Genomic DNA, 72,089 nt, shown 5'->3' on the forward strand with positions numbered 1-72,089 from the left:
AAGTCAAGGTATTGGAGTGGCCATCACAAAGCCCTGACCTTAATCCTATAGAAAATGTGGGCAGAACTTAAAAAGTGTGGGTATAAATTAAAAAGCGTGCAGCACAAGCTCTCTACACAATTTCAAAACAGCTGGGTTAGCCATATTTATGGATCTGAAGTATTAGCACTGGACAAGTTTACCACAGTGGGCTTCCCCAGAGCTAACAGTGGATTTCAACTTTATGGTCACAAGATTAGGCTGGGAACATGGTTATCTGTAGAAATATGATGATAACGCTATGAAATAATTACCTGAACACTTAAGCACCTTCCTAATATTGAGTTGCACCCCCTTTTGCCCCGGAACAGCCTCAATTCGTCATGGTATGGACTCTACAAGATGTCAAAAGTGTTCCATAGGTATAGCTAGCAGCCCATGTTGACGCCAATGCTTCCACAGTTGTGTCAAGTTGGCTGGATGTCCTTTGGGTGGTGGACCATTCTTGACAAACACAGGGAACTGTTGAGTGTGAAAAACCCAGCAGCGTGCAGTTCTTGACACAAACCAGCGTGTCTGGCACTTACTACCATACCCCGTTCAAAGGATCTTTTGTCTTGCCCATTCACCCTCTGAATGGCACACATACACAATCCATTTCTCAATTGTCTCGAGGCTTAAAAATAATTATTTAACCCTTCTCCTCCCCTTCATCTAAACTGTTTGAAGTGGATTTAACAAGTGACATCAATAAGGGATCATAGCTTTCACCTGGTCAGTCACATGGAAAGAGCAGGTGTTCCTAATGGTTTGTGCACGCATTGTATGTACCTTGCTACCTATACATGTAGCACAATCCTTAACACCAAGCAATTAGTGAGTATACACATATGGGATTTAAAGAGTCTTAAAAAAAAAAAAAAGGACACTCACTATATTGACATTTGGGACAAAATGCATTCTTCGCAATAATAGTGAATGTCCATATAACAACAAAAAAAGAAAAAGTAAATAAATCTGATTTTATTTTCCACAAGTATAAACACAAAATAAACAATTATTTTGACTGACTGCTCACCATACAATCCGCCCGTGGTCATGGTGCTGCTTTTATGCAAATGTATATATCTGCCCAGATTATCAGTAATATGAAGGCTGTTATTGCTTGTCCCTAATTTGTACTCAACATTGACACTGGTTAACCACTACTAGAACCATGAATTTACATTTCTAATTGCTTTATTAGCGAATGCTTAAAATTAGTTTGAAGCAATGCTATACTCCTTGAATTAGTTACAATTGAGGAATTTAAATGAACACAACTTCAGTATTTTAATGGTTTATACGCACACAATTGTTAACATACATTTTCAGTTTTTGGAAACAATTCTAAAAATAAATGTTTTAATACACTTAATACAATAATTATATCTATTGCCAAAATCAATACAAAAAAACAACAATGAAAAACATGCAAGGTATGTAGTGCATCACAAACCCATAGTTCCAAAAGTCATTTTACCAAAGGCATACGTACAGAACAGTGTTCTAAAGGAGAGAATATCAGAATATCAAAAAGAATCAAATGTGTCATTTATTTCTTTTCAATACTGAGTCTTATTATAATAGTATAAAGGTATGTGCAAAGAAGCGTATTTATTTCTACATTATACATCTGTTTCCACTACTCAATTCTAAGTACTAGCTTATATCACAACACACATACCCACCACTACCTGTTATGACTGTACGGATGGTCATCTTGCTCATGGAACCAGTCAACTGCTCAAGGTGACAGACAAACACATTTGATTAATCTGATTGATTATTAAACCATACTTAAATGGAGGGAGAGGGGAGAACAACCTAAGATACCCAATGCTCTAGCAGATTTAGGTACAGGAATATTGATGGCGTAGCAATTTTGCATGTCTTGTTGTGTAGTTAATGCACTTGCACTTTTGGCAGACGTGTGCCAGAAAGGTAAGCTGTGTGAATATTGGGGAAACTCTCGACAAGATTAATAACCATTGGTTTAGGCAATAGCACCTATGACCACGTAAGTAAAAAGGTGTTACAAAACCTAAAAAAACAAAACACTAATAGTGTTCTACTCTGAGAAACCAGGTTCCAGTTGGAGATAAAATAATGAACTATAAGGGCCAAAAACACTAGCCTTAGACTAAAGGAAAAAAAGACAACCAATAGAAATGTACTTCCAACGGGGATGATAGTTTTAATAAGGGGGGGGGGGGGGGGATGTTGCACATAGCGTTCCTGTTTACCTACTAGTGTCATGAGAAGACATGGTGGTGTCTGTTTAATTATCCTTAAGGGAACTCAATCATCCCGGGGGGGGGGGCAAAATAGAAACATACACAGCTGGGTTTGACCTAACTCTACCTAACCTCACCTCTCGCTGTACCCCTGTGTCTCCTATCTCACCCATCTCTTTGACCAGACTTCCCTCTCTCTCCCTAGTATCCAAAAGTCTCCTGAGAGGCGTAAACCATGTAGAGGAACCCGTCCTCGTCGTGCTCCTGCTCGTAGATCTCGGAGATGGGCGTGGACACGCTCACCATGCTGTGCTGGTTGACCAGGAGGAAGAAGGCCTGCGTGGGGTTGAGCTGCAGTCGGCGCCTGGAAGGGAATGGGTATACAGGGGGTCAGGGCTGGTCACTACACAATGGACACAATCATTAGGGCACACTGTAGGAAAATGAAAACAAGCAGTTATTTGGCAAGTCCAGGTTGTCCTTCCCTGCTTCAGTCCATTTGGTGCCTAATGAATATGACCCATCTTTTAGCTTGAACCACCTGGAGGTGTTGCATGGTTTGTGTATTCGGAGTACAGGCAAGCATTTCATGCAAGCAAGTTTAAAATCCACACACAGCATTACTATAATTGGCATCAGATTGAATGTCGACCGTCAAGGGGCAGGTCATAGAACGGGCATCGCTTTATTGAGGATTCAACAATTAGCAATGGATGCACAGAATTAAATAAATGGTACTTGCTAGGTGACACTGTTAGCCGTGATTGTTAGTTTGTGTAACAGACTGAACAAAGGAGGTGGGACCAAGTCTCTATTATTCGAGTCGCAAGAAAGTCACAAGGTTCGAGTCTCAAGTAGAACGGGTTGAGTCTTGAGTCAAGTCCAAGCCATGAAAAAAAAAAAATCTATACATGCAATGACTTGTTCAACTACAAATCTGTCTATTGAGGCTCCCAGACAGACCTTTTCATTATTTTGTCTACAACACATTTTGATTATGTCATTGTAAAATAAGGAAATTGTAGCAATTGTAACGGGCATAAAATCAGCCCAAAGCAAGGCAAGTTGATGTGCTCAGAGTGTAGATTTAGTTACAGGTCTTGGTGACCCAATGGTGAAAGTGCCATATCATACAAAATATACAGTCGTGGCCAAAAGTTTTGAGAATGACAAATATTAATTTCCACAAAGTTTGCTGCTTCAGTGTCTTTAGATATTTGTCAGAAGTTACTATGGAAAACTGAATTATAATTACAAACATTTCATAAGTGTCAAAGGCTTTTATTGACAATTACATGAAGTTGATGCAAAGAGTCAATATTTGCAGTGTTCACCCTTCTTTTTCAAGACCTCTGCAATCCGCCCTGGCATGCTGTCAATTAACTTCTGGGCCACATCCTGACTGATGGCAGCCCATTCTTGCATAATCGATGCTTGGAGTTTGTCAGAATTTGTGGGATTTTGTTTGTCCACCCACCTCTTGAGGATTGACCACAAGTTCTCAATGGGATTAAGGTCTGGGGAGTTTCCTGGCCATGGACTCAAAATATCAATGTTTTGTTCCCCGAGCCACTTAGTTATCACTTTTGCCTTATGGCAAGGTGCTCCATCATGCTGGACAAGGCATTGTTCGTCACCAAACTGTTCCTGGATGGTTGGGAGAAGTTGCTCTCAGAGGTTGTGTTGGTACCATTCTTTATTCATGGCTGTGTTCTTAGGCAAAATTTTGCCTAAGCCCACTCCCTTGGCTGAGAAGCAACCCCATTACTTGACTGGGATTTGTGCCACAAATGCTAAAACATTAGCATGCGGAAACAATGCCATGGAAATTAAACCAAAGCATGAATTGCTGTCATACATTGTCCATAGACTGGAAACCAATGTGTAATTTTTAATCTGGATGAACTATCCCTGTAACCTGTCCTATCTGAACGGACACAGGTAGGAGGGCAAGACTGCACAGCCTCCCCTTGAAAAACCAAATCTGTCTAATAGGAGTTCAAATATGTACATGTAAGCACTTGGCCCCTCCCAGGACCATACAATTACCCAATTGGTAATTACAACCAATAAACTGTCTCTACAATATAAAAAGTAAATTTTCACATCCATTGTTACATTCGTCTGAAATCAGGCTTAAGAAGAATCCCCGACCTAGTATTCGTGAGAGGGAGACTGGGTGTTGTAGCAGACGTAACAGTAAGATACGAGAGAAACGAGGACACCCTCGAGAAGGGCAGAGCAGAAAAGGTGGAAAATGATTCTTATTCAATGTACTGGCACCAAAGCGTGGCGTCTATGTGAACCGTTCTATGTGAACTGAGGCACGCGCACTCCTATTATGCAACCAGAATGACAGAGACGTAGGACAGACACGGAACTCCGACATAACCCGGGAAACCATACATTGAATTAAATAAAAACGGAAACAGAAAAAAAAGTGTTGCAATAAACGATTTACGAATGAAATGATGAAACGCTAGCAATTATTGTAGGATTAGATGGAATATAGATTTACCACATATGCATTTACACGTGTGAAATCAACAGCAAACATTTCAACAAGAGAACAAAGCACTCTCCACTGGCGGGAGTTTGGAGAGCGCAAGTGGAGAGAGACATGCCTTTATGGTGCGTCTTTGCCACAGTAATAATTACTTTCCAAATACAAGCTTCATAAGTAAATCAATTATTAATGATTATTTCAAGTAATTTTGACATACCAAAAGACCAGTAGGCATATGCTGGTAATTGTTGCTTGGTGTCCCATTGCTGGTGAGTTGGCAAAGTAAATAGTTAATATTCTTGATCACCAAACCATTTTTGGAGCTGCATATTTATTTATTAATTATGGCAATCCTCTCTCCCTACATTGTCGTTTGTGATGCACCTGATCCTATAGCTGTACAGAAAATCAGCAATCTGTTCACTAGCTCACCCGACCTGTGTTGAATGCCAGTTTGCTGGTCCAATCAGAGGGCCGAGTGTGCGTTTCACTAGCCAATCTGTTGGATGTTTTTTTCTTTGGAAGGGCGATGCTGTGGCTACGGTCTCTGGCTGCGTGGAGAGTAAATCCATTGAGGCTCTGTACCACAAAATGAGTGACGACATGACAAAACCTGGCCAGATAATTTCAAGTCATCAGTCTCATGTCAGTCAAGTCCCGAGTTTTGAGGCTCCAAGTCTCAAGTTATTTTATTTTCAAATGGAGTCTCAAGTCATCAAATTTGTGACTCGAGTCCACAACACTGCTAAAACAAAAGTTTGAATTATATTGAAACAAACTTGATTTTACTATATTGAACAAAAATATGAACGCAACATGTTGGTCCCATGTTTCATGAGCTGAAATTTTAAAAAAAGATTCCAGAAATGTTCCAAAAACTTCTCAAATTTGTTTACATCCCTGAGCATTTTTCTTTTGGAAAAATAATCCATCCACCTGACAGGTGTGGCATACCAAGAAGCTGATTAAAACAGCATGATCATTACACAGGTGAACCTTGTGCTGAGGACAATAAAATGCCACTAATATGAGCAACTGTGTCACACACAATCCACACAGATGTCTCAAGTTGAGGGAGCGTGCAATTGGCATGCTGACTGCAGGAATGTCCACCAGAGCTGTTGCGAGAGAATTGAATGTTAATTTCTCTACCAACGTCGTTATAGAGAATTTGGGAGTACGTCCAACCGGCCCATGTGTAACCTTGCCACCCCAGGACCTCCACATCAGGCTTCTACCCTTGCGGGATTGTCTGAGACCAGCTGTGTTCCAGTTTCCACCATCAGCTAATGGGGATCCATAATAAACACAAATACTGAATGAGATGTCATGCCGCATGAGGCAAAAGGTAACTGTGACCAACAGATGCATATCTGTATTCCCAGTTATGTGAAATCAATAGATTAGGGCTTTTTTCATTTATTTCAATTGCAATTTTGACTGGTATCTTTAAGAAAAAAAAGATTAAACGTAATCTTTCTCTGAGCAATTGTTATGCTTTGAACATACTTAACTAGTGTATGTATTTATTTTAGTATTTTTGCTGATCTGTATCAAAGGTGCCATAATTTCAGACCCCACTGTAGTGCCTTCAGAAAGTATTCACACCCCTTGACATATCCCACAATTTGTTGTTACAGACCGAATTAAAAATTTATTAAATTTAGATTGTCACTGGCCTAGATGCAGTACCCCATCATGTCAAAGTGGAGTTGTGTTTGACATTTTTACTAATTTAATTTTAAAAATGAAAAGCTGAGGGCCTCCTGAGTGGCGCAGCACAACAGCGCTAGAGGCGTTACTACAGACCCGGGTTCATTCCTGGGCTGTGCCACAACAGGCCGTGGCCGGCAGTCCCATAGGACAGCGCACAATTGGCCCAGTGTCGTCCGGGTTAGGGGAGGGTTTGGCCAGGGGGCTTTACTTGGCTCATCGCGCCCTAGAGAATACTTGTGGCGTGCTGGGTGCCTGCAGGCAGACCCTGGTCGCCAGCTGCACGGTGTTTCCTCCGACACATTGGTGTGGCAGGCTTCCGGGATAAGCTGGAGGGTGTTAAGGAGCGCGGTTAGGCGGTTCATGTTTCGGAGGACGCGTGACTCTCCCGAGCACGTTGTGGAGTTGCAGCGTGCAGCGATGAGACAAGATCGAAATGGGGGGGGGGATGCACTGAACACAAAATGAAACAATTTGAAATGATTTTAGTGAGTTACAGTTTATATAAGAAAATCAGTAAATTTTAAATGAATACATTAGGCCCTAATCTAATCAGATATGAATATGTTGGCCACAGACACCTTTAAAAAAAGATAGGGGTGTGGATCAGAAAACCAGTCAGTATCTGGGGTGACCACTTCATGCAGCGCAACACATCTCCCTCGCTTTGAATTGATCAGGCTGTTGATTGTGGCCTGTGGAATGTTGTCCCACTCCTCTTCAATGACTGTGCGAAGTTGCTGGATAATGGCGGGAACTGGAACACGCAGTCATACACTTCGATCAAGAGCATCCCAAACATGCTCCAATGGGTGACTGTCTGGTGAGTGTGCAGGCCATGGACGAACTGGGACATTTTCAGCTTCCAGGAATTGTGCACAGACCCTTGCGACATGGGGCCGTGCATTATCATGCTGAAACATGAGGCGATGGCGGCGGATGAATGTCACGCTCTCTGTATATTTAAATTACCATTGATAAAATGCAATTGTGTCCGTTGTCCATAGCTTATGCCTGTGCAAACCCAGATTTTCATCAGCTGTTCGGGCGGCTGGTCTCAGACGATCCCGTAGGTGAAGAAGCCGGACGTGGAGGGACTGGGCTGGCGCGGTTACTCGTGGTCTGCGGTTGTGATGCCTGTTGGACGTACTGCCAAATTTAAATAAAAATACATTGAGGCGGCTTATGGTAGAGAAATTAACAATACATTTTCTGGCAAAAGCTCTGCTGGACATTCTTGCAGTCAGCATGCCAAATGCACACTCCCTCAAAACTTGAGACATCTGTGGCATTGTGTTGCATGACCTTTTATTGTTCCCAGCACAAGGTGCACCTGTGTAATAATGCTGTTTAATCAGCTTCTTGATATGCCATACCTATCAGGTGGATGGATTATCTTGGAAAATGAGAAATGCTCACAAACAGGGATGTAAACAAATTTGTGCACAACATTTGCAATAAGCTTTTTGTGTGCATTTCAGCTCATGAAACATGGGACCAACACTTTACATGTTGCGTTTATATTTTTGTTCACTGTATGTAATGCCTTAAAACTGTCATCACATGTGCGCATCATACGGCTTTGTTTACAAACCGTAAGATAACTCAAGTAGAACGTGGCAAAACGATACTGGTAACTAACCGCTTTTCAGCGGTGTTGTGACTTTTAGCTGGCAAGCTACTTACCAGCATGCCGGTAAAAGCACACTGTTGTGCCATAGTGTTATTTTAACGTTACACTATTTTCCGAAGAACGAAGATAACCGACAGCAGTGGCTGCTTTTCATTTTGGGTGGACAGGCTGCATCGAAAATTACAATCATGTCATGAGTGTGCAGTAATTGTTAAGGACTGGGGGAGTTCAGGATTTTTAAATATTTTTTTAAAGAATTGAGCTAAGCAGAGGCAAAATCCTACAGGAAAACCTGGTTCAGTCTTTCCCACCAGACACTAGGAGATTAATTCACCTTTAAGCAGGACAATAACCTAAAACACAAGGCAAAATCTTTACTGGCGCTTGCTTACCAAGAAGACAGTGAATGTGGCAGAGTTTACCATTTTGACTTCTATTCATTTGAAATCTATTTGAAAATCTAAGGCAAGACCTGAGAATGGTTGTCTAGCAATTATCAACCCCCAATTTGACAGAGCTTGAAGAATTCTGACATTAAAAGAAAAAGGGCAAATATTGCACAATCCAGGTGTGAAAAGCACTTTTCCCAGAAAAACTTTACGCTGTAATGGCTACCAAAAGGTGTCTACATAAAGTGTTGACTCATTGGTATGAATACATTTGTAAATTATATACAGTGACTTGCAAAAGTATTCACCCCCTTGTCATTTTTCCTATTTTGTTGCCTTACAACCTGGAGTTAAACATTTATTTTTTGGGGGTGGGGTTTGTATCATTTGATTTACACCACATAACTACCACTTTGAAGATGCTAAATCATTTTTATTGTGAAACAAACAAGAAATAAGACAAAAAACTGAAAACTTGAGCGTGCATAACTATTCCCCCCCCCGAAGTCAATACTTTGTAGAGCCACCTTTTGCAGCAATTACAGCTGCAAGTCTCTTGGGGTATGTCTCTATAAGCTTGGTACATCTAGCCACTGGGATTTTTGCCCATTCTTCAAGGCAAAACTGCTCCAGGTCTTTCAAGTTGGATGGGTTTCGCTGGTGTACAGCAATCTTTAAACTCTTTTCAATGAGTTTTCATTGGGAATACAGATTTCTAATTGACCTTCTTGCAGTTCCTACCGCTTCCACTGGATGTCAACAGTCTTTAGAAATTGGTTGAGGGTTTTTCCTTTGTGTAATGAAGAAATACGTCCATTTTGAAATCAGGGTCACTTGTTGTGACTGTTTGTTAGAGGCGCATGACCAGAAAGCTAGCTACAGATTGTTTTAATCCTGTATTGAACACAGATCATCCCGTCTTCAATTTTATTGATTATCTACGTTAATAAATACCTAAAGTTGTATTACAAAAGTAGTTTGAAATGTTTTGGCAAAGTTTACAGGTAACTTGAGAGATATTTTGTAGTCATGTTTCACGAGTTGGAACCGGTGTTTTTCTGGATCAAACGCGCCAAATAAATTTACATTTTGGATATATATCGACGGAATTAATCGAACAAAAGGACCATTTGTGATGTTTATGGGACATATTGGAGTGCCAACAACAGAACCTCGTCAAAGGTAAGGCATGAATTATATTTTTATTTCTGCGTTTTGTGTCGCGCCTGCAGGGTTGAAATATGCTTCTCTCTCTTTGTTTACAATGGTGCTAACTCAGATAATAGCATCGTTTGCTTTCGCCGAAAAGCCTATTTGAATTCTGACATGTTGGCTGGATTCACAACCAGTGTAGCTTTAATTTGGTATCTTTCATGTGTGATTTAATGGAAGTTTGATTTTTATAGTAATTTATTTGAATATTTTCTCTGGCTTTTGGCCAAGTGAGACAGTAGCGTCCCGTCTAAACTCAGATTTTTGGATATAAATATGAGCTTTACCGAACAAAACATACATGTATTGTGTAACATTACATTTACATTACATTTAAGTCATTTAGCAGACGCTCTTATCCAGAGCGACTTACAAATTGGTGCATTCACCTTATGATATCCAGTGGAGCAACCACTTTACAATAGTGCATCTAACTCTTTTAAGGGGGGGGGGGGGTTAGAAGGATTACTTTATCCTATCCTAGGTATTCCTTAAAGAGGTGGGGTTTCAGGTGTCTCCGGAAGGTGGTGATTGACTCCGCTGACCTGGCGTCGTGAGGGAGTTTGTTCCACCATTGGGTGGAACATGAAGTCCTATGAGTGTCATCTGATGAAGATCAAATGTTAGTGATTAATTTTATCTATATTTCTGCTTTTTGTGACTCCTCTCTTTGGCTGGAAAAATGGCTGTGAATAGGCACTCACCTAACATAATCTTTTGGTTTGCTTAAATCGGACACTGTGGCTGGATTTACAACAAGTGTATCTTTAAAATGGTGTAAAATACATGTATGTTTGAGGAATTTTAATTATGGGATTTCTGTTGTTTTGAATTTGGCGCACTGCAGTTTCACTGGCTGTTGACAAGGTACCGTCCCACATAACCTCTCTAGTGTAAGGAAAAGTTTTGAATATTGACATTAACCTTTCTCGGCAAGACAGGTCTTCCAAAGGTGGTGGAGTGGCAATCTTTACCAAGGATCACCTTCAGTGCTCGGTTGTCTCCAAATTGTTTAGGGACAGACTTGGTGATTTGCTGGTTTTAAGCATTAACTTTTGAAATAGCACTTTGTTGACTGTTGCTGGCTGTTATCGTCCTCCATCAGCACCGGCCTATACCCTACCTGCCCTAAGCTCTCTCCCGGCCCCTTACAAAGTCTGAAATTGTCCTGCTAGGTGCCCTAAACTGGGACATGCTTAAACCACCTGACCAAGTCCTAAAGCAATGGGACTCCCTAAATCTTTCTCAGATTATTACCAATCCCACAAGGTATGACTCCAAACACCCAGAAAAGTCTACTCTTCTTGATGTTATCCTCACAAATAATCAAAGCCTTCCTTTATGAACTGGCAACTGTAAAAAGTGGTATTGTTAACAAACACGCCCCCGTAAAGAAAATTAGAATTAAAAACAGGTTCAGCCCCTGGTTCGACCGTGATCTTGTAGAGGTGCTCCACCTCAAGAATTCAATTTGGCGAAAGGCTTGGCGCACACATACTCAGGCTTAGTGGCTCTTGTTCAGGCAAATGAGAAATAAGTGCACTCAGGTTATCCGGAAGGCCAAAGTGAGTTACTTTAAGGAGCAGTTCTCTGTGTGTCTAACCCCAAGAAATTCTGGAAAACGGTTAAAGACCTGGAGAATAAACCCTCCTCACAGTTGCCCATGTCTCTTAATGTTGATTATATAGTTGTTACTGACAAGGAGCACATGGCTGAGCTCTTTAAATCACCATTTCATTAAGTCAGGATTCCTATTTGACTTGCCCATCCAACATTTCCTCATCTCCCACCCCTTCTAATTGCAACTAGCCCTGATGCTCCTCCCTCTTTTTCCCTTTCCCCGCTACGAAGTTTCCCCGTGCAGACGGTCACTTAGTCCCAGGTGCTAAAGGAGCTCCTTAAACTTGACCCCAAAAAAGCATCTGGGTCAGATGGTTTAGACCCTTCTTTAAGGTTGCTGCCCCCATCATCGCCAAACCTCTCCCCCCTCTCCCTGGGGAGGTTCCCATTGCCTGGAAGGCAGCCACTGTGCATCCTTTATTTATTTAAAGGGGAGATCAAGCTGATCCTAACTGTTATAAGCCAATTTCTATTTTGCCCTGTTCATCAGAAGAGTTGGGGGGAAAAATGTCAATAATTAATTGACTGGCTGTCTTGATGTGTATAGTATTCTCTCTGGTATGCAATCTGGTTTCCGCTCAGATTATGGATGTGTCACTGCAACCTTAAAAAATGTCCTCAATGATGTCACCATTGCCCTTGATTCTAAGCAATGTCTGCTATTTTTATTAACTTGACCAAAGCTTTTGATACGGAAGACCATTCCATTCTTGTGGGCCGGCTAAGTAGTATTGGTGTCTGAGGGGCCATTGGCCTGGTTTGCTAACTACCTCTCTAAAGAGTGCAGTGTATAAAGTCAGAACATCTGCTGTCTCAGCCACTGCCTGTTCACCAAGGGAGTACCCCAAGGCTCTATCCTAGGCCCCACGCTCTTCTCAATTTACATCAACAACATAGCTCAGGCAGTAGGAAGCTCTCTCATCCATTTATATGCAGATGATAGTCTTATACTCAGCTGGCACCTCCCTGGATTTTGTGTTAAACGCTCTACAAAAAAGGTTTCTTAGTGTCCAACAAGCTTTCTCTGTCCTTATCCTTGTTCGGAATACCTTCGAAACAAAGGTAATGTGGTTTGGTAAGAAGAATGCCCCTCTCCCCTCAGGTGTGAGTACTACCGCTGAGGGTTTAGAGCTTGAGGTAGTCACCTCATACAAGTACTTGGGAGTATGGATGATGGTACACTGTCCTTCTCTCAGCACATATCAAAGCTGCAGGCTAAAGTTAAATCTAGACTTGGTTTCCTCTATCATAATCGCTCCTCTTTCACCCCAGCTGCCAAACTAACCCTGATTCAGATGACCATCCTACCCATGCTAGATTACGGAGATGTAATTTATAGATCGACAGGTAAGGGTGCTCTCGAGCGGCTAGATGTTCTTTACCATTCAGCCATCAGGTTTGCCACCAATGCTCCTTATAGGACACATCACTACACTCTATACTCCTCTAAACTGGTCATCTCTGTATACCCGTCTCAAGACCCACTGGTTGATGCTTATTTATAAAATCTTCTTAGGCCTCACTCCCCCCTATCTGAGATCTACTGCAGCCCTCATCCTCCACATACAACACCCGTTCTGCCAGTCACATTCTGTTAAAGGTCCCTAAAGCACACATCCCTGGGTCGCTCGTCTTTTCAGTTTGCTGCAGCTAACAAACACTCAAACTGGGCAGTTCTCAATCTCGTCATTCAAAAGACTCAATCATGGACACTTACTGACAGTTGGGGCTGCTTCGCGTGATGTATTGCTGTCTCTAACTTCTTGTCCTTTGTGCTGTTGTCTGTGCCCAATAATGTTTGTACCATGTTTTGTGCTGCTACCATGTTGTTGTTATGTTGCCGCCTTGCTATGTTGTCTTAGTTCTCTTTATGTAGTGTTGTCTCTCCTGTCGTGATGTGTGTTTTGTCCAATATTTATTTATTCATTCATCCATCTATCTCAGCCCCCTTCCACACAGCAGGCCTTTTGTTAGCAGGCCTTCCACACAGCAGGCCGTCATTGTAAATAAGAATTTGTTGTTAACTTCTTGCGACTACAGGGGGTGCTGTTCCGCATTAGCATATTTGTGTCTCCAAATTAAACTGCCTCGTGCTAAATTCTTGATCGTACAATATGCATATTATTGTTATTATTGGATAGAAAACACCTTCTAGTTTCTATAGAAGTTGGAATTTTGTCTCTGAGTGGTACAGAACAATATCTACAGCACTTTTCATGACAGGGTTCAGATTTCAGAAATTTTTACCTCTGATCTGGGGTCTGTTTTTAAGGCGACAGTGAATGCTATGAAGAAACCGACACTGCCTACGTCTTCCTCTGGGTGTCTGTACGTCATCACGTTTTCAATGGAATCGATGGGACATTCACAGCCATTATAAAAGACGAAAATGTATAGAGACCGCCCTTTCTCATCGTGCGCCTGAAGCGTGAAGGACATCGGAATTGCCTCGTTCCAAATCGTTTTCTAACCAGCAATATTTCTCCGGTCATGTTTTCAGTCGTTATAGTTGTTAAAAACATCATAATGTAGTTAATTTGAACCGTTTTATAGCAATTTATATCCGTTTAGTGCGATTTTGAGGAATTTCTTTGTCGTGCACTTTTTAGCTTTGGAAACGTTTCGGGGTGTCGGTCGTTGGTGGTGGACATTTCGAAGGACAGAGGACATCTATCGACCAAAAGACGTTTATAACATAGAAAGGATACATTGCCCAAGAATATGATGGAAGAACAGCTCAAAGTAAGCAATATTTAATATGATAAATTGTTGTTCTGTCGAAATATTTTAAACGCATATTTCGCCATTTTGTTTGGTATAGCTTTGGTATAGCTTCACTTGGCGAACCCTGTATTGAAAAGTAAGGATAATTTTAAAAATGTAAATCAGCGGTTGCATTAAGAACTAATTTGTCTTTCGATTCCTGTCAACCCTGTATTTTTTAGTCAAGTATATGATTAGCTTTTAATTAAACTAGATCACTCTGATAGATGACGTCAGACATATTGAGGCTTGATTTCCTAGTATTTTTATTGTGTAACCACGGTTTTGTATGGCTAAATATGCACCTTTTCGAACAAACTGTATATGTATGTTGTAAAATGATGTTACAGGAGTGTCATCGGAAGAATTCTGAGAAGGTTAGTGAAAAAATTAATATCTTTTGGCGGTGGTTACGTTATAGCGCTCTTTGGCTGGAATCGATGCTCTGGTAACGTTTGCACATGTAGTATGCTAACTTATCGATTTATTGTGTTTTCGCTGAAAAACGCTTAGAAAATCTGAAATATGGTCTGAAATCACAAGAACTGGGTCTTTCCATTGCTATGCTTTGTCTATTTTTATGAAATGTTTTATGATGAGTAAATTGGTCATACACGTTGCTCTATCTAGTAATTCTAGTCGATTTGTGATGGTCGGTGCAATTGTAAACTGTGATTTCTACCTGAAATATGCACTTTTTTCTAACAAAAACTATCCTATACCATGAATATGTTATCAGACTGTCATCTGATGGTTTTTTTTATAGGTTATTGGCTATCAATATCTTAGTTGAGCCGAATTGGTGATAGCACCTGAAGGAGTAAGAAACTGATGGAGTTAGAATAGTGGTGTATTTTGCTAACGTGTTTAGCTAATAGATTTACATATTTTGTCTTCCCTGTAAAACATTTTAAAAATCTGAAATGGTGGCTTTATTCACAAGATCTGTATCTTTCATCTGGTGTCTTGGACTTGTGATTTAATGATATTTAGATGCTACTATCTACTTCTGAAGCTATGCTAGCTATGCTAATCAGTGTGTGGGGGGTGGGGGGTGCTCCCGGATCCGGGATTGATACTCGTGAAAGGTTAACTGACTTGCCTGGTTAAATAAATGTTAAATAAAAAACCAAAATAAGGGCTCTGGAAATAAGAATATCTTGTTTGCTAAATTAACAAAAGGCCATGCCATTGCACAGCCATTGGCTTCTACAAGCATGCTCCACTGCTGAGGTTACTTGAAGATTGTGTGCCACGATATAATATTACGGTTTCAATAAATCAATCTTAAATGGCACTTGTTTTTTTATTGACTGAAATCATCCCTTTCATGAAAATGGATTGCTCCTACAGACAGTGAGTCACGTGGCTTGCTAAATAAAGCAGGCAGACAGACATCCAGTTACTGTTCGATTGAATATTTGAATGGGCAAAATGAGTGACCTTTGAGCGTGGTATGATCGTCGGTGCCAGGCATGCCGGTTCCAGTATCTCAGAAACTGGTCGCCATCCTGGGCTTTTCAAGCACAACATTGTCTAAAAACACATCCAGTCAGCAGTAGGGCTGTGGGCGAGAACAGCTCATTGATGAGATGTTGAAGGAGAATGGCAAGAATCGTGCAAGCTAACAAGCGGGCCACAAACAAACAACAAAAAGCGCAGTACAAGTGGTTTCCCCGAACAGCATCTCGGAACGCACAACTCATCAATCCTTGTCACGGATGGGCTATTGCAACAGACGACCACACCGGGTTCACCTCCGATCAGCTAAAAATGCAAATGTTTTCCTGGCGCACGTTAGGTCCCTTGATACCAATTGAACGCCACAGCGTATCTGAACATTGTTGCTGACCAAACCCAATAGAGCATCTTAGGGATGAGATGAATGAGCTATTATATGAGCATTATATGAGCATGAATGTACCACTATCCAATCTGCAGTGATGCCATAGCGTCAGCATGGACCAACATCGCTGTGGAACATTTCCAACACCTTGTAGAATCCATGCCCTGAAGAATTCAGGCTGTTCTGGATGCAAAGGGGGGGGGGGTCTGATCTGGTACTAGATAGTGCACCTAATAAATTGTCCTGTGAGTGTAAAATGCATTCGGAAAGTTATCAGACCCCTTGACTTTTTCCACATTTTGTTACATTACAGCCTTATTCTGAAATTGATACGTTTTTTCCCCCTCAATCTATTTTACCTTTATTTAACTAGGCAAGTCAAATTTACAATGACGGCCTACCCTGGCCAAACCCTAACCCAGACGACGGTGGACCTATTGTGCGCTGCCCTATGGGACTCCCAATCACGGCCGGTTGTGATACAGCCTGGAATCGAACCAGGGTCTGTAGCAACGTCTCTAGCACTGAGATGCAGTGCCTTAGGCCACTCGGGAGCCCCAGATCTACACACAGTACCCGCAAAACACCAGAAAACCAGCATCCCAGAGTCGCCTCTTCACTGTTGACATTGAGACTGGTGTTTTGTGGGTACCATTTAATGAAGCTGCCAGTTGACTGTTTCTCAAACTAGACACACCAATGTGCTTGTTCTCTTGCTCAGTTGTGCACCGGGGCCTCCCACTCTTTCTTTTCTGGCTAGTGCCAGTTTGCGCTGTTCTGTGAAGGGAGTAGTACACAGCGCTGTACGAGATCTTCAGTTTCTTGGCATGGAATAGCCTTCATTTCTCAGAACAAGAATAGACTGACGAGTTTCAGAAGAAAGTTCTGTTTCTAGCCATTTTGAGCCTGTAATCGAACCCACAAATGCTGAATGCTCCAGATACTCAACTAGTCTAAAGGCCAGTTTTATTGCTTCTATAAAATCAGCACAATAGTTTTCAGCTGTGCTAACATAATTGCAAAAGGGTTTTCTAATGATCAATTAGCCTAACGCAACGTGCCATTGGAACACAGGAGTGATGGTTGCTGATAATAGGTCTCTGTACGCCTATGTAGATATTCCTTTTTTTTTTTTTTTATCAGCCGTTTCCAGCTACAATAGTCATTTACAACATTAACAATGTCTACACTGTATTTCTGATTAATTTGATATTTTAAATGGATTTTAAAAATGTGCTTTTCTTTCAAAAACATGGACATTTCAAAGTGACCCCAAACTTTTGAACGGTAGTGTATATATATTTTTTCATTCAAGTACTCCAGTTCAATATAATTTATTGTGGCAGAACCTAAGAAAAATATATATGTTCTGTTCATAAAGATGAACACTCACTAAAGAAACAGTGTAGATTGCAGGAAATTGAAAAACAATCGTTTGGGGAAAAATGGTACTTTTGTGCACAGGTAACCATTGTGAGGAGGCAACCAGTCTGTCTAGAGAGACTACTAAACAACTCAACATGGATACTATAACATTACTAATTTGTTACTATTGATACTACACAACATGGCATAGGTTTAGTTAAGTAGTTTCCTGCAATAGTCGATGACACACAGAGCAGTGCTGAAACAGTTAATACGGTCTACTCCCCCTCCCTCCACGTGTCATTGACATGGCTGTAATATGAAGAGACAAGCACAAAACAGGAAGAGAGTCTCTCCCAATGATAACAGGGTGTATTTCGGTGCTAGAGTGTTTCCAGCAGAAGTCCCGAGGAAGTCGGGGTCAGTGTGTGCACCAATTATTGGCACACTGCGGCTCTCCCCGCTCTCTGGGTGACACACTCCAGACAAGTAAACAATCTGGTCAACATGAGACTGGGGATACAGGCACGTACACAGTTCCCTTCCAGACTTTGAGAGAATGCGTTGACTAAAGAACACACTAACTGAACAGTCAGTACACTGCTTTACATTATGGGAGAGAAAGGCAAAGTGTTTAAGGTGTTTTGTAAATGATCTCACCATTAAATGGACATTCAGGTTCAAAGTGTGGGGTAGAGTGTCCATGTCTCTGTTGCCCATGGACTACCACCATGTCATCAAATCCAAACCTCATTAAGTCATGACTCAATGGTTATATGACTCTTACCTGATTATCTTCACTAACTCGCTCATGTTGACATGGTCAGGGACAAGAAACTTTGTCTTGTCCAACACAGGCAGCTGCTTCTCTCCCTTATAACGCTCAATGATTACCTGTAGGGGAGCACCAAGCAATGATAAACAGTTATAAGATGTAATTCCATCACCATAACACCAATTAATACTGAATATATTACATCACATATATTAAGGCCCTAAATAAGATATGTTGGATGAATATTTCATATACTAAATCGAAAAAGATAACATTCAGTGTGCTTCCTGGCTATAGCCTTCCACTTCTTCACAATTCTCAACTCAGACAACTGCAGTTGGCATGTCTGAGTATCATGTGAACTACATCAAGGCTCTTACTGTAATCAGTTTACTGATATATGAAGAGAGCTTTCAGGAACAATAGCCAGACAACCGAATTCTAGTGTAATGTTGCTCTTCATTGTGTGTGGTGAGCAGGGAAAATAAATGTAGTCAGAGCCACAATTATTGGCACCCTTGATAAAGATGAGCAAATAAAATACAAATTCTGTATGGAGGAATGGTCTAAGATCCCTCCCAATGTGTTCTCCAATCTCATAAATCATTTTAGTTCCGTTATAAGGTCAGACAACTGCAGTTGGCAAAAAGGTGTGGCATTTTTTTTTATAGGTATTACGTGTCAAACAAATTCTTTCTCTGATAAATTGTATTAGTATAAAATAATATAATTTCCCCCTTTTTTAAAGCATACAATATACCTCAGTATTTGTATTATTTATTTTAGTCTTTTTTGCTCATCATCAAGGGCACCAATAATTGTGTATTCTGTTCTATAGAGGGCAGTGTCAGCGTAACTTACTGGGATTTTGTTGGGGTGCTGGTCACGGATTTGATGCACTTCTTTGCAACGATCAGCTGCAGATAAGAATTTGTACATATTTACACAGGGAGGTCAAGGTCTCTTTCTCAATGGAGCACTGTATTTTACAATATATGAATATAAAATACAGAATTATAGACACTCAAATTCCACAGGAAGGTGGTCTATGATCAACATTTTGAACCACCCGAGAGGCACCAATGTGTCCATACATGGGGTGCATAGCAACTAACGGCTGTTTTTCCTAGGTCTGTAGCAACAGACGGAATTTCCAGAGTTAAACATCCCTGTGATCGGGTATGGTAACTCGTACTTCTATGGGTAAGTGAAGATGTCAGGTAATGTGAGAGTTTTTCCAATAGGGTTTTATAAATGAATAAAATGCTATGTTTTAACCTAGGCAACATCAAAATGAGGGCCAACATACTTTCCAATAGAGCAAGCAGCGATGAGCGCAAAACCTGTCAACCGTGATAAAACTAAGTGCACTATGGAAAACTGCCTTTAACGGCCTCAAAAAAGTGGCAGCAGCATTCATCTAAATGATGTCACCATAGTCTAGGACAGGAAGAAACGTCAACTGATAGAGATAAGAGACAATCAATGAAAAGGTCTTTCTGATCAGTTGGAAGATAAAACAGAATAGCCTACAGGCTCTCCAAAAGGTAGATTGTGAGCTACAAGTACCTCGCAGCCCACCTATGAGTAGCTCGCCAAGCAATTCTGAAAGTACATACATTTTTTCCACTTATTTCAGCGTAAATTGTCAAAAATATTACGTTCCCGGCTACTATCCAATCAAAGCCACATTGACATTATCCCACCCATGGTTAGCCACTATTGGCTTAAAAAGCCAAATGTAACAGTACCTATCTGCCAATTAATTTCCATCAATATTGCCCCGGTCTGTTTGCGTGCATTTGTTTATTATTCCATGTAGCCAGTTAGCAATGCTAATAATAACCGTCTTGTGGGTAGACAAATACTTTCCCCAATAACCTTCTCAATTAAATGTTAACTGCAAAGTTGGCCTACCTGAAATAACTATATCATGATCAGAGTATGTGAGCGGAGCATCCCCAATTTGACTGGAGCATAGAGTGCGTTTCCCAAAGGCTGGAGGGTTGGCCGCCTCGCCCGCTCCATTTTCGCTCATTTTAGGAGCTCAGGGAATGCCCGGCGCAGCATGCATTTGTAGGCTACTTGTGTCCTGCTATAGCCCCTTGCTTTAGCTACTGTCATGGAGTTGGCTAAATATCATGACGTGCTGCAGCAGTAGGCCTAACAGAAACATCGCTAGACCAACACATACCCCCCTTGCTTGATGCGCAATAAAAAGGTGTTTGAATGTCCAAATGTATCCGTTTTTTCCCCAGACCTAAATAATTTACTGTCTTCTGATTTCAGCATCGACATGGGCTCAGAAAATACATTTGTTGTTTCTCTATGACTAATTGTTCTATTGAGAGTAAAAACCTAAACCAGGAAAAATAAAACGAAGAAAACTTTGCCATGACAAATACTGTTTAGTAACCATTATTTCATCAGGAATATTGACATATATTGTACACCAAGGACGAGTTGCAGGGTAGAGAAGAATTTGCCTATTTAAAAGCTATTTATAAACTGAGTAGCTCGGGACATGTATTTTTTTTTTTTTAAGTAGCTCTCATGCTAGAAAAAGGTTGGAGACTCCTGATCTAGTCCAAAGTGTGTCTCCTTGATATGGGGTGTGCAACTGCAAACATGATCAACATAGAAAATCATAGGCTATGACTTAAACAGTCAAAGAGTTCTCAAAATAGGCATACTGGTTTCAGTAATGCCAATGGTTTTCCACAGTAGTCCAGGGCTCTACAGTGTGAGTATTTCACTCGCATTTGCCCCTAAAAATAGATGTGGGAACTGGAAAAATTATTTACGAGCACAGTGTGCAATTAAAGATTACAACCTACTGTAATCTATTTTTCCCCCGCTGCTAATTGTTTAAAAACTACAAGTCCCACATTCCACAAGCGGCATGCGCCAACCACAGTAGAGTTTTCTGTGATGACGCAGTCCAGTCAGAGAAAGGTGAACTGGAAAATAGTACCAGTACAGGCTATAATTAACATGCAGACATCGCTAAAAATGAAGCCCATTCAATTTTAAGCGAAAAAGAGACGAGGAGAAAGAGGAATTCGGCGAGGGGGATTAGCAACTAATGAAGTCTCTTCACAAGGTTTACCTGAGGAGGCTAACGTTGACATGGCGGCTAACGTTAGGGATGCTGAGAACAACGTTAGCGAAGCTATCGTGACCCCCGTGGTCACTAGCCGGTGGAGGGAGAACATATAACGTGAACTCACGTAAACTCGTACATCGCCTTGGTCCGTACAATTGCCCTTATTTTAGCGCCCTAAAAACGTAATACTTCCAGATCAACTGTAATATCAATACCATTGTAAAGCACAATTTCTCCCCTTTCCAACAAAATCAATTACACGACCTAAACACTGCCCGTTTCTGCATAACTCAAGCAGGCAATGACCCCGTCGGGTCTTTTTAAAAATGGCGGGTGGGGAAGCGAAACTAATGCGTGATAGTGAGAAGGACGGACAGATGTCTTGTGGGAAAATTGCTTTTTTCACTCGATCTGTCCAACTTATCACCTTATCGCCTCTAAAATGTAAATAAAACACTATAAAGAGTTTATATAATGTGTCATTACATACCTATTTGAAGGTTTGTGTCGAATTTGAATCGGGTTTTTAGGGCGGTGCTAAAGTGATCTTAGAAGTAAACAGCGGCTTTTAGGGCGGTGCTAAAGTGATCTTAGAAGTAAACAGCGGCTTTGAGAATGATGATCGCATGCAATGACGAAAAAAATGACTAGGTATCCCCCCCTTACCCCCGTCACTGTCCCTTTCTTGTTTTTAAACGATGAGAGAAGTGCTACATCTGGTGGAGAGAGATTGTAAGACAGAAATAGTTGCTTTATGCGTGCTGTACGTTACGACATGACACGTCAAGATGTAACGGAGGGTCAGTTTTGTCAACTTTTCTCCAATACTATAGAGCCATTACCATGTCGATCAACGCTTGAATAGAAACCTAGTTCACACCCCCGATTTTGAAGTCAACACAGTCGCTACAGTTCCATTAGTTTTCTTTGTAGCCTCGTTTGAATGTCGCGGTTACGCACATTTGTACGGAATGGGATGAGTTTACATTAGATTCAATAAAAATTGGCTCAAAATGTTCCCATGGCTAGAGTTCAAAAACAACATCATGTTCTGCAAATATTGTAGAGGGCAGAAACAAGCGGTTAACTTGTCCTTCGTGTCAGGAAACTCGCATCTGAAAAGAGATAGCGTAGCGAAACATAACATCTCGCGGCGGCATATCCAGTGCAGAGATCTGTACCTGTTGAGACAGGAGAAACCATCAGGCACGGTGTCAGCAGCCTTGAGGAGGCAAGTGATGCTGTCTGAGGAGAAGAGGATGCAGCTGAAAATAAAGATAAACATCGCATGCTTCATTGCGAAAGAAGAAGAACCTTTCGTCAAATTTGGGCCGCTTAGACTCCACCACAAAAACGGACTTGACAATAAATCCCACATACGACAATGATGTAAGACGATGTGGAGATGATCGGTCAAATTGCTGACATAATAAGAGAGAGCCTGTCAGCGAAGCTGAAAGCCGCGAGGTATCCTGCCGTTCTAACAGACGGAGACACTGATATATCCAGCGAGATTGTCTATGTATTGGAGGATGGGAAGCCAGTCAATCTCCTGGTCAGACAACAGACCCTTGAGCACTCTCATGCCATTGGTAAGTTGTTCCTCTTTATAGGCTTTATTCTTGTGTAAAGTTTCATCATTATTCATAATGGAGATAATTTAGTTTGTCAGAAACACTTTGGTATAATTTTTTTTGTGTGTTGTCCCTCGAGGTGTTTTGGATGCCACATTTTGTGTTGTTTGCCCAGAGAAGGATCATGGAAGAAGAGGTGCATCTCCTTCGGGGCAGATGGTGCCTCCGTGAACATGGGCCATCGTGGGGGAGTGATTGCCCACCTGCAGAGAGGCAGGGGGGCATATAATCCCAATCCACTGTATGCCACATAGGTTTGTAACTAATAAATTCTATATGATTTAGTTTTATTTGCTAGCAGAGAATGTTAAACAATACTGTGTGTGTCTGTGCAAAGTGCTGGAATGGTAAATACCACAAAATTATTGTTTTCTGTTGGCACAAGAGACAGGGGGGGAAGGAGACAGTGAATTGTTTGGAAGATTCTGTTCTGACTTCCACAGACTAGAGCTGGCAATACTGACCTTTCAGAAGAAAAAGCCAAAAGGTGTCGGTCGTGTACGATCTTATGAATCTGATATGAAGGCGTATCACTTCAGCGGAAAATCCAAACGAGAGCTCTATGTTCTCGGGCAAGAGCTCTGTGTGGCTATTTGCACACTGTATAGCGTCAAGGGAACTCGCTGGATCTCCCATGTCCACAGAGCCCTCAAAGTGTTCCTACGGCATGGACAAGACAAGGACCTTGTTCTGCAGCACATGGAGCACCTGGCCGTAGCATCAACAACAGCGGAAGTTCAAGGGCGGGCAAAGAAGGTCAGCTTTACACAGGAAATGTAATACCACACTAGTTTTAAAAAATAGGTTCAAGACTCAAATGAACTTTCAGAATCAAGTAATTGACAGGTGACCGTTTATTTACTGACTACTTAACAGATAAAGCGGGAAATGGAGAATGCACTCGTGTATTCTGCCATTTTCTTTCAGACATGTTCGAGGAGCTATCCTCACTTAGCCTCACCATGCAAAGGAATGACCTGATCCTCCCCCAAGCCACAGAGTTGAGGAAGACAGTGACCAGACTGTAAGCACTAAAGCTTAGGGCAAAGGCAGGAGGCAGGAGGCATGCTGGAGAAGATCCAGACCATGCTTGCTCAGCAGCAGGGTGATGAGAAGAGATTCCAGGTGTGTTAGGATGAGAGCTTGTTAAAATGTAAGAGAAATTGATGATTAAAATCGATGATTAAGACAGATTCTCAGTGTATTCGTTGCCCAGTAGAACAATTTGAGGATAAGGAGGGAAATGCAGTGGAGAAGTCTTTACTTAAAAAAAAAATATGTTTAAATGGGAGACAGACAAATGGCCAGACATTTCATTGTGTGTTGGTGTGTGTGTGTTATTTCTGTTAAAATTGAATAACACTAAAGGGGAATCTGAAAGGCTTTACGGACCATCACCAATCCCCAGCTGAAGCAACACATGGAGGCGGCCATCAACATCGGCGTGGATGATCTCAAAGCCAGGTTCGGTGGTTTGCTGAAGGATGAGGGTGTCCAGACCCCAGTGGAGTCTTTCAGAGTGCTAAACCCTGACACATGACCAGGCCAGCCTTCTCACCTTTGGCGATGATGGTGTGGCATACCTGATGAGGCATTTCAAGGAGCCTCTAGAGAGGTAAGAATTTATTTGACACTGCACTGCCATTGAAGACAATGTTGAGTTTGCATATTTGCAAACTCACTTGCTCTGTTTAATCCTGCAGATCAGGGTGCAACATGGCTGCAATCCAGGATGAGTGGCAGGGGCTGAAAATCCTGGTCAGACACAATTTCAAGGACAAGTCCTACAGTGGCCTGTGGGAGACCATGTTGACAAAGGACCCCTACAGGCACGATTACATGGTAGGCTAACAGTCCTGAGTGGTTATGTATGGTATCCTATGGTTGGTTTTGATAAATTAATGGTAAGAGTTTAAATGAAATTGAAAGATATCATATTTTCCCTAGAACATGGTGGAGTTGGTGCAGCTTATGCTGGTGCTGCCCATTTCAGCCACCCAGTGTGAGCGAGGCTTCTATGCGCACAACCAGATTAAGAATTTGACAAGAAGCTGCCTTGGGGTCTCCACCACCGAAGACCTGATGAGGATCAGCCAGGAGGGGTCTTCTGTCGAGGAGATCGATCCCACTCCTGCCGTGGACAGCTGGCTGACCTCTTAGCGGGCCAGACGGCCAACATACAAAAGCAGCTGGACCACTGATATCCTTTGCGTCTAGTAGGCATGGGTCAGTGTGTGATTTTGGTGGTATGTGCTGTTCCACAGATGTGTGTCCCTTAGTACACACACACAGTATAAATATGTATGTAATAAATTGTTTGTTAATAAACTGTGTTACATTTTTCACTGTGCTCCTAAATTTCTTTGTATGCTCCTACATTTTTTCATTTAGGAGCGCATGTACTCCTTGGGAAAAAACATTAGCGTAGAGCCCTGCAGTAGTCAAACCCAAATTAGCCTACATCAGCAGTGCAAATGCATGTGTAGACATTGAGGACATGTGATTGCTCTATCAATTATGTGTTGCACTGCACAGGGTAATAATTTAGAATGGCCTGACACAAATAAACATATCATGCAATCTTTTATGGCACCCATGCACAATCCGGAGTTTCAGCCCAACTTTAATCCCACTGCTTGGTAATAAAGCTCAGGGATGGGGCTTGGCAAATGTAACCACTTTCAAAAACATAGCCCACACCAGGGGTATTCACCCTACGAGGTCCGCAGCTTGATAGGTTCTCTGTTCTACCTGATAGGTTCTGTTCTAATTAATTGTACCCACCTGGTGTCCCAGGTCTAAATCAGTCCCCGATTAGAGGGGAACAATGAAAAAATGCAGTGGGACTCAAGTATGGGTAGCTGCAGCCCAATATGGCGACGGAGTATGGGAGTCGGAAGGAGTGGGTGTACGGAAAGCCAATCAGCTAATTGGGCAGATTTATTGCCACTCAAGAAAGTTGTGTGTGTCTGACTGGACTACAAGTCTGACTGGACTACAAGTCGATAAGTGCTTCCTACTGGGTATCACAGTCGTGTCACTGGCAGTAGCTAACGTGGCCATTTTTTTTCTCTCACACAATTTTATTTCAAACAGGATAGCAGCCTACACAATAAATAATTAATATTGATAACCATCTAGATGTCACCTTTATACATAGCCTACATACAGACTACTACTCAATGGGGAGGGCATGAACAGCAACACCGGGACACATTGGCCTTCGCAACTGTCCGGCAAAGGTGTGGGAAGTAGCTACCTAGTAGCCAATATCAGGGTGACAGTCACAGTAAGCACACGCATACAACATCACAGTCACAGTAAACACACGCATACAACGCATGAAGTAACAGTACACATCCTAAATCCCCACATTAAATTCCTGAACAGCTCCAGAACATCAAGATGAAATTTTTTTGAATTTTGTTCCAGCAATACGGTGCATTAAAACCAAAAGCAGATTTACTTAGCTCTATGGGGACTAGGAAACTCAAACGGAAGTTTATGAAGTAGGGCCTTGTAAACAAAAAGGGAGTAATGTAGAAATCTACGGATCTTTAGCGAAGTCCAGCAAACCTTTTGACACAGGATACAGTGATGAGCATCATAACGTTGGATGCTGCCAACCGTTGATAAACCCCACAGAAGAAGAGGCGGCGGCAATAAAAGGCAGCACAGAGTTGTCTTTGACTGTAGCTGGCTAGAGCACTACTTTCCAGCAGTTATGTTAATGATGGCGAGGGCAGTTGTTCGGCAGGCGGGAGCGAAGGACACTGCTAGGACTCTGGTGGTACACAGCAGGTGGGATAGGTAGCTAGCCAACACAATGGTAGACGGTGTATTTCAACCCCGCCTGTCGGGCATTGTTTTTCCGCAGTTATGTTAACAGCAGCAGGTATTCAGCATGCTGGAGTAAAGGACACTGTGCTAGGGGGCTGTAACCAACAGGATACTCAAGGGGAAAGGAACGCCCGGAATTGTACGCCGCCTTGAATTGAAGGCAATAGTACCTTTTATCCATTTTTAGACGCCGTAGTCAGTTTACACTTCCTCAAAAGTCAGAATGAATCTAACTCCCCCAAAAAATCTCATTAATTTTGACGTTTTTGCCGAAGAGATCTTAGTCGCACAATTTTACATCTAATTTTGTTTGCAGTATTTTTCAATGAAAATAATTGCATGAAAACGAGTTGTCTCTCCTTGAATGACAACAAATACTTTATTGAAGATGCCCTACTGTTGACCAATCACTGACGAAGGGGCGAAGACTTCGGCTCTAAACTATGGCTTGCCTCCTAAAAAAATGTGCGGTCGAACAGCCGAAAAAACATTCACCGAAGTACAAATACGTCACAATATATGTACGAATTCAACCATACTGTTTCGGGAAGTATGCGGATGCCTTTATTATTGACGTTGTTAGCTGATCAACTAGCCTAGCTAGCTTAAGTATGCTAACGTCAGTATCAAAGTTAAGGCCTCTCTGGCGTTGGCTACCATTAGCTACCATTACACTTCATAATGACGAATACTGAGAACACTGTTGAGCTGTTTTCAACAATACAATATTGCCTGTCCAGTAAAGAATATGCCTAACTAGTTAAGGTTAGCTCAAAGATCTGTGGTTAGCAACTGTTAACAGCTGACGTTACTTACCGAATGACCTTCTTTGTTTGAACGGTCTATCGGATGGCATCACTGTAGATTACGCTGTGGCTTATAAATTAGATAATATACCAGTAAATATCTCAAGTTGTTTATGGAATTCTCAACAAATGCTGTCCCTTGCTTGTCTGTCAAGTCCGTGCTCACTGTAGCTACAAAAACAGCGTTGGTTTGGAATAAACTAGCTAACGTAGCAAGCCTTTCCTTTTTAGTCCTGACGAGAGATGGAGGAGGCTATCTTCTGCACTGTTCTCCCGATCTAGTAAATGTGGAGGAGGAGTTCAAATGGAGTGTCACGTTGTCAGTGTTCAAGGGTTGTCACTAGTTACCAACCCCATGGTGCATTGTGGGTAAATGGTAACTTGACTGATCTACAAGTAATAATGAGTAGTTGTTTATCATATTTATTTATTTATGATGCAAGGTGATTTGTAGATCAGTCAGTCGGCAGTGGCCTCCACTGTCGGCAGGGGAGAACTACTACCCCATTCATTGAACCGGTCAAATTCAAGGCTGACCGCAGTCATTAACTTGCCCGACATTTGGAAAGTTTGCATAGAAAATACTGCAGATGTGACAATTGCCTGCTATGGTGCATTTCCATTTAACAATCTTGTGTTGATCAAAACAGCTGGACGTAATGATGTCACACCTAAAAAAACTGAATTTTTAGCAAAAACCTAGTGTTGAATAAAAATGTATTGGTTGAAGTGTTTACATTACCCATTTAGCGACATTGGCGACAGCATGTATGTCCTCCCACCTATCTGTTTCATGTCTCAGGTAGCCCGCGAAAGCCAGCATGTATAGAATGCAATAATTTAGTCATATTTGCCACATTCTAATAATTCTCATGTACCAACGTATCGCAACGGTCCGTGCCATGGAGAAACTTGCACTCCTGGAGAGCTGAACTAATTGGATGGGGAAACTTGCCAGCCAACCAGAAAAGCAAGGCGAAGCAATCCAGGCGTTCTTGAAAGTCAGGACAATCCTTGTCCTGCAATGAAACATCGTTTTTAAAGTTGAATTTTTTTATTTTGCAAGCAGTAAGCATTTAGAATTCAATGTGGAGTAGAGCTTTATAGTTATGCGGTGACAATCACTTACGTGGGGCACGTTACGTGGGGTAACTTCAAAATGATTTGTCAATCATAATTTATTAGAAAAACACAGTTTCCGTCATAATTTTCTGCAATAAAGAAAGTTTGAAACCTGCCTATTGACTGTCGGCTTCAATGTCGAACAAGCCCCTTTTGACATCCAAAAGCGGAAGTCGCGTCACAGGCTCAAATGTTTTTTGTTTTTTTTACATTGACAAGATAGTCGAGTGTGACCGCTCAAACAATGGAATATATGTCCTAAAGATGGAAGGCTGTTATGTGGTTGTTTTCTGTAAACATTGCCTGCATTTTCACTGTCGGGGTTGAATTTCGTGGCTTCAATGAGAATGGGCAGTCGTTCTCCCTTCCGACAGTGCAGGCTATTACCGACTAACTGATCACTTTGAATTCACGTTAATTGACAACTCACCCAAATGTAAAACCAAACTAGATGTTGAACAGACAGACGTCTGTGCCCAGTGGGATAGGCCAATACTGGGCTTATAAATTCTGTCTTTCTACTGACAATATTTGTGCACATTTGTTGTTTCATTGTTTTAATCGTTTTTTCAACTACCTTCCTTTGTTAATGTATCAATTCCCTGTTACTTAGCCTGATCATTAACAGTGCATTCGGAAACTAATCAGACCCCTCCACTTTTTACATTTTGATACGTTATGGCCTAATTTAAAAATGTATTAAATAAATAATTTCCCTCATCAATCTACGCACAATACCCCATAATGTCAAAGCAAAAACAGGTTTTTAGACATTTTTGCAAATTTATAATAATATACATTTTTAAATACCTTATTTACATAAGTATTCAGACCCTTTGCTATGAGACTCGAAATTGAGCTCAGGTGCATTCTGTTTCCATTAATCATCCATGAGATGTTTCTACAACTTGATTGGAGTCCACCTGTGCTAAATTCAATTGATTGGACATGATTTGGAAAGGCACACACCTGTCTATATAAGGTCTGACAGTTGACAGTTTATGTCAGAGCAAAAACCAAGCCATGAGGTCGAAGGAATTGTCCTTAGAGCGCCAAGACAGGATTGTGTCGAGGCACAGATCTGTGCAAGGGTACCAAAATATTTCTGCAGCATTGAATGTCCTCAAGAACACAGTGGCCTCCATAATTTTCCATTTGGGGGCGGCAGGTAGCCTAGTGGTTAGAGAGTTGGTTCAGAAACCGAAGGGTTGCTAGATCGAATCCCCAAGCTGACAAGGTAAAAATCTGTCGTTCTGCCTCTGAACAAGGCAGTTAACCCACTGTTCCTAGGCCGTCAGTGTAAATAAGAATTTGTTCTTTAACTGACTTGCCTAGTTAAATAAAACATTCTTAAATGGAAGAAGTTTGGAACTACCACGCCAAACTGAGCCATCGGGGAAGAAGGGCCTTGGTCAGGGAGGTGACCAAGAACCTGATGGTCACTCTGACAGAGTTCCTTTGTGGAGATGGGAGAACCTTCCAGAAGGACAACCATCTCTGCAGCGCTTCACCAATCAGGCCTTTATGGTCGAGTGGCCAGACTGAAGCCACTCCTCAGTAAAAGGCAAATGACAGTTTGCCAAAGGGCACCTAAAGGACTCAGACCATGAGAAACAAGATTATCTGGTCTGATGAAACCAAGATTAAACTCTCTGGCCTGAATGCCAAGCGTCACGTCTGGAGGACACCTGGCACCATCCCTATGATGAAGCATGGTGGTGTCAGTATCATGCTGTGGGGAGGTTTTTCAGCAGCAGGGACTGGGAGACTAGTCAGGATCGAGGGAAAGATGAACGGAGCAAAGTACAGAGAGATCCTTGATGAAAACCTGCTCCAGAGTCATAAGTACCTCAGATTGGGGCGAAGGTTCACCTTCCAACAGGACAACAACCCTAAGCATACAGCCAAGACAACGCAGGAGTGGCTTCCGAACAAGTCTCTGAATTACCTTGAGTGGCCCACCCAGACTTGAACCCAATCGAACATATCTGGAGAGACCTGAAAATATCTGTGCAGCGACGGTCCCCATCCAATCTGACAGGGCTTGAGAGGATCTGCAAAGAAGAATGGGAGAAATTCCACAAATACAGGTGTGCCTAGCTTGTAGTGTCATACCCAAGAAGACGCAAGGCTGTAATCGCTGCCAAAGGTGTGTAATGGAATTTTAATGTTTTGTGCTTTTCTTATAACTATTTTCTGTGTTCTATTCATGTGTTCTTCTATAAACCAATTTCTGTGTTCTTGCAAGTGGCTGACTGTACAAATTCTCACTATCAGTAGCTGCAATTTGGCAGTACGCCCAGACCTTGTTTTGAGAATGAACGAAAGATATCTCAGTTTCAAGGTCTCAGCTTAGGGAGAAGAAGCCCCGTGAGGTGTTGGTCTGTCACATGTTATGGAACAGTATTGGTCTGTCACATGAATGAAACAAAACGGCAATGATTGATTAATTATGCTAAATCATGCAAATATAACTTGTCTGTGTATAGTCGTATATAAGACAACTGCTGAGACTGCCCAGGCAGAGCTCCTGATTGATGTGTACTATGGTGCATTGAGTTGTTGGAACCTCTACCGTGCGCTGACAATAAACAATGATTAATTTAAGATCGCCTTCTAGTGTCCCTGTGCAAGAATTTCCATGACAGGTGCTACAACAAAGCACTGAGTAAAGTGTCTGAATAATTGTGTAAATGTGATATTTCAGTTTTTTATTTTCAATACATTTGAAAAAAAAACGTTAAACCTGTTTTTGCTTTGTCATTATGGGGTATTGTGTGTAGATTGATGAGATGGAAAACACGATTTAATCAATTTTAAAATAAGGCTGTAACGTAACAACATGTGGAAAAAGTCAAGTGGTCTTTATACTTTACGTTTGCATTGTATATCCAGTGCTTGACTTGGGCAGGAGCTCACCACAGCTGAGTAGCCTACCGGCACCTCAAATGTTCTACTGAGCTCCTGTTCCTCATATAGAATATTAGCTCAAAGGTATTGTGTATAAACAGTAGCCTACCAGCAACCAAAATGAACAGGTTACTGGCACCTATTTCAGTCCACGTCAAACACTGATTGTATCACCAGTAAATGTTCACCATTAATCCCCATTTTTTAAATCTAGGCTACAATGTTTATGGTAATTTATGTTAATGCAATTCAAACTGCTAGCCTGTTCTTGTAATCAAGGAGTTTTTATTTATTTTATATCATTATGAGTTTTGTCAATTTCTTCAAATCTATAAAATATGGGATGTTTGATAGCACAGTATTTCTTATTGTCTTAACACACTACCAATGAGCAAATCCATTAGCCTATCTCTTGGCCAGCAAAAGCTATTGTTGTGTTTGAGCCCTTAGAACCCCACAGTCCTGCTCAGTGGCGGCATTATGAAAGTTTCACTGGGATAGCTATGGGGTAGCTTGGCCATTGCATTGGGGTAGAAGGGCTACATTTACTGCGGGATGCTCACGGGACCATGGGCCCGACAGAGATCATTGCAGCATGGTCGGCATTTTTCATGCTGCGGGCAGAAGCCGGTGGTCAGACTGACAACTGGTCATTATATTCTAGGCTATAAAATCAGTCTTACTTGCTCAAATTTATTGTTAAAGTTCCTCTCCTCTCCCCAGTTTGGGCCACGGGTGTGTGTTGTGTGCCAGCGAGCAGATTAATAAAAAAAAATCTTTATAGTATATATATATATACAGTATAATAAAGGCATTTAAACTTGTTTTTGTTAGAATGGGATTTTTTGGAGTGCAAGTTCATTTTACACAGTATAAAGGCAAAAACTACTTTTTTGTAATGAAAACGCATATGCCTATAGGTTTGTTGCATGCAAAGACCATTTTAAACTTAATTTTTATTTAACCAGGTTAATCATTTTTTATTTAACCTGGAATTTTAACTTTATTCAACCTGATCGGTCTAATTGAGATGTAAATTGAATAATAACGTATTCAATAGAGCAAAACATTTAATCTCATGCAAGCAACCTATAGCCTGCAGAAATAAACGACACGGTTAATTTTTGCAGCACACTGTAAGCCCTGACCTCAATCCTATAGACAATTTGTGGGCCAGAACTGAAAAAGCGTGTGCGAGCAAGGAGGCCTACAAACCTGACTCAGTTACAACAGCTCTGTCGGGAGGAATGGGCCAAAATTCACCCAAACATTTGACCAAAGTTAAACAATTTAAAGGCAATCCTACCAAATACTAATTGAGTGTATGTAAACTTCTGACCCACTGGGAATGTGATGAAAGAAATAAAAGCTGAAATAAATCGTTCTCTCTACTATTATTCTGACATTTCATATTCTTAAAATAAAGTGGTGATCCTAACTGACTTAAGACAGGGAATTTTGACTAGGATTATATGTCAGGAATTGTGAAAAGCTGAGTTTAAATGTATTTTGCTCAGGTCTACGTAAACGTCCGACTTCAACTGTAATTGCCGTTTGGACCCGCAGCTAATGGGGATCGCTAATAAATACAAATACAATCAGTGTAGATGAAGGGGAGAAGACTGCTTAATACAGGACTAGTAAAGGCCCAATGCACGTAACTCAATGCACATTTTAAAACATGTATTAAGAATATTTTTTTAATGATTTTTTAGGGGTGCTGCAGCACCCTTACTCCCCGCAGCTATGCCCGTGAGTGAGGCCGATGGGCAAAAAAGCTGTCGCAGAGCACTCTATCACCCTGGCGGGACGCCTGCCTACCGAATGCTCATTGCTAACTGGGTTGGTGTCCCCAAAATGGAGCGGCACAGGTTGTGATGTCAGACAATTCCTCAACCGGTCATGTTCTTCTTCTGTGGGGTTTTATGGCGGACTACACCCCATTTGTCTATTTCCGCCACCTACATGGTGGGGTGAAAACTGGGAAGCTTTAACGTCAAAATAAGGGGAAAAGGGGAAGGGTGAAAAACACTCATAATATTCCAAACAACGTAAAACAAAACCAAAAATAAAACAAAATAGTCTCTTTAATCCATGCCTCATCCCTCAGGAGCCTGGGAGGGAAGCACTTTTTCCATCATCAAAAACTCTATCAAATCTTCCACTGTGAATTCCTGAAGACCCAGACACTTTCCTGCCGCACCCACAATGATGTCCAATTTATTTGACTACCTTGCTACTTGAGCTTTGCAGTTTATCACAGTTGCAATGAACACGAAAAAAATCAATTTTCTTTAAATACACCGTATCTGGTTCTCTTGGTTGACAAATATTCACTATGGGCTGTGCCCCACACTACCATCTCTTCAACACTTGTGTCACTTGCTCTCTCAATTATTTTGATTACCTCCCCATAGGAGATTTGATGGACTGCCACATCAACCTTCTTCACCCTTACAGGGCACCCCACAAACTCTGGGTCATAATCCCCACCACAACTGCAGCACGGCTGTTCTTCAATCCGATCTTCCGTCAAGCGGGTCAAGTGAAGGGCACTTACCATACCTGGGATTCTCGTTGCGAGTTTATCCTCCGTAACTTCCATCGACACCCTGGAGATGACCCCTTAACCCCTCGCCTCCCCACCGAAATCTAATTAGATTTTCTTTTTAAATCCCCATCAAAATCCTTCTGAGTAAGCTAAAGATATCTGTTTTTGCATGGTATCGTGACTTTATATCGTTTATGTGACGACTGCTGTTTATCGAATAATTAACTATGTTTATAATTACGTGATTAGATTAATCAGGTAATCATAACTCAGTAACCTGGGGCACCATGGGAAAAGTTTGTTTAATGAGTTTCCGTTTCCAAAATGAACTCAAAGAATATCAGAATATTGATTTTACAGCAGTCGCAAATTAATTAATTTCCTCTACAGTCTCATCATGAACGTAGAATAATTCGTAAATCTGCACAAACCCGGGTCTCACGAAATCATTCCATACCACACCAATTGAGTTGATTATTTATTTACTAACAAGCTAAATGATAATATAAGATAAACATAAACAAACACACAGTCTAGGCTATTGATTAGAACGTAGTACAATGAAACAGGTCCCTAGCGGACCAACACAATATGACAGATGGGGATTTAGAAAGAGGGCGAGAGAGAGAGTGCACGAGAGAAAAGCACTCTTGGATACATTTGTAAAGTATGCTTAATTTAGCCCTAACACCTTGCCCCGAATGGCCGCTCTTATGTGTCAGAATTATAATGATGTAATTACTTGTTGCAGATCTCCATTGGGTATCTCTTTGTGGACCGAGTTCCGCTTAGGAGGTTAAGCCATGACCTTCTACTCCGATGGCATCACCTCCTTCGTTACTGGGTGTAAGTCTCTGATTGTCCACACGATGTCAGTGTCCTTTCTCTTAGTGGTCTGTTCCCTTGCGCTCGTTTTGTAAGAGTGGACTTCTGAGGAGGCTAATCTTAGATCACGCTGCAGCTGGGTCCGTTTTAGTCTGATATGTCAATTCTTAATTAACAATGTTTTATACCCCCGGGTCACAAAGGGGCGTTTCCGTCTTTATGGCAAGTTCTCTGGGGCATATCTAGTTACGAGGCAAGGATTCACAATGTACTACGATCTCGTTAGACAACTAAAATCATAGTTAATTGTTACAAAAACATTCTCTTTGATCTGGTTATTTTCTACACAACGCACAGTATGTAAGCTTCATGTACATATTATGAAAACGCTTCAAGTTACAATGTTTTCGTTGTAACGTTATCATTTAACTTTTAATAACATAACAAAAACATTCATTTTCATATTCCATCTATCATTGTTACCACCATTTTGGCTGATGAAATATAATGTTCCAACGGCCACTTACTGCATGTTTCTGTTCTGAGGTAGATTCTCCATAGGCCCACCATACTTTCCAATCCTCCACACTGAGAGGACAAAGGATTCGTCTGCTCTTTTCTGAGCTTTCTTATATATCTCAGATATAGGACAGACACTTCAAAACATACTTCCTTTTGATTTATTTTTGGACTATCTGTTTTTCCATATATGAATCTGTTATTCAATGCGTTTCTATGGGCTAATAGCAGTAACGCCAAATTCAATGTTTGAGCAAATCATTTTTTTATAGATATTTTTATACCTACAGGGGTTCTAAAATTCAAAATAAAATGGCTAAATGATCCTTGGTATGACCATCTTAAAACAGTTCCTTATGTTAGCTTAGTAGAAACCCAACCCCGGGATCTTTAAACAGGTGCCCTACTCCGGAGTTCGAAGCACAATACTTCAGATGACACATTTCTTTTGAGGTCCACTGTCTTCTTCCTCTATTCCTCAGACACAATTAATCAGGACAAGCTCACTCCTGGTCTCTCTAATGGATTTCACTTTTCCCAGCAAACGATTCACACTCTTCCAGACCCGAAACGGATCTCCTATATAAACACACTTATTAAAAAATTTGCATCCCAAGAAGAAACAAATCCTTGTCTGACATACACTTTCAATACTTTTTTATTTTTCATTACATTCTTAGACGCTATTGATGTCCATTCATCTTCTCCAACGCCACTTCTCGTTTCAGATTTAACATCCACTTCAATTATGATTCCCACTGCCATCCGGGTGAAATTCAATGGGTACCTCCTACAACGGTCATCCAAACTTTGATATTCAAAAATCGCATCCCAAGAATTCCATTCCATTCTTAGACGCTACTTATGTTCATTCATCTTCTCCAACTCCACTTCTCGTTTCAAATTCGACAACCATTTCCATTATGATTCCCTCTGCCATCTAGGTGAAATTCAATGTGTACATCCCACAACATTTCTGCCCAATTTTTTTTTTTTGCTTTCTCATTGTAAAATTGTATTGTTTTATTTTATATAAAGAGACTCATAAGAACTTACTTGATGTTGTATCTGTTCTATTCATTTTATATCAGTCTTTCATTTGATTTTGGTTGCCACCTACTGGAGCAAACTATCTAAGACGTAGGCCTATGCAGTGTGGTACACCAACCAATGGTAATGACAGGGTGCAAGTCCTAAATTCTGGATACTGTGTGATATATTTCCCTCAATCTATAATTAGGTGCTATATTTGTCCTATTCTACACATGTATACGTGTGTATTAATACACGTGAAAATTGGAAACAATTTGCCAAATCTCCCTGAGACACCCTCAAAGAGGGAGCGGTCATGGCCAAGATCTGCCATTATCAACAGTGACCCTGGAGGAAGAGCACATCAACAGATTTTTTACCTTGTCGACTTTAGGATTCAAACCAGTGATCTTTCAGTTACTGGCCCAACACTCTAACCGCTAGGCTACTTGCCCCTCAAGCTGCAGGCAGATTTATCAGTGTAGCCTTCCCACTCTGAGTTCCATATAAGCTATTCCTTAAAAAAAAAATCTATTTGTCCACGTATGGTTTATTTATGAGCAATTACTCATGTCTGCATGTTCTCTGTCGGTTCTGATTTCCCAAACTTGATCCACCCAAATGAAAAATAAGACAAATTGAGTTCAAATATAATTGACAGACTCAGCCTCTCCACCCATGTGTCTGGTCACCAAGACTCAGTTTGTGGTTTATGTGGCAATTTTCCTAACTTTGCTTCCTTCCCATCCACCCAGCTCACTAGGGCTCTCATGAAATCCCCAGGATTCTACCTCTCCCTCAGTATCTCACTACTCACTCTCTGCATGTCATAATATCCTCAATATTTAATCCACAGTAATAGTAATAGTGGCTTGAGAAAGTATTCACCCCCTTGGCATTTTTCCTATTTTGTTACCTTACAACCTGGAATTAAAATAGATTTTGGGGGGGTTTGTATCATTTGATTTACACAACATGTCTACCACTTTGAAGATGCACATTTTTGTGTGTGAAACAAACAAGAAATAAGACAAAAAAAATAAAACTTGAGCATGCATAACTATTCACCCCCCCAAAGTCACTACTTTGTAGAGCCACCTTTTGCAGCAATTACAGCTGCAAGTCTCTTGGGGTATGTCTCTATAATCTTGGCACATCTAGCCACTGGGATTTTTGCCCATTCCTCAAGGCAAAACTGCTCCAGCTCTTTCAAGTTGGATGGGTTCCGCTGGTGTACAGCAATCTTTAAGTCATACCATAGATTCTCTATTGGATTGAGGTCTGGGCTTTGACTAGGCCATTCCAAGACATTTAAACGTTTCCCCTTAAACCACTTGAGTGTTGCTATAGCAGTATGCTTAGGGTCATTGTCCTGCTGGAAGGTGAACCTCCGTCTCAGTCTCAAATCTCTGAAAGACTGAAACAGGTTTCCCTCAAGAATTTCCCTGTATTTAGCGCTATCCATCATTCCTTCAATTCTGACCAGTTTCTCAGTCCCAGATGATGAGAAACATCCCCACAGCATGATGCTGCCACCACCATGCTTCACTGTGGGGATGTGGTTCTCGGGGTGATGAGAGGTGTTGGGTTTGCGACAGACATAGCTTTTTCCTTGATGGCCAAAAAGCTAAATTTTTGTCTCATCTGACCAGAGTACCTTCTTCCATATGTTTGGGGAGTCTCCCAAACGCCTTTTGGCGAGCACCGATTTCTTTCTTTAAGCAATGGATTTTTCTGGCCACTCTTCCGTAAAGCCCAGCTCTGTGGAGTATATGGCTTAAGGTGGTCCTATGGACAGATACTCCAATCTCCGCTGTGGAGCTTTGCAGCTCCTTCAGGATTATCTTTGGTCTCTTTGTTGCCTCTCTGATTAATGCGCTCCTTGCCTGGTCCGTGAGTTTTGGTGGGTGGCCCTTTCTTGACAGGTTTGTTGTGGTGCCATATTCTTAAACGTTTTTAATCATGGATTTAATGGTGCTCCATGGGATGTTCAAAGTTTGGGATATTTTTTAATAACCCATCCCTGATATGTACTTCTCCACAACTTCGTCCCTGACCTGTTTGGAGAGCTCCTTGGTCTTCATGGTGCCGCTTGCTTGGTGGTGCCCCTTGCTTAGTGGTGTTACAGACTCTGGGGCCTTTCATAACAGGTGTATATATACTCAGATCATGTGACACTTAAATAAAATCCACCTGTGTGCAATCTAACTAATTATGTGACTTCTGAAAGTAAGTGGTTGCACCAGATCTTATTTAGGGGCTTCATAGCAAAGGGGGTGAATACAAATGCACGCACCACTTTTCCGTGTTACATTTTTTTGAATTTCTTGAAACAAGTAATTTTTTGAATTTCATGTCACCAATTTGAACTTTTTTGTGTATGTCCATTACATGAAATCCAAATAAAAATCTATTTAAATTACAGATTGTAATGCAACAAAATAGGAAAAACGCCAAGGGGGATGAATACTTTTGCAAGGCTCTGTAGTGACACTAGCTATTACTGTAGTTTAAAGCAATGTTTCCCAAACTCAGTCACCCCCCCCCCCTCCCCCAGGTGCACATTTCGTTTTTTTGCATGAGCACTACAGGTCTGATTCAGATAACGAAAACGTGCACCCAGGGGCCCCAGGACCGAGTTTGGGAAACCCTGGCTTAAAGCATTCCATTCTCATGGCAGACAGTGGGATAGTAAGTAGGTATGACACGAAAGGCAGCTTGTCTGTTTCTGTTTTTATTGACATAAAACTAGAGGCCACATTTTTGGTTGTCTAATTGTTCTGTTGTTTGTCTAATTTTTCTGCCACTTTTGCTTGCATGGATTATCTTGTTTTGTTTGTAGTACCTTATCCTTGTCTAAATATGTCTGATGTCTAAATCTTGATATATAAGAAAAAAAGAAATCATTCTCATTGTTTATGTGTAACTCTGTGTTGTTGTTTTTGTCACTGTCACGACTCCCGCCGAAGTCGGCCCCTCTCCTTGTTCGGGCGGCGCTTGACGTCACTGGTCTTCTAGCCATCGTCGCTTTCATTTTCCATTTGTTTTGTCTTGTTTTTCCGCACACCTGTTTTTACATCCCCTCATCACTCTACGTGTATATTATCCTCTGTTCCCCCCCCATGTCTGTGTGTGTAATTGTTCGTTATGTGTCGTGTGTGATGCGTCATGCTGGTTTTTCGCCGGGTCTTGTTTGGAACCCGTGGGATTGTATGCTGTACATTATTTGTGTGACGAGGGCGCTATTCGCTTTTGCCTTTGGCGGAAGTGTCGTTGTGCAGTTGCGTCCTACTGTTTTCCTTCTGCGAAATAAAGTGTGCCTGTTCACTCATCTCTGCTCTCCTGCACCTGACTTCAGTTAACCAGTTGCGCACACTGTTGACAGTCGCACTGCTTTGCTTTATCTTGGCCAGGTCGCAGTTGTAAATGAGAACTTGTTCTCAACTGGCCTACCTGGTTAAATAAAGGTGAAATAAAGGTGAAATAAATAAAAATTCAGTTTTTACGTAACCCTTGAATAACAGCTTAGTGCAAGAGTTGCTTGAATCAGCCTTATCTGAAAATCATTGTGAAAGATTTCAGCAGCATAAAAAAATCACATCAAATCATGTTTTATTGGTCACATACACATAGTTAGCAGATGTTAATGCGAGTGTAGAGAAATGCTTGTGCTTCTAGTTCCGACAATGCAATAATATCTAACAAGTAATCTAACAAATTCACAACAACTTATACATAAGTGTTGTTTCCTACCTTCACCACCTGGGGGCGGCCCGTCAGAAGGTCCAGGTCCCAGTTGCACTTGGCGGGGTCGAGACCCAGGGTCTTAATGATGAGTTTGGAGGGTACTATGGTGTTAAATGCTATGGTGTTAAATGCTACAGTAATCCGTGATTGACTGTAGACCCTGCCACATAAGTCTCGTGTTTGAGCCGTTGAATCGGAATAGCTGCACTGTTTTTATTCGGTCATGTTTCCAGTCACCTTGCCATGAGTAAAAGCGGTGGTTCGCGCTTTCAGTTTTGCGCGAATGCTGCCATCAATCCACGGTTTCTGGTTAGGAAAGGTTTTAATAGAATTTAGGAAGTCATGTTCTCCGGTTAGCTTTGTTAAAATCCCCAGCTACAATCAATGCAGCCTCAGGATGTATGGTTTCCAGTTAACATAGAGTCCAGTGAAGTTCTTTCAGGGCCGATGAGGTATCTGCTTTGGGGGATATACATGGCTGTGACTATAATAGAAGAGAATTCTCTAGGAAGATAATGCGGTCGGCATTTGATTGTAAGGAATTCTAGGTCAGGTGAACAAAAGGACTTGAGTTCCTGTATGTTGTTGCGATTACACCATGAGTCGTTAATCATAAGGCATCATAAGGCCCTTCTTCTTACCTGAGAGATGTTTGTTTCTGTCGGAGCGATGCATGAATAAACCGAGTGGCTGTCCCGACTCTGACAACATATCCCAAGTGAGCCATGTTTCCGTAAAACAGAGAATGTTACAATCTCTGATGTCTCTCTGGAAAGCAACTTGTGCCCTAATTTCGTCCACCTTGTTATCTAGAGATTGGACATTGGCGAGTAATATGCTCGGGAGCGGTGAATGGTGTGCTCGCCTTCTCAGTCTGACCAGTAGGCCGCTCCATCTGCCTCTCCTGCGGCGACCGCATTGTTTTGGGTCGGGTTCTGGGTTAAGATCCCATGTCCAGGGTGGAGGTTCAAACAAAGGATTCGCTTCTGGAAAAACGTATTCCTGGTCGTAATGTTGGTAAGTTGACATCGCTTTTATATTCAATAGTTCTTCCCGGCTGTATGTAATAACACTTGATGTTTTCTGGGCTAACAATGTAAGAAATAATACATAAAAACAAAACAAATAACTGCATAGTTTCCTAAGGACCTGAAGCGAGGCGACCATCTCTGTCGGCGCCATCTTGGACATTCTCTCTTTTTATTTTTTGTGTTTGATTTAGGAAACTTTATCAAATAACCTCTTTACATTTGCACTGAAGGAGATATCCCTTTGGCACATAAATTATGGAGGAGCCAGAGGAGCACAGGGAGATCTGCCATGTCTCTGCAGTTGTGAAATCAAACTCCCTCAGGACAAACAATCATGCATGTTTTCTTACCCTCTCCCATGTTGAGAATCTTGAGTTCTCCCTGGTCCAATAAATGATTGTGTCACCCTCTATCACAGTTTGTAAAGTGGGAAAGATCAATGACCTTTTGATGAGGAAACAGAAATGATTCTACACCTATCAACATAGTAATTCCCATTTGGAAAAATAGTTATATCAGTTGTAATGTCTATCTTTTGAGCTTTCTTGGCTCGGGTACCTTCACTCCCAAACATGACAAAAATACCACAGAGCAGTGCTCATTGAAGCAGAGTACTCATTTACCCCCCCTCATTCGTTCCACCTCCTCTGGGTAGCATTTTACAGTTGTCTGGGTTACATTAGCTCTTCCAAAATGGAAGAGAACAATTACAGTCATGGTCGATCTGAAGACATGTAACCAATGGGCGACTGACTGTACACTGAATAGGAAGGAAGACAAAGTTCAGAGTGAATTAAAGTTGATGATGTCAAGTCAACATCACACGCTCATGTTTGCCTTAGGCTTTTCTGTGAAATAATTAGAGGAAGTATACAATGGTTCACATCCATGTACATTATGCTTCACATAATTGTAGCTTATGGGTTTTAAGTGGAATTTTCCCTTTTTTCTTGGAAGAAAAGAAACATACAAGCAGTAAATCAGCATGACAATTCAGTTTTACGAACTCATTCCAATGTGTTTTGAATCATTCATCACCCTCGTTGTATATCTCTGTTGTTATTCCTTGAGGAACATACCAATGTTTCCTGTGTGCTCTATGGGATGACTGATGAGGAATTCATCCCAATCCTTATTATCATTAATTTAACGACACAATACCAGATATAATACATCATCCCAATTCCCTCTGGTTATGCAACTGGATGCCAAGATTTGTCGAGACATGTCGATGTTTGTTTACTGGAAACTGATATATGGTTCATTTTACAACTCCTATGTGAAAGCTCTTTGTTTGGCCGTACCAGAACTTTCACAAACTAGACACATGCACATGCTCACGCACGCACCCACGCACGCACGCACGCACGCACGCACGCACGCACGCACGCACGCACGCACGCACACACACACACACACACACACACACACACACACACACACACACACACACACACACACACACACACACACACACACACACACACACACACACACACACACACACACACACACGAGAACTCATTTATCATGGCATCTCTCTGGATTGGGTATGGGTCTTTGCATTCTGGCCAAGAAATCTGACTGAAAGATGATTAGCCTAAGTATTGATCAAATCTGTTTTTCTTATGTTCAATGCCAAACCTGAATGTGCCAGAGTGGAGAGAGCATGTCAAGGCTCCATGGATCTGGAGGGAGAGAAAGAGCAGTATTAGAGTAATGTGACGTGACTGAGACACAGACATGGCTGTACATGTTGCCGTCTCTCCACACAAAAGAACGACAAATCTTACCCATAACCACTTCCATCTTATCATCTTCCACTGGCTGATGGCAAATCCTAAAACCGCTCCATCTCTGCACCAAAACACCTTGACACCGTGGGCAGTTAAGTTTGAACCTCATATGTTTTATGTTATTATTATTATTTTTATTTTACCTTTATTTAACTAGGCAAGTCAGTTTAAGAACAAATTCTTATTTTCAATGACGGCCTAGGAACAGTGGGTTAATTGCCTTGTTCAGGGGCAAAACGACAGATTTTTACCTTGTCAGCTCGGGGATTCGATCTTTTAACCTTCCGATTACTAGTCCAACGCTCTAACCACTAGGCTACCTGCCGCCCCAATGTGTCTTGTATAGACCAATTCGGCACCACACAAAATGTTCCCTCAGGGAATTTGAATTGACATTTTTAGACAGGTGTAGACAACCAAAATACAAATTGTGATCTGATTGTGATCAGTTCTTCCCGCCCACCTCTGGAGGTAGTCAGGAACACATTGTCTGGATATCTTACAAGTGTAGACGGATCTGCACAGTAAAACCATTTTAATCATAATTCCACCCTCTAAAATCATTGACAGGTGGCACCATTTATTTTATGGCATCAATATGTGTCAAAATCAATATTATTTTGAAAGAATACCTGTCAAATGATTTGCGTACAGGGAGGGACCAGGAAATCTGGTCACAATGCGGACACAATGGACGGATAAGAGACACATTTTAATAGCATGAGTAGCCGCATGTCTGAAAATGTGGGAACAATTAGAATGTGGACAGGATCAGGACACAGGACACATATTAGAACCAGGTATGAATGAAGCTTGGGACTGGGAAGTGCATTAGTCTTTTGAAAGTGAACTGAAGTGGACAAAAAATGCTCTGCTCCACTTCTTTGTATAGAAAAAAGAGCCTCTCACATACTGACATGCCCCCTCACGTCATAATCTAAACCATTTTGTGCAGATTACACTCCCCCACAGCGCAAGGAATGGGACATACAGCCAGACTGGAGCTACAGCCAGGACTCCCATTATCAGGCATCAAACAAGGTAACCATGCCTCTCTTTTTCTCTCTTTCTCAAACAAAAATAACAGTTATTTTTCTTTCTTTTGACATTCTATACATATATTCAAGTTGATTAGAATTAGTCATACTTTCACATTCTCTCTCTCTCACTCAGACAAACTGACTAAAAAGCATGTCTGTGAATTTTGAACATGAGTCATTTTCTGTGTGTTGCTTTCTTCTTGGGAATAGCAGCCAAACCACCCAAAGTTTCATTATAGAAGTACACAGAGGTTTTGGTTCAGCTGCTATTTCTTGCCAAGGGGCAAAGACAAAATCTCTATTAGATGGTGCATTCTCAACTGTTTCCATTTCTATTATGGTGAAGCTGGCATTTTGATTGTAATATGATGAATATTATTAGGACTTATTTGGATTGTGTGACTAAGTTACTCAACACAGAAAATGGACAGTGATTATCATCATATTCGTTCACTATATCATTGTCAATCAAAATAGGTGCCAAGTGTGGACGACACATAACAGTGTTATCCCTAGGTAGTCATTTATCTACAGTTGAAGTCGGAAGTTTAATTGGAGTAATTCAAACTCGTTTTTCAACCACTCCACAAATTTCTTGTTAACAAACTATAGTTTTGGCAAGTCGGTTAGAACATCTACTTTGTGCATGACACAAGTAATGTTTCCAACAATTGTTTACAGATAGATTATTTCACTTATAATTCACTGTATCACAATTCCAGTGGGTCAAAAGTTTACATACACTAAGTTGACTGTGCCTTTAAACAGCTTGGAAAACTCCAGAAAATTCATGTCATGGCTTTAGAAGCTTCTGATCGGCTAATTGACATCATTTGAGTAAATTGGAGGTGTACCTGTGGATGTATTTCAAGGCCTACCTTCAAACTCGGTGCCTCTTTGATTGACATCTTGGGAAAATAAAAAGAAATCAGCCAAGACCTCAGAAAAAAAATGTTAGACCTCCACAAGTCTGGTTCATCATTGGGAGCAATTTCCAAACGCCTGAAGGTGCCACGTTCATTTGTACAAACAATAGTACGCAAGTATAAACACCATGGGACCACGCAGCCGTCATACCGCTCAGGAACGAGACGCGTTCGAGACGGAGGCCTACAAACCTGACTCGGTTACACCAGCTCTGTCAGGAGGAATGGGCCAAAATTCACCCAACTTATTGTGGGAAGCTTGTGGAAGGCTACCCGAAACGTTTGATCCAAGTTTTTAACAATTTAAAGGCAATACTACCAAATACTAATTGAGTGTATGTAAACTTCTGACCCACTGGGAATGTGATGAAAGAAATAAAAGCTGAAATAAATCACTCTCTACTATTATTCTGACATTTCACATTCTTAAAATAAAGTGGTGATCCTAACTGACCTAAGACAGGGAATTTTTACTAGGATTAAATTTCAGGAATTGTGAAACTGAGTTTAAATGTATTTGGCTAAGGTGTGTGTAAACTTCCGACTTCAACTGTAATTTTAACGTTTTCAAAGTGTCCCATCCAATCTTTAAATGGTTCTTTCTTTGTTTTAAGAGAACAAAGTGAAAGGGTAGGGGTCCAAAAATATAATTTGGACAGCAAACAGGAAATGCTAGTGGGATCTGAGCTCTATTAGATCTGTTTCTTTCTAATCATAAAGCTGTGAGAAAGCACAGTTCATCAGATAGAACACATCCTGTTCAACAGTGTGTAACAGCTGTATGCAAATCCAAAGTTAAATACAGAGAACAGTATATGATGTCCCAAAAATGTAATACAAACCCCTATGTGCCCCAAACTGTATGGCATGGTACTTCATTACAGAGAAGATGTATTGGTCAGACAAGGCCCTGTGTACTTCTCTATGCAGTCAGTTTATCTTTCAAATTAACGTCAAGCTAATTCATTTTGGGTAACCCTTGCACTTAGAACAGTACCTCTACATTTAATGGATTGTTATCTGGGCACTACACAAACCAGACACAGGAAGGAAGCCAAGCAAGGAGATAAGCACCATTAGGTTTTGATGTCCTTTGCCTGCTGATTTATAGATCAGTATTTCCAGTAACCCGATGGGCCCATCCTACAGTATGACTGTGTGACCTCAAAAACATATGGAGAAGGCCTGCCAAGAAAGTATTGCACTTGGACTGACAACTGAATACGGCAGGAAATGACCTCACTTTCCATGGTTCTAAATTCTGAAAGCAAACTGGGATACAGTGCCTTCAGAAAGTATTCATATGCCTTGACTTATTCCACATGTTGTTGTGTTACAGCATGAATTCAAAATGGATTAAATTAAAAAAATTCTCACCCTTCTACACACAATACCCTATAATGCCAATGAAAACATGCCAATGTATTGAAAATGAAATACAGAAATAATACATTTACATACGTATTCACATCCCTGAGTCAATACTTTGTAGAAGCACCATTGACAGTTTTTACAGATGTGAGTCTTTCTGGATAAGACTAAGTGCTTTCCACACCTTGATTGTGTAACATTTGCCACTTATTATTTTCAAAATTCTTCAAGCTCTGTCAAAAATGTTGTTGATCATTGCTAGACAATCATTTTCAGGTCTTGCCATAGATTGTCAAGTAGATTTAAGTCAAAACTGTAACTCGGCCACTCAGGAACATTCACAGTTGAAAAGCAGACTGAACCAGGTTTTCCTCTAGGATTTTGCCTGTGCTTAGCTCCATTCAATTTTTTTTTTTACCTGAAAAGCTTACCAGTACTTAACGATTACAAGCATACCCATAACATGATGCAGCCACCACTATGCTTGAAAAGCTGGAGAGTGGTACTCAGTAATGTCCTTATTGGATTTTCCCCAAACATAACACTTTGTATTCAGGATAAAAAGTTAATTCATTTGACACATGTTTTGCAGTATTATTTTAGCGCCTTGTTGCAAATTGTTTAAAAGTCACCATTGGCCTCATGATTAAAATCCCTGAGCGGTTTCCTTCCTCTCCGGCAACTGAGTTAGGAAGGACGCCTGTATCTTTGTAGTGACTGGGTGTATAGATACACCATCCAAAGTGTAATTAATAACTTCACCATGCTCAAAGCGATATTCAATGTCTACTTTTTTGTATTTTACCCATCAACCAATAGGTGGCCTTCTTTGTGAAGCATTGGAAAACCTCCCTGGTATTTGTGGTTGAATCTGTGTTTGAAATTCACTGCTCGACTGAGGGACTTTACAGATAATTATATGTGTGTGGTATAGAGATGAGGTAGCCGTTCAAAAAATCATGATAATCACTATTTTTGCACACAGAGGGCGTCCATGCAACTTATGTGACTTGTTTAGCAAAAAATGTCTCCTGAATTATTTACTCTTGCCATAACAAAGGAGTTAAATAGTTATTGACTCAAGACATTTCAGCTTTTCAGTTTAAATTAATTTGTAAACATTTCGAAAAATATAATTCCACTTTGATATTATGGGGTATTGTGTGTAGGCCAGTGAATTTTTTTAAATCAACATTTAATCAATTTTAAATTCAGGCTGTAACACAACAAAATTAGGAAAAAGTCAAGGGGTGTGAATACTTTCTATGCGTATTCTGACCTTGAACTTAAGCATGAGAATAGCATGCTCTTCACCCGCTATTCGTTTGGGGTGAAAATCAAACAAATGAAGGTGTGGCGGAGGTGTGTCTACAGATACGCCATATTCTGACCTTGACTAAATTCCCTCATAATTCCACCACCTATACTCGTGATGAAATTATGAATAAGGTCGCGCAACCTATCGGTTCCAAGTGGAACAATATTTACTTTGGTGTTATTTCTATCGGAAAAAAATCCATTCTCCATACACGGGTGGTTGTTTAGCAACAAAAGCGTGCGCAACTGCTGACAACATGAAAACTATATTTAGTCTCAATGTTTATTGAAAACAAATACATTTTCACAATGAACACTTGTCTCTCAAATACATCGTTACAGTTGTTGGTTAGCTAACAGGCGAATTTCAGCTGAATTAGCATTGACATGACTTCAGTCAAAACACCTCAAAACAAGACATGGTATCAATAACAAGATACAACACGCTGAAACGAGCCACCTACGATTCCCCACATGGCAGATTCTTGTCATTATTGCTAGCTATTTGAACATTGAGAATCATATCAACCCTTACCAAAAAAACCTTCGGCCAATTTGCCGCATATTTTCACATGCAAATTAGTTTTGTGGCAAAATGTTCTGGTAAATTTCAGGCAAATTGTGAACTTCTGGCAAACAATTCTGGGAAACTTGTTACGAACATTCTGTTTGCTGCAAACTCAGTATGAATATATAAATTAAATCCGGTTTTTGGTTACTGTGTGTGAAACAACATTTAAATGTATTTACATAAATCAAATCACATAACTTTAAATTAACTTACTTCAGAAAAAAATGCAACACACTAAATGTAGTAAATATACTAAACAACATGTACTCTATGTCTTTAACAGACAAAAAATAAATCCAATACAATTTGAAATCATCAGCATGGTAATGAAGAAAATAGCAAAGACTGGATATTTCCAAAATAAATAGTTGAATCTTATTATGTAGCTACAACATTTACATGAGAGAAATGTGAACACTATGGAGATGTTGACCTTAGGATGTTTTAAGGGACAACTACAGAATTATTTACACGAGCCAAGTGATAACTTATCGATTAGACAGAGCCGGAGAAGATGGCTGACGTTTTACTTGCTCCTAACCAATTGTGTTTTTATGTTAGTTTTTTTGTGATGTTTGTAACTTAATTTTTTTACTTATTTTGTATATAATGTTGCTCTTATGACTGAAAATACTTCTGGACATCAGAACAGCGATTACTTACCACGAACTGGCAGAAGCGTTTTTTTCCTTTAACGAGTTCGACGTGAACGACATACTGCTTTCCCGGGAACAGGCCCAAATCCCTGTCATTTGCGTGAAGAGACGACGGAGAAAAGGAGGATGGAGGTCAAGCTGCCTTCTGAGAAGCTAACGTGCAATCATTGGAAAATAAAATTGACGACCTACGAGGAAGATTAAACTACCAACGGGACATTAAAAACTGTAATATCTTATGCTTCACGGAGTCGTGACTGAACGACGACATTATCAACATACAGCTGGCTGGTTATACGCTGTATCGGAAGGATAGAATGGCGGCGTCTGGTAAGACAAGGGGTGGCGGACTATGCATACATGTAAACAACAGCTGGTGCATGATATCTAAGGAAGTCTTGAGGTTTTGCTCGCCTGAGGTAGAGTATCTCATGATAAGCTGTAGACCACCCTATCTACCTAAAGAGTTTTCATGTGTATTTTTCGTAGCTGACTACATACCACCACAGACCGATGCTGGCACTAAGAGGAGCAAGCACCAGTGAGTCGTCCAATAAAAAGTGGTCAGATGAAGCAGATGCTAAGCTACAGGATTGTTTTGCTAGCACAGACTGGAATATATTATGGGATTCTTCCTATGGCACTGATGAGTACACCATATCAGTCATTGGTTTCATCAATAAGTGCATCAATGACGTCGTCCCCACAGTGACTGTACGCACATAACCCAACTAGAAGCCATGGATTGCAGGCAACATCCACACTGAGCTAAAGGCTAGAGCTGCCGCTTTCAAGGAGCGGGACTCTAACCCAGAAGCTTACAAGAAATCCCGCTATGCCCCCCCAAACTAAAGTATGTAAAGCTGTCATCAAGGCAAAGGGTGTCTATTTGAAGAATCTCAAATATAAAATATATTTGGATTTGTTTAACACTTTTTTTGGTTACTACATGATTCCATATGTGTTATTTCATAGTTGTGATGTCTTCACCATTATTCTACAATGTAGAAAATAGTAAAAAAATAAAGAAAACCCTTGTATGAGTACGTGTTCTAAAACTTTTGACCGGTAGTGTACCTCCTTTTTTGTATATTGTTTTACTATCCTTCAAATATACATATTGCATAAGATACATTGGAGAACTGAGGTGGTTCCCTCCTCAATCCCTTCGCTATGTGTAAACTTGATTATGTTCACCCTGGGAAAGAGTACTACTGAGGTTCGGTTTAACATGGTAGTATTTTGCTGTAGTCTAGGAGAGGTAGATGCAGCCTTCCAACAGGGCGAAGGCCAGCATAGGGGTCCAAGGTTTTCTTCTGGGTATTTTATTGTTTTTAGCAGTTTTTTTCTTTATATTTATTACTCTGACCTTTCAGCACACTGGCCATGTGATTGTACTAACATTCATTTCTAATTACTATGCCTAATTCACCTACTCTAGGCTCCACTTGCTTTGACAGCTGGAACTTAAAAGGAATTAACCATGTGGTAGCGTAGCCGAGTGTTTGCTCATCTGAAGTCTTTAAATCCGGACATTGTTTTTCTCCAAGAGATCCACCTTCCGGTCCAGCGACCATGATAAACTAAAGAGAGGACGGGTAGACCAAATATTTCATACAAACGTTGATGCTAAGGCCAGAGGGGCAACCATCCTTATCAGAAAAGGCACCCCGTTTGTCTCCTCCAAAGTAATTTCAGATACTAATGGCAGATATATTATAGTGATGGGGAAATTGTTTAGCACACAGGTTATTCTGGCTAACCTCTATGGTCCTAATTGGGATGACGCTGAATTTTTTTTCTGACTTCACTGCAGTACTTCCCGACCTTACCTCTCATCACTTGATACTGGGCGGAGATTTCAATTGTGTATTGCATCCAAGTCTAGACAGATCCAGACCGAAGCCCAACAATGTCATTTCTAAATCAGGTGCAGTAATCAGCTCATTTCTAGAATCCTATAATTTGTCTGATCCATGGAGGAGGAGCTAAACAGTACCCTTTTTTTCTCCAGTCCACCGCTCATACTCTAGTATTGACTTTTTACTGCTGGACAATAGAATTATTCCTTTTGTAACTAATAGCCAATATTACAGCATGGTTATCTCAGACCATAGCCCTGTCCAGCTGGATATCTGCTTTCCAGACAGTACTGTCACAACGCGCGTGGCGACATGACCCACTACTCACTGACCCACTATCTAAGGGCCCAACTTATTTCATACACAGCGTATGACAACAAACAGTGCACTAAACGCTTATCGGAGCTATCTCAACTCATTCTAGATGTGGTCAACAGATATGCCTCTTCTCCTGAACTCTACAAAGAGAGACTGCTACACCAATTGGAATTTGACAATCTCTCCACTAAACAAACGGAGCAGCTTCTGTTTAAGTCGAGGCAGACATTTTATGAACACGGAGAGAAAACTGGCAAGTTGTTATCTCACCAGCTTCGACAAGCCGCTGCCTGCAGCACCATAGCATTCTCCTCTAAACTATCCCCTCTCAACTCATTCTAGACGTGGACAACAGATATGCCTCTTCTCCGACTCCTGAACTCTACAAAGAGAGACTGCTACACCAATCGGAATGTTATCTCACCAGCTTCGACAATCCGCTGCCAGCAGCACCATACTTGCTGCTGATTCAACTTCTACCAATCCCAAAGAAATTAACAATCAATTTAAGCAATTCTACTCTGCTCTTTACTCGTCAGAGGCTCTTCCTGACACATCTCGTATGCATGCATTTCTAGACAATCTGGACATCCCCTGTCTAAGTTCAGATGATCAAACCATCATGGATGCCTCAATAAGTGATGATGAAACTACTCTGGCAATCCAGTCCATGCAGAGCGGTAAAGCCCCTGGGCCTGATGGCTTCCCTATTGAATTTTATAAAGCATTCTCCTCTAAACTATCCCCTATCCTCAGCTCAATGTACAATGAAATCCTTCCGAGACAGAAACTGCCACAGACAATTACCCAAGCGACTATGAGCCACAGGCAGTTTATACAATTTTAAAAACATTACAATACATTCACAGATTTCACAACACACTGTGTGCCCTCAGGCCCCTACTCCACCACTACCACATATCTATAGTACTAAATCCATGTGTATGTATAGTGCGTATGTTATCGTGTGTGTGTGTGTGTGTGTGTGTGTGTGTATGCATGTGTCTTTGCCAATGTTTGTGTTGCTTCACGGTCCCCGCTGTTCCATAAGGTGTTTTTTTAATCTGTTTTTTACATGTAATTTGACTTCTGGCATGAGTTATTTGATGTGGAATAGAGTTCCATGTTGTCATGGCACTATGTAGTACTGTGTGCCTCCCATAGTCTGTTCTGGACTTTGGCCCTGTGAAGAAACCTCTTGTGGCATGTCTTGTGGGGTATGCATGGATGTCCGAGCTGTGTGCCAGTAGTTTAGACAGACAGCTCGGTGCATTCAACATGTCAATACCTCTCATAAATAAAAGTACCGATGAAGTCAATCTCTCCTCCACTTTCAGCCAGGAGAGATTGACGTGCATATTATTAATTTTAGCCATGCTGCCCTGTTCTGAGCCAAATGCAATTTTCCTAAGTCCTTTTTTGTGGCACCTGAGCACACGACTGAACAGTAGTCAAGGTGCGACAAAACTAGGGGCTGTAGGACCTGCCTTGTTGATAGAGTTGTTAACAAGGCAGAGCATCGCTTTATTATAGATAGACTTCTCCCTATCTTAGCTACTACTGCATCAATATGTTTTGACTATGACAGTTTACAATCTAGTGTTACTCCAAGCAGTTTGGTCATCTCAACTTGCTCAATTTCCACATTATTTATTACAAGATTTAGTTGAGGTTTAGGGTTTAGTGAGTGTTTTGTTTAAAATAAAATGCTTTTAGTTGTAGAAATATTTAGGGCTAACTTATTCCTTGCCACCCACTCTGAAACTAACTGCAGCTCTTTGTTGAGTGTTGCTGTAGTAGTTGACGTGTTGAGTCATCCGCATACATAGACACTCTGGCTTTACTCAAAGTTAGTGGCATGTCGTTAGTAAAAATTGAAATATGCACCGGCTATTTAATGTTCTTTATTCTGCCCACTCAACTCAACAGACAGAGGTTTCGACCGGGTTGAGTGGGAATATATATTTATAGTACTTGAGAGATTTGGGTTTGTCCCATCATTCCTTTCCTGGATTGAGATTTTGTACTCGTCCCCAGTAGCTTCTGTTCGCAACAACAATGTTACCTCCAGCTACTTCCCTCTTCACAGGGGGGCAGGCAGAGTTGCTGTTTATCCCCTTTCCAATTTGATATGGCTATTGAGCCTCTTGCTGTTGCCCTGCGGGCGGAGGAGAGGATTGAGGGAAGACTAAGGGATGACATAACTCACAAGGTGTCTTTATATGCAGACAATCTTCTTTTATACATTTCTAACCCTGTGGAGTCTATACCCTATCTCTTGGACATGCTGCAAGGTCTTGGGACACTCTCTGGTTATAAGTTAAACCTAACAAAAAAAACAGAAGACAAAGGACAGTGAGACACAGGTTTTATCTTGGACACATGAAACGTAGGATGGATACGGAGGGTGCGGGGCAACAGAAGGTGAACAGCAGAGGGGCTAAGGATTTTAGAGATGGGGAACAGGCCGATGAAACGGGGAAAGTTTACGGGGCTCCACCCGGAGGAGCAGGTCCCGAGTGGAGAGCCGTATCTTCTGCCCGAGCCGATAGAGGGGAGCAGGGGTCCGGTGGCGATCTGCTTGTCGCCGATACCTGGATGTGGTCTTCAAAAGAGAGGCCCGGGCTCTCTTCCAGGTATGGTGACAGCGGCAGATGAACATTTGGGCAGAGGGTATGCTGACTTCTTCCTCTTGCTAGGGGAAGAGCGGGGGCTGATATCCCAAGGAACACTCGAGAGACCAGTGGCCGAGCAGGGAAGGGTGTTGCGGGCGCATTCGACCCACATGAGTTGCTGGCTCCAGGTGGTGGGGTTGGGGGAGACGAGGCAACGAAGGGCCGTCTCCAGGTCCTGATTGGCTCGCTCCAACTGGCCGTTAGATTGGGGGTGGAAACCAGAGAACAGGCTGGCCGACAACCCAATGAAGGTGCAGAACACCTTCCAGAACTGGGACAAGAATCGGAGACCATGTCGACCGGAAGTCCATGGATCCGGAAGACGTGCTGCACCATGAGCTGAACCATCTCCTTGGCTGAGGGGAACTAGGGAAAGGGAACAAAATGGCCGGTTTTAGAAAACCTATCCACCACCGTCAGGATAGTAGTGTTGCCATCTGACAGGGGAAGCCCAGTAACAAAGTCTAGGGATATATGGGACTAGGGGCAGTGAGGAATAGGGAGTGGTTGGAGAAGGCCAGTCGGAGCTTGCCACAGAGTCTTATTTTGTGCACATACCGTGCAGGCAGTGACGAATGCGCAAACATCCGGCACCATGGAAGTCCGACCGGAGAATGGATGAGAGGTCAGTCTGGAGGAATGTGTGTCAATGACCGGGAATGGACAGAGTCTGGGACAAACATCCGGTTTCTGGCTGGGAACACTGCTCCTTACGGACCAGGCTCTCTATACCCCAGACGACTGCAGCCGCTAGACAGGAGGTAGGGAGGATGGTCTCGGGGTCAGACAGAGTAGCAGCGGGTCAATACAACCATGAGAGTGCGTCCGGTTTCACGTTCTTGGACCCTGGGCGGTAGGAGATAGTGAAATTGAACCGGGTGAATAACAGGGCCCAACGAGCCTGCCTAGAGTTGAGGCACTTGGTGGTGCAGAGATATTCCAGGTTCTTATGGTCAGTCCACACTAAGAATGGGTGTTCCGCCCCTTCCAACCAGTGCCTCCACTCCTCCAACGCCATCTTGACGGCGAGGAGTTCTCAATTTCCCACATCATAGTTTTCCTCAACAGGGGTAAGACGATGGGAGAGGAAAGCGCAGGGGTGCAGCTTTTGGTCCTGGGCAGAATGCTGGGACAGGACGGCCCCCACTCCGACATCCGAGGCGTCGACCTCCACCACAAACTGACGGGTCTGGATGGACCAAGATGGGGGCTGAAGTGAATCGACGTTTGAGGTCCGAGAATGACTGGTCAGCTGCTGGCGACCATGTGAAGGGAACCTTGCGAGTGGTGAGTGCTGAGAGGGGGGAAGCCAGGATGCTGTAACCCCAGATGAAGCGGCGGTAGAAGTTAGCAAACCCCAGGAAATGTTGCAGCTGCACTCTTGATGTGGGTTGAGGCCAATCCACCACCGATCTCACCTTGTTTGGATTCATCTGTATATGTCCATGCAGTGACAATGTATCCAAGTAAGGAGATAGTGGAGCGATGGAACTCACACTTCTCCGCTTTAACGAAAAGCTTGTTCTCCAGGAGACGATGAAGGACTTGTTGGAAGTGTTCTTGAGCTGACCGGGAAATTACCAGGATGTTGTCGAGGTACACAAACGCGAACCGGTTCAGCATGTCCCGGAGCACATCGTTGACCAGGGCCTGGAACACAGCAGGAGCGTTGGTCAGCCCGAATGGCATAACTCAGTACTCATAGTGCCCGCTAGCCATGATAAAGGCAGTCTTCCACTCATCTCCTTCCTGTATCCGAACCAGATGGTAGGCGTTCCGAAGGTCCCACTTGGAGAAGATGGTCGCTCCCTGAAGTGGTTCGAAAGCCGAGGAGATGATGGGTAGAGGGTAATGTTTTTTGACCTTGATGTCATTAAGGCCCTTATAGTCGATACACTGGCACAGGGTTTGGTCCTTCTTCTCCACAAAGAACCCTGCGCCGACAGGGGAGGCCAAAGGTGCGAATACTCCCTGCAACAAGTTAGTTCTCAATGTAGTCCCCCATAGCCTTGGTCTCCGGCCCTGACAGGGAGTAAAGCCACCCCCGAGGGGTGTAATGCCCAGGAGTAGGTCAATTGCGCAGTCATAGGGTCGATGCAGAGGGAGAGAAGTAACACGGGCCTTGAAGACCTCCCGGAGGTCCAGATACTCCGCGGGAATGGTGGAGAGGTCCAAGGCTTCTCTCAAGCCTGCAGGGAGACGTCCCGGAGCAGGCTGGGCCGACTTGAGACAATGAGAATGGCAGAACGGGGTCCAACCCACGATAACACCAGTAGCCCAGTCGATCAGGGAATTGTTTTTCTGGAGCCATGAATATCCCAAAACCATGGGTACATGGGGAGATTCGATGAGCAGGAACTGCATACACTCACTGTGATTCCTTGATACTCGTAGGTCGATAGGAATCATATTGCTGGTGACTCGGCCAATAGAGCGCCCATCCTGCACTCTGACATTCATGGGAATGGAGAGGGGCTGAGTGGTGATACCAAGCTCCGACACCCAGGTAGCATCGATAAAGCTTTCATCGGCCCCAGAGTCAATGAACACCTGAACAGTTGAAACTGGATTTTAAAGAGTTGACTGACTCTCTGCTAAACACTAACAAAAGACCCATCATATCTGTCCCTCTGCCATCTCTGAATCGCATCATTGAATGCTTTAGCAGGATTCTTTCTCTTCACAAGTGGCTACGTGATTATCAATGGGAATAACTTTTGTTGACAATTTTGATACCTTTTGGGGAAAAAACACGTTTAATAAGGAGGATGGGATCCACCCAAATCATTTGGGATCCTGGATACTTTCACAGCACAATAAGGCTGCATTGAGACAATGACTTATCAATGACTCAAGCCCAGCTCAGCTTATCCCTACCATTGTGACGCAGAGTTGTCATAATGCTTCAGCAATTGTACATTACACCAGGGGTGTCAGTTGACACAATATAAGTAACCTAATTAATGTCCCTATTAACTGCCTTGAATGCCTCTACTGATCCTACAGCTATTGTATGCAGTAATCATGTGCCTATGAACCAGATGTATACTGTTAGCACTAAGCCGGTGTGCCCTAGGAGTAAGTCCACTGTGAGCAGCTCACTCTCCACTAACATAAAGAACATGAGCACATCCACTGCTGCTAAGCTTCCCAGTAAAAGCAATGAAAGCAAGCATCCCGGAAGAAAAGTGCTCAAAATAGCCCACGTTAATATATTTAGCTTAAGAAACAAGGTTCATGAACTAGTCTAAAGAAGGCCAGGTTTATTGCTTCTTTATTTTATTTTAATTTAATTTGACCTTTATTTAACTAGGCAAGTGCTAACATAAAATAAAATATCCCTTTAATCAGCACAACAGTTTTCAGCTGTGCTAACATAATTGCAAAAGGGTTTTCTAATGATCAATTAGCTTTTAAAATTATAAATTTGGATTAGCACAATGTGCCATTGGAATACAGGAGTGATGGTTGCTGATAATGGGCCTATGTAGATATTCCATTAATCTACCGTTTCCTGCTACAATAGTCATTTACAACATTAACAATGTCTAGACTGTATTTCTGATCAATTTGATGTTATTTTAATGGACAAAAAATGTGCTTTTCTTTCAAAAACATGGAAATAAGTCACCCAAAACTTTTGAACGGTAGTGTATGAAATAGTAAAGCAGTATGTACACATTATTCACGTGACTGGTGTTCCATTATTAAAGTGACCAGTGATTCCATGTCTATGTACATAGGGCAGCAGCCTCTAAGGTGCAGGGTTGAGTTAACCGGGTGGTAGCCGGCTAGTGATGGCTATTTAACAGTCTAATTTAACAGTCTAATGGCCTTGAGATAGAATAGTAGTACAGTGTTGTACAGTGCCTTCAGAAAGTGACTTTCTACACATTTTCTTGTGTTACAGCCTAAATTTTAAATTGATTACATTTTGATTTTTGGTCACTGGCCTGCACACAATACCCCATAATGTCAAAGAGCCCCTTTGTTATAGCAAGCCTAAATAAGTGTAGGAGTAAAAATGTGCTTAACAAGTCACGTAATAAGTTGCATGTGTTTAACATTATTTTTTCACGACTGCCTCATCTCTGTACCCCACAAATACAATTATCTGTAAGGTCCCTCAGTCGAGTAGTGAATTTCAAACACAGATTCAACCACAAAGACCAGAGAGGTTTTCCAATGCTTTGCAAAGAATGGCACCTATTGCTAGATGGGTAAAAAAAAAAAGCAGACATTGAATATCCCTTTGAGCATGGTGAAGTTGTCACACCCTGATCTATTTTACCTGTCCTTGTGCTTGTCTCCACCCCCCTCCAGGTGTCGCCCATCTTCCCCACTTATCCCCTGGGTATTTATACCTGTGTTTTCTGTCTGTCTGTGCCAGTTCATCTTGTTTGCCAAGTTAACCAGCATTTTCCTCTCAGCTCCTGTTTTTCCCAGTCTTTCTTTTTCTCATCCTCCTGGTTTTGACCCTTGCCTGTCCTGACTCTGAGCCCTCCTGCCTGACCACTCTGCCTGCCCCTGACCTTGAGCCTGCCTGCCGCCCTGTACCGTTTTGGACTCTGCTCTGGCTATGAACTCTTTCCTGTCCCCGACCTGCATTTTGTCTGTCCCTTGGATTATAATAAATACCAGAGCTCAAACCATCTGCCTCCTGTGTCTGCATATGGGTCTCGCCTTGTGTCGTGATAGAAGTTATCAATTGCACTTTGGATGGTGTAACAATAGATCCCGTCACTACAAAGATACAGGCATCCCTCCTAACTCAGTTGCCAGAGAGAAATTAAACCGCTCAGGGATTTCACCATAAGGCCAATGGTGACTTTAAAACAGTTTGTAATGGCTGTGATAGGAGAAAGCTAAGGCTGGATCAACAACATTGTAGTTACTCCACAATACTAACCTAAATGACAGAGTGAAAAGAAGGAAGCCTGTACATAATACAAATATTCCAAAACATGCATCATGTTTGCAACAAGGCACTAAAATAAAACTGCAACAAAAAAATTGGCAAAGAATTCACCTTTTGTCCTGAATTCAAAAGGTTATGTTTGGGGCAAATCCAATAAAACACATTATTGTGTACCACTTTCCATATTTTCAAGCATAGTGGTGGCTGCATCATGTTATGAGTATGCTTGTAATCGTTAAGGATTGGGGAGTTTTTCTGAATAAAAAAGACACAGAATGGAGCTAAGCATAGGCAAAGTCCTAGAGGAAAACCTGGTTCAGTCTGCTTTCCACCAGACACTAGAGATTAAATCCCCTTTCAGGAGGACAAAAACCTAAAACACAAGGCCAAATCTACACTGGAGTTGCTTACCAAGAAGACGGTGAACGTTCCGAGTTATAGTTATGACTTACAGTGCTGTGAAAAAGTATTTGCCCCCTTTCTGATTTTCTCTATTTTTGCATATTTTTGATACTGATCTTCAACCAAAACCTATTAGAGAAAGGGAAACTAAGTAAAAAAAATATAAAAATAAAAAAACATTTTTAATTACGCAATACCAAAATTCCCCTGTTTTAAAAAGTAATTTACATAATGGGAAAAACCTTATACCCACGATCAAACATGGAGGTGGTATTGTGGGGGTTTGGTGATGATTTGGTACCTCAGGACCTGGACGAATTGCCTTGAGGCCTCTAAAAACTTATTCGGGATCGGTGTCCCTTCCATGGAACGGTTGAGCTAACGTAAGCTAATGCAATTAGCATGAGGTTGTAAGTAACAAGAAAATATCGCAGGATATAGACATATCTGATATTGGCAGAGCGCTTAAATTCTTGTTCATCTAACGGCACTGTCCAATATACAAATCAAATCAAATCCAAGTTTATTTGTCATGTGCGCTGAATACAACAGTGAAATGCTTACTTACAGGCTCGAACCAATAGTGCAAAAAATGTATTAGGCGAACATTAGGTAAGAAAATAAATAAAAACCACGGTAAAAAGATAGTGAAAAATAACAGTAGCGAGGCTATATACAGTAGCGAGGCTATAAAAGTACTGAGGCTACATAGGTTAGTCAGGCTAATTGAGGTAGTATGTACATGAATGTATAGTTAAAGTGACTATGCATAAATGATAAACAGAGAGTAGCAGCAGCGTAAAAAAGGGGGCACACAATGCAAATAGTCCGGGTAGCCATGTGATTACCTGTTCAGGAGTCTTATGGCTTGTGGGTAAAAACTGTTGAAGCCTTTTTGTCCTAGACTTGGCACTCCGGTAGCGATTGCAATGCGGTACTAGAGAGAACAGTCTCTGACTGGGGTGGCTGTGGTCTTTGACCATTTTTAGGGCCTTCCTCTGAACACCGCCTGGTGTAGAGGTCCTGGATGGCAGGCAGTTTAGCCCCAGTGTACTGGGCCGTACGCACTACCCTCTGTAGTGCCTTGGGGTCGAAGGCCAAGCAATTGCCATACCAGGCAGTGATGTAACCAGTCAGGATGCTCTCTATGTTGCAGCTGTAGAACCTTTTGAGGATCTGAGGACCCATGCTAAATCTTTTTAGTTTCCTGAGCGGGTACAGGCTTTGTCGTGCCCTTTTCACAACCGTCTTAGTGTGTTTGGACCATTCTAGTTTGTTGGTGATGTGGACACCAAGTAACTTGAAGCTCTCAACCTGCTCCACTACAGCCCTGTCGATGAGAATGGGGGCGTGCTCAGTCCTCCTTTTCCTGGTGTCCACAATCATCTCCTTAGTCTTGGTTACGTTGAGGGATAGGTTGTTATTCTGGCACCACCCGGCCAGGTTTCTGACCTCCTCCCTATAGGCTGTCTCATCGTTGTCGGTGATCAGGCCTACCACTGTTGTGTTGTCTGCAAACTTAATGATGGTGTTGGAGTCGTGCCTGGCCATGCAGTCGTGGGTGAACAGGGAGTACAGGAGGGGACTGAGCACGCACCCCTGGGGAGCTCCAGTGTTGAGGATCAGCGTGGCAGATGTGTTGCTACCTACCCTCACCACCTGGGGGCGGCCCTTCAGGAAGTCCAGGATCCAGTTGCAGAGGGAGGTGTTTAATCCCCCCCCCCCCCCCCATCTTACCGGAGTGTGCTGTTCTATGTTGCTGGTGCAGCCTATATCCCCCTATATCGTGATCGTACCTCGTCTAATTTGTTGTCCAATGATTGCACATTGACGAGTAATTTTGACGGTAACAGCTTTCCCACTCGCCTCCTGCGGGTCCTCACGAGGCATCCCGTTCTGTGTCCTCTATACCTGCGTCTTCTCCTCTTGCAAATAACGGGGATGTTGGCCCTGTCGGGTGTTTGGAGAATGTCCTGTGCTTCCTGCTTGTTGAAGATTTTGTTTTTGTCTAATACGAGGTGAGTGATCGCTGTCCTGATATCCAGAAGCTCTTTTTTGCCATAAGATACGGTTGCAGAAACATTATGTACAAAATAACGCGAAAAAAAAAAACACATAGCACAATTGGTTGGGCGCCCGTAAAACTGCTGCCATTTCTTCCAGTGCCATTTTAAGTAGCTATTACAGTGAAAGAATACCATGCTATTGTTTGAGGAGAGTGCACAATTTTGAACATGAAAAGTTATTAGTAAACAAATTATGCACATTTGGGCAGTCTTGAACAGAAATGCAATGGTTCATTTGATCAGTCTAAAACTTTGCAGATACACTGAATCCATCTAGTGGCCAAAATCTAAATTGCACCTGGGCTATAATAATACATTATGGCCTTTCACTTGCATGACAAAGATGATGGTACAAAAAAATACAAAATAACAGTTGGTTTTTTCTTTGTATTATCTTTTACCAGATCTAATGTGTTATATTCTACTACATTCCTTTCACATTACCATAAACTTCGAAGTGTTTCCTTTCAAATGGTACCAAGAATATGCATAGCCTTGCTTCAGGGCCTGAGCTACAGGCAGTTCGATTTGTGTATGTCATTTTAGGCAAAAAAATGTAATAAAATGTGGCTAATCCTTAATACTTCTATTAAGGATTAGCCACATTTTATTACATTTTTTTGCCTAACCATGAATTCTGATCTGTATCAGAAAATTCTACAGGAGAATGTCAGGTCATCCATGTGTGAGCTGAAGCTGAAGCGCAGATGGGTAATGCAGCAAGACAATGATCCAAAACACACAATCAAGTCTACATGAAAATGGTTAAAATGCAACACATTTTACGTTTTGGAATGGCCGAGTCAAAGTCCAGACCTAATCCCACTTTAGATGTTGTATTTTTGTATTTATTATGGATCCCCAAGGCAGCAGCTATTCTTCCTGGGGTCTAGCAGATTTAAGACAGGTATACAATTTTAAAACCATTACAATACATTCATTACAGAATTCACAAAACACACTAAGTGTGTGCCCTCAGGCCCATACTCCACTACCACATATCTACAATACAAAATCCATGTGTACTTGTGTGTATAGTGCACATGTTATCGTGTGTGTGTACATGTGTCTATGTTTGTGTTACTTCACAGTCCCCGATGTTCCATAAGGTGTATTTTTACCTGCTTTTTAAATATGATTCTACTGCTTTGCATCAGTTACATAATGTAAAATAGAGTTCCATGTAGTCATGGCAAGGGGCCTTAACAGCTACCCTGGGGAATTCCTGATTCTACCTGGATTATATTTGAGAGGCTTCCATTAAAGAACACCCTCTGTGTTCTGTTAGACATATAACTCTTTAACCACATTATAGCAGGCGGTGTAAAGCCATAACACATCAGTTATTCCAGCAGAAGACTATGATCGATAATGTCAAAAGCTGCGTTGAAGTCTAACAAGCCCCCACAATCATTTTATCATACATTTCTCTCAGACAATCTTCAGTCATTTGTGTAAGTGCTGTGCTTGTTGAGTGTCCTTTTCTATATGCGTGTTGAAAGTCTGTTGTCAATTTGTTTACTGTGAAATAGCATTGTATCTTGTCAAACACAGTTTTTTCCCAGAAGTTTGCTAAGGGTTGGTAACAGGCTGATTGGTCGGCTATTTGAGCCAGTAAAGGGGACTTTACTATTCTTGGGTAGCAGAATGACTTTAGCTTCCCTCCAGGCCTGGGGGCACACACTTTCTAGTAGGCTTAAATTGAAGATGTGGCAAATAGGAGCGGCAATATCGTCCACTATTATCCTCAGTAATTTTCCATCCAGATTGTCAGACCCCGGTGGCTTGTCATTGTTGATAGACAACAATAATGTTGTGGCAGGACTTGAAACAAGCAGTCATGCTTGAAAACCCACAAATGCCACTGAGTTAAAGCAGTTCTGCATGCAAGAGTGGGCCAAAATTCCTCCAGAGCGATGTGAGAGACTGACCAACAACTTTATTTATTTTATTTTATTTAACCTTTATTTAACTAGGCAAGTCAGTTAAGAACAAATTCTCATTTACAATGACGGACTACCAAAAGGCAGAAGGCCTCCTGCGGGGATGGGGGCCTGAGATTAAAATAAATCAATCAATAAATACATATAAATATAGGACAAAACACACATCACAGCAAGAGAGACAACACAACACTACATAAAGAGAGACCTAAGACAACAACATAGCAAGGCAGCAACACATGACAACACAGCATGGTATCAACACAACATAGTAGCAACACAACATGGTAGCAGCACAAAAGATGGTACAAACATTATTGGGCACAGACAACAGCACAAAGGGCAAGAAGGTAGAGACAACAATACATCACACAAAGCAGCCACAACTGTCAATAACAGTGTCCATGATTGAGTCTTTGAATGAAGAGATTGAGATAAAACTGTGCAGTTTGAGTGTTTGTTGCAGCTCAATTCAGTCGCTAGCTGCAGCGAACTGAAATGAGGAGCGACCCAGGGATGTGGAAGTATTTGGTTGCAGTCATTGCAGCTAAAGGTGGGACTACCACTTAAGTGTAAGCAGGCAATTACATTTTCACACATGGTAATTGAGTGCTGCATAACTTTGTTAATTAAATAAATAAAATAATTATATATATTTTTTGTTATTTGTTAACTCAGGTTCCCCATTTCTAATATTAGGTTTTGGTTGAAGATTTGATAACATTCAGTATAAAAATATGCCCAAAATTAGATACAATCAGGAAGGGGGCAAATACTTTTCCACAGCACTTTAAATCTACTTTCAAATCTATGGCATGACCTGAAAATGAGCTTTAAGAACTTTGCAAAGACCAATGGGCTAATGTTTTGCACAGTCCAGGAGTAGAAACTCCTACAGGCTTACCTAGAAAGACTCAATGCTGTAATCACTGCCAAAAGTGCTTCTACAAAGTATTGACCCATTATATGGGGTATTGTGTGCAGAAACATTTAACCATTTTGAATTCAGGATGTAACACAACAAAGTGTGGAGTAAGTCACAAGTTATGAATACTTTCTGAAGGCACTGTAGCTACTCCTTTTAAGCATATGTATACATGCCTTGGCACCTACAAAGCAGACTCTGCTGTGATGCCCTATGTGGGTGTTCTCTCTCTTGCCCTGCCATTTTAATTCAGGATTCCCTGGCTTCATTTGATTGAATAATGAATGTGAAGTGTCTGGGCCTTGGCCTGTCGGTTGGGCCTGGGTCTTTTGTTGCGCTGGTCTGAGGATAAGATGCAGGGATGTTTGTTCTGCACCAGGACCAGAGAGGCAGACAGACAAGCAGGCAGGGATACACCGATATGATCTCGTTCTCATCTAACAGAACTCTTCCACTCCATCAGCTGACGATCAGCTGATGCCTGGGAATTCTCCCTCCACCCCCTCCTCTCTCGGGATCCTTTATCCACTGTGGCTTCTGGGAGTCTCTGTTGCTAGCAGGATCCCAGTGAGGGAAGTCAGCAGGCTGGCTTATTCAATGCAAGTGATTTCAATGCAAGTGATTCTGCATCTCTGGTGTCACTGAGTCTGGCCCCAAAGGGGGGGGGGGGTATTGGATGGTATGTTTGACATCCCTCAATTTGAAAGCCTCGCTCAATGGTCTCTCGACACAGGCGATGTGTGTCTATGTGTGTTTATGCAGGCACTGTATCTATGGGAGATGCATTAATGCAGAGCCAGCGTGTGACTTTATTTATAAACTTGTGTATTGCAGAGTGGACGCTCATGCTCAGTTGTGTGCCTCTACGAGAGGCAACAGTTGTTTTGGCTTTCCACTCCTGCGATGGTAGTGTTATGCTCTGAGAACTCAAGGTGAAGAAAAAAGGCTGCACGTTATCAGTTCTGCAGGATTTCCTCTTTCTGCACACACAGGAAGAGCGGTGCTAACGAAGGAAATTTCACAGCCAATAGGGTAACTCTGTTACATTTGTGCAAGCTTTGTTATCGATCGTGCTGATAAAAAGTGGAGTTAGTACTGAGCGCATATATTCAGTGCAAATACTGTAAATAGCAGATGGCCATCCACACAGTATCATTTTGATGGATGTTTTCAAGATACGGTATGTATTTAGCCCTACATTGATGGGCAGTTTATCAAAAGCTGCCGTTGACTGTTCAGTATATGGCTCTTGGAGTATTGATTTCTCTCCCCATCTCCTATTTGTTACGTAAGCAGCTTGGTTGATGTTGATTTTGTTTTCTGAATCGTTGCATTGATGCTGATATCTCTGTGTGTTTGTGTATTCTAGAAGCAGGAAGCTGTGCAGCGCATTCAGACCGGAGCTCTGGAGAGAAACATGGAGGTTTTACCAATGAGAGGCCTTCTTAGGCTTGGGTAGGGAATTTGGAAACCGAAGGCTATATATTTTCCTTCCTCTTTTATATTTCCTCGCCGATTGCCTTGAGCAGAGCAAGGCAGTCTCCCTCGTAAGCGGCAGACAACATTTTTTGGGTCGAATTGTTTCATGGGACTTATTCTCCTCGATCAAACTAGGACACATCAGGCCAGAGTCACAATCCAGCTAACACCGTCTTTCCTTTATAAACTCAGGTATCAACCAATTCTTCTGCATGTTTGTGTTACCTGTGATTTTAAGAAGTGTGCCATTTCTCTGGCTGGAACAGCAGGAAGATAGAACATCAGAAAGTAGTTGCTGAATGTTTCTGGTTCTTACCTTTGAATCCAGAATCACTAAGTATATAAGCCAAGACAATAACACTGGACTGCCTAAGTTGGGTTCCACCACTGAAACTCCTGGTGCCGACGCCTATCACTGGACTGCCTTTTCCCCAGGGCACTGACTGTACACCACTCGACCTACCTCATAACGTCCAGTCATGCTCTTCAAGAGGAAGTTGTGCTTGTTTTCTCTGGTTGGTGGGATTCTCTTTGTCATGATCACCATTCAGAAGAACAACATCCTGTCTATGACTTTGACGGAGACCCATGCCATCTCCAGGACTGTGCCAGGCACCGCTGTTAACCGAACACGGGCAACACCCAGTCCAGACAGGATATGCGGGTGCCAGTCCTGCATAGCGGACATGAAGGTTTCTGCGTGGTTCGCTCAGCACTATGACCCCCAGCAACAGCCCTTCCTCACAGACGGAGACAACAACATGGACCCCCTGGCCCTGAAGTGGTGGCTGGTAAGACCATTACTATTGATGAGAGGGGCCAAAGACTGTGACCATGTATGTGGCCAAATACTGTCAGCTTATTGTTAAAGGTGTAGGACCATACAGCAAAAATTCTGTATATTGTAACAAAAATTACAGAGAGAAATCTCTGACACTTTCCCAAATAATATGTCTGTACATTATTAGAAGTACATCAGTACAATGTAATACATTTCTACTTGGTAATAATAGTAATAATGTAGTATTACATTGTATTACTATATATCCTGTTCACTATCGTTCAATAATAAGTCATTTGAAAAGAAGTCAAGGTACAGTGCCTTGTGAAAGTCTACAAACCCCTTGCACAGTCGACATTTCGTTGCCTTAAACGGGAAAACATGTTTTTAGAACTTTTAGCAATTATGTAATTTACAAGAATATTCACACCCTTGAGTCAATACATGTTAGAGTAACCTTTGGCTGTGATTACAGCTGTGAGTCTTCCTGGGTAAGTCTAAGAGCTTTGCACACCAAGATTGTACAATATTTGCACATTATTCATGAAGTTGGTTGTTGATCATCGCTAAACAGCCATTTTCAATCCTTTCCATAGATTTTCTCGCTGACTTATGTCAAAACTGTAACTACGTCACTCAGGAACATTCAATGTCGTCTTGGTAAGCAACTCCAGTGTATAATTGACCCTGTGTTTTGGGTTATTGTCCTGCCGAAATGTGAATTTGTCTACCAGTGTCTGTTGGAAAGCAAGCTGAACCAGGTTTCTTCCAGGATTTTGCCTGTGCTTAGCTTGATTCTGTTTCTTTTTATCCCCCAAAAAACTCCCTATTCCTTGCCGATGACAAGCATAACCATAACATTATGTAGCCACCACCATGTTTGAAGATATGAGGAGTGGTACTCAGTGATGTCTTGTGTTGGACTTGCCCCAACATAATGCTTTGTATTCACGACATAAAGTTAGTTTCTTAGCCACATTTTTTGCAGTTTTACTTTAGTGCCTTATTGGAAACAGGACACCTGTTTTGGAATATTTGTATTCTATACAGGCTTCATTCTTTTCACTCTGTCATTTAGGTTAGTGTTGCAGTGTAACAATGTTGTTTATCCATCCTCAGTTTTCTCCTATCACATCCATTAAACTGTGAAGTTTTTAATGTCACCTTTGGCCTTATGGTGAAATCCCTGAGCGGTTTCCTTCCTCTCTGGCAACTGAGATAGGAAGGACGTCTGTATCTTTGCAGTGACTGGGTGTATTGATGCACCATCCAAAGTGTAATTAATAACTTCACCATGCTCAAAGGGATATTCAATGTCTGCTTTTTACCCATCTACCAATAGGTGCCCTTCTTTGCGAAGCATTGGAAAACCTCCCTGGTCTTTGTGTTTGAAATTCACTGCTCAATTGTGGGTTACAGAGATGAGGTAGTCAATCAAAAATCATGTTAAACACTATTAATGCACACAGAGTGAGTCCATGCAACTTAGTATGTGACTTGTTAAGCAAATGTTTACTCCTGAACTTATTTAGGCCTACCATAACAAAGGGGTTGAATATGTATTGGCTCAAGACATTTTTTCTTTTCATTTGTATTATTAATTTGTAAAGATGTCTAAAACAACACTTTGACTTTATGGGGTATTGTCTGTAAGCCAATGGAAAATGGTGCTTCCACCAAGTATTTGAAAATGTGGAGTAGGTTGTGTAGATCTGTAGGAAAGAATATCAAATGTAATCCCTTTTTAGATGTAATTTTAAGGCAGCAAAATATAAAGACCATGCAAGGGGTGTGTAGACTTTCACTAGGCACTGTACATGGATCTGTAATGTGTGTATTCCCAGATATACTCGCCAATTATCATTTTATTCATATGAGGAATTTAGGGCTCTGTTTAATCTTTATCGCTGAAGCGTTAGTAATTCAACGGCAACTTCCAATCGAGTCGACATATGCAGCGTTTGCCATGAATGCAGTCGCCACGAATGCTGAATTTTTGAATTTCACTCACACACACACACACACACACACACACACACACACACACACACACACACACACACACACACACACACACACACACACACACACACACACACCACACACCACACACCACACACGATTTCCTGAGTACTGAATATTAAAAGGACTCTTGTATATTGCCCTGTTTTTGTTTGTTGGTAGCCAAAGGTGAGCACAGGCATTATCCCTGTGAGATATTGTTGTTCCACTTCTAAAGTGAGTTTTGAACATTCCTGTCAGGCTTTGCAGCGGTCCACCGATGAGCGTACGATATACGAGGTGATCCAGAAGATGTTCCAGGTCATCGCTCCCCCCGCCAGGAATGTCCAACCCAAACAAGCTCAATGCAGGAAGTGTGCAGTGGTGGGGAACTCAGGAAACCTGCTGGGCTCTCAATATGGCTCCTTGATAGACTCCCATAACAGAGTCATAAGGTATGGCCCAGAGAAAACATGACACAACGCAGACAACACAAACAATCAAACATTCAAAACAACCATTAACAGACATAACAACCACAATAGAAAATCCAAAGAATCATGCTTATCACACCAACATAGTCTAAAATGCGAGAGCAGGCATTACACAACCCCATCACTGCCATGATCCAAACAACCCACCGCTATTCACATTGGCAGGATTAGGCAATAGTGAGCCTGATGAACCGCAGTGACCAGGCTTCAGTTCCAGACACGCAACAACCAATTACCTCATCTCCTGAAACCAGTGAGGCATACCACATGAGCTCAATCAACACCATAATTAGTTAACTATTGGTTAAGTCAGGTGGTTGACTGACTGTCTGGAATGAATGAGTACAGTACACTACAGCGCAGTAGCTGCAGGGTTACCATGTTAAATCTAATACAGTGTCTGATTGTTATCTCGCACGCCATACATGACATGCCTGTGAACTGAAGCAATGTTCTCGCTTTGCTGTCAAGAATGAATAAAGCCACCACATCAGGGTTCGAGGCGGACGTGGGCAACAGAACGACACACCACTTCATGTACCCTGAGAGTGCAGTGGACATCGGCCCTGGGGTCCACCTCGTCCTGCTGCCCTTTAAACTCCGCGATCTACAGTGGGTAGCCAGCGCCCTGTCGACGGGAGAGATCAAAACGTAGGTCCACTCTACGCCAATTACAAGCTTTTTACTGTCACTCCCCAACATGAAGTAGGGGGATTTGTGCACTCAACTGACTACTGCATGGTATGTATCCTACAAATATTGAAATTGAAATTTAAATGTTTTTTTAGAGTAAAGTACATCGAAAAAAAATCAAAAGAAAACTGCAAACTGAATAGGAGACCAAAAAAGCAGCAAACAAAGAAGAAAGGCTTTTGAAAAAGTAACAATTTTTCATAAAATTATACCGTTTTCTTAGCTAGCTAAGTTGTTTACCTGTTGCTAGGCAGTTGCTAGGGACATTCCTGAAAGAAGCTAGCTAGCTAACAAGGAGTGTCTAGTTGGCAGAAGAGAAGAAGGGACAAAGAAGGGACAAAGTGGGACAAAATAAGGACAGAAGAAAAGGGAAAGGGGACATTAAGGTGAAGCAGTCCTCTAAAGACACAAAAGACAATAATACAAGAAATAACACTTCTATTGCCTCTCCCTCTACGATACGCACTTCCGGTTTGGTTTGGAGCGAGTAGTTGCATTCCGCTTTGCTCCACAGGTAGTATTACAGGTAGTATTACATTTCATTTCATTACAGTACAACAGTTTGATTTGTTTGATCTTAGCTGGCTACATAGCCGTCTTTGTATCCAAGATAATTGTGTAGTCTAGAGTAATTGTCGAGGTTACCTAGCCAGTTAGAGGTTACCTAGCCAGCTACACTTTCAAACAAAGTCAACAACGCAGCCACTGCTAGCTAGCCTATTTCACCAGCCAGCAGTACTATATCATTTTAGTCAATAAGATTTTTTGCAACGTAAGCTTAACTTTCTGAACATTCGAGACGTGTAGTCCACTTGTCATTCCAATCTCCTTTGCATTAGCGTAGCCTCTTCTGTAGCCTGTCAACTATGTGTCTGTCTATCCCTGTTCTCTCCTCTCTGCACAGACCATACAAACGCTTCACACCGCGTGGCCGCTGCTACTCTAACCTGGTGGTCCCAGCGCGCACGACCCACGTGGAGTTCCAGGTCTCAGGCAGCCTCTGGAACTGCCGATCTGCGGCCAACAAGGCAGAGTTCATCTCAGCCTATGCTTCCCTCCAGTCCCTCGACTTCTTGGCACTGACGGAAACATGGATTACCACTGATAACACTGCTACTCCTACTGCTCTCTCCTCGTCTGCCCACGTGTTCTCGCACACCCCGAGAGCTTCTGGTCAGCGGGGTGGTGGCACTGGGATCCTCATCTCTCCCAAGTGGACATTCTCTCTTTCTCCCCTGACCCATCTGTCTATCGCCTCCTTTGAATTCCATGCTGTCACAGTTACCAGCCCTTTCAAGCTTAACATCCTTATCATTTATCGCCCTCCAGGTTCCCTTGGAGAGTTCATCAATGAGCTTGACGCCCTGATAAGTTCCTTTCCTGAGGATGGCTCACCTCTCACAGTTCTGGGTGACTTTAACCTCCCCACGTCTACCTTTGACTCATTCCTCTCTGCCTCCTTCTTTCCACTCCTCTCCTCTTTTGACCTCACCCTCTCACCTTCCCCCCCTACTCACAAGGCAGGCAATACGCTTGACCTCATCTTTACTAGATGCTGTTCTTCCACTAATCTCATTGCAACTCCCCTCCAAGTCTCCGACCACTACCTTGTATCCTTTTCCCTCTCGCTCTCATCCAACACTTCCCACACTGCCCCTACTCGGATGGTATCGCGCCGTCCCAACCTTCGCTCTCTCTCCCCCGCTACTCTCTCCTCTTCCATCCTATCATCTCTTCCCTCTGCTCAAACCTTCTCCAACCTATCTCCTGATTCTGCCTCCTCAACCCTCCTCTCCTCCCTTTCTGCATCCTTTGACTCTCTATGTCCCCTATCCTCCAGGCCGGCTCGGTCCTCCCCTCCTGCTCCGTGGCTCGACAACTCATTGCGAGCTCACAGAACAGGGCTCCGGGCAGCCGAGCGGAAATGGAGGAAAACTCGCCTCCCTGCGGACCTGGCATCCTTTCACTCCCTCCTCTCTACATTCTCCTCTTCTGTCTCTGCTGCTAAAGCCAATTTCTACCACTCTAAATTCCAAGCATCTGCCTCTAACCCTAGGAAGCTCTTTGCCACCTTCTCCTCCCTCCTGAATCCTCCTCCCCCTCCTCCCCCCTCCTCCCTCTCTGCTGATGACTTCGTCAACCATTTTGAAAAGAAGGTCGACGACATCCGATCCTCGTTTGCGAAGTCAAACGACACCGCTGGTTCTGCTCACACTGCCCTACCCTGTGCTTTGACCTCTTTCTCCCCTCTCTCTCCAGATGAAATCTCGCGTCTTGTGACGGCCGGCCGCCCAACAACCTGCCCGCTTGACCCTATCCCCTCCTCTCTTCTCCAGACCATTTCCGGAGACCTTCTCCCTTACCTCACCTCGCTCATCAACTCATCCTTGACCGCTGGCTACGTCCCTTCCGTCTTCAAGAGAGCGAGAGTTGCACCCCTTCTGAAAAAACCTACACTCGATCCCTCCGATGTCAACAACTACAGACCAGTATCCCTTCTTTCTTTTCTCTCCAAAACTCTTGAACGTGCCGTCCTTGGCCAGCTCTCCTGCTATCTCTCTCAGAATGACCTTCTTGATCCAAATCAGTCAGGTTTCAAGACTAGTCATTCAACTGAGACTGCTCTTCTCTGTGTCACGGAGGCGCTCCGCTCCG

General features: G+C 42.0%; 3 protein-coding genes across 6 annotated transcripts in view; 2 read left to right on the top strand and 1 right to left on the bottom strand.

Moving 5' to 3' along the window:
• Positions 1–1,286: 1,286 nt before the first annotated feature.
• Positions 1,287–27,776, bottom strand: map1lc3a (microtubule-associated protein 1 light chain 3 alpha). 2 transcript variants are annotated; one of them, XM_071334651.1, is made up of 4 exons: positions 27,474–27,776; positions 18,939–18,994; positions 18,090–18,196; positions 1,287–2,619 (listed from the first exon to the last, which is right to left on the bottom strand). In XM_071334651.1, the coding sequence occupies exons 1-4, from the start codon at positions 27,511–27,513 to the stop codon at positions 2,457–2,459; spliced, it is 366 nt and encodes a 121-aa protein (XP_071190752.1). In that variant the 5' UTR covers positions 27,514–27,776; the 3' UTR covers positions 1,287–2,456. The 2 variants fall into 2 exon arrangements, with proteins under 2 accessions (XP_071190752.1, XP_071190751.1); XM_071334650.1 differs by lacking the exon at positions 27,474–27,776 and adding an exon at positions 19,995–20,157.
• Positions 23,773–25,145, top strand: LOC139535341 (zinc finger protein 862-like). 2 transcript variants are annotated; one of them, XM_071334652.1, is made up of 4 exons: positions 23,773–23,942; positions 24,186–24,432; positions 24,521–24,659; positions 24,765–25,145. In XM_071334652.1, the coding sequence occupies exons 2-4, from the start codon at positions 24,404–24,406 to the stop codon at positions 24,975–24,977; spliced, it is 381 nt and encodes a 126-aa protein (XP_071190753.1). In that variant the 5' UTR covers positions 23,773–23,942; positions 24,186–24,403; the 3' UTR covers positions 24,978–25,145. The 2 variants fall into 2 exon arrangements, with proteins under 2 accessions (XP_071190753.1, XP_071190754.1); XM_071334653.1 differs by having other exon boundaries at positions 23,773–24,432.
• Positions 27,777–43,930: 16,154 nt separating the features above from the next.
• LOC139535342 (CMP-N-acetylneuraminate-beta-galactosamide-alpha-2,3-sialyltransferase 2-like) overlaps positions 43,931–72,089 on the top strand; it is a 35,243-nt gene continuing 7,084 nt past the window's right edge. The window contains exons 1-4 of one of the 2 annotated variants that reach the window (XM_071334656.1): positions 43,931–44,037; positions 65,356–66,256; positions 68,509–68,702; positions 69,213–69,392. In XM_071334656.1, the coding sequence (XP_071190757.1) occupies positions 65,945–66,256; positions 68,509–68,702; positions 69,213–69,392 (686 nt within the window). In that variant the 5' untranslated portion in view covers positions 43,931–44,037; positions 65,356–65,944. Of the gene's footprint in view, positions 44,038–64,829; positions 65,167–65,355; positions 66,257–68,508; positions 68,703–69,212; positions 69,393–72,089 lie in introns of those variants that run through there. The other variant, XM_071334655.1, reaches the window with a different exon arrangement.

The sequence above is a fragment of the Salvelinus alpinus genome, chromosome 12 (genome assembly GCF_045679555.1).
Source record: "Salvelinus alpinus chromosome 12, SLU_Salpinus.1, whole genome shotgun sequence".
In the NCBI taxonomy this organism is placed as follows: domain Eukaryota; kingdom Metazoa; phylum Chordata; class Actinopteri; order Salmoniformes; family Salmonidae; genus Salvelinus; species Salvelinus alpinus.

What these genes read in the sequence shown, in the direction of transcription:
- LOC139535341 (XM_071334653.1), top strand. Translation starts at nt 24,404, where the DNA reads ATGAGGCATTTCAAGGAGCCTCTAGAGAG. An exon ending in TTCAAGGAGCCTCTAGAGAG is followed by an intron (nt 24,433 to 24,520) that starts GTAAGAATTTAT and finishes TTAATCCTGCAG; the next exon opens with ATCAGGGTGCAACATGGCTG. An exon ending in CCTACAGGCACGATTACATG is followed by an intron (nt 24,660 to 24,764) that starts GTAGGCTAACAG and finishes TATTTTCCCTAG; the next exon opens with AACATGGTGGAGTTGGTGCA.
- map1lc3a (XM_071334650.1), bottom strand. Translation starts at nt 20,115, where the DNA reads ATGAGCGAAAATGGAGCGGGCGAGGCGGCCAACCCTCCAGCCTTTGGG. An exon ending in TCATGATATAGTTATTTCAG is followed by an intron (nt 18,995 to 19,994) that starts GTAGGCCAACTT and finishes TCTTATCTGCAG; the next exon opens with CTGATCGTTGCAAAGAAGTG. An exon ending in AGCACCCCAACAAAATCCCA is followed by an intron (nt 18,197 to 18,938) that starts GTAAGTTACGCT and finishes GCTCCCCTACAG; the next exon opens with GTAATCATTGAGCGTTATAA.